This window comes from Genypterus blacodes, unplaced genomic scaffold (genome assembly GCF_046128005.1).
Source record: "Genypterus blacodes isolate CSIRO-AG114 ecotype Tasmania unplaced genomic scaffold, CSIRO-AGI_Gbla_v1 ptg000214l_1, whole genome shotgun sequence".
Taxonomy (NCBI): domain Eukaryota; kingdom Metazoa; phylum Chordata; class Actinopteri; order Ophidiiformes; family Ophidiidae; genus Genypterus; species Genypterus blacodes.
Window position 1 is genome coordinate 1,216,737 of NW_027467013.1, and position 56,047 is coordinate 1,272,783.

At 43.5% G+C, this 56,047-nt stretch overlaps 6 protein-coding genes across 6 annotated transcripts; all 6 read right to left on the reverse strand.

Moving 5' to 3' along the window:
- Window positions 1-12,133: 12,133 nt before the first annotated feature.
- Window positions 12,134-18,150, reverse strand: hoxd3a (homeobox D3a). The gene is made up of 4 exons (XM_076170105.1): window positions 17,582-18,150; window positions 15,674-15,724; window positions 13,394-13,949; window positions 12,134-13,189 (listed from the first exon to the last, which is right to left on the reverse strand). The coding sequence occupies exons 3-4, from the start codon at window positions 13,845-13,847 to the stop codon at window positions 12,441-12,443; spliced, it is 1,203 nt and encodes a 400-aa protein (XP_076026220.1). The 5' UTR covers window positions 13,848-13,949; window positions 15,674-15,724; window positions 17,582-18,150; the 3' UTR covers window positions 12,134-12,440.
- Window positions 18,151-21,770: 3,620 nt separating this feature from the next.
- Window positions 21,771-25,050, reverse strand: hoxd4a (homeobox D4a). The gene is made up of 2 exons (XM_076170106.1): window positions 24,284-25,050; window positions 21,771-23,836 (listed from the first exon to the last, which is right to left on the reverse strand). Exons 1-2 carry the CDS (start codon window positions 24,759-24,761, stop codon window positions 23,538-23,540), a joined length of 777 nt encoding a protein of 258 aa, XP_076026221.1. The 5' UTR covers window positions 24,762-25,050; the 3' UTR covers window positions 21,771-23,537.
- A 10,506-nt stretch (window positions 25,051-35,556) lies between these two features.
- Window positions 35,557-38,270, reverse strand: hoxd9a (homeobox D9a). Its single transcript, XM_076169944.1, has 2 exons — window positions 37,035-38,270; window positions 35,557-36,417 (listed from the first exon to the last, which is right to left on the reverse strand). Exons 1-2 carry the CDS (start codon window positions 37,609-37,611, stop codon window positions 36,173-36,175), a joined length of 822 nt encoding a protein of 273 aa, XP_076026059.1. The 5' UTR covers window positions 37,612-38,270; the 3' UTR covers window positions 35,557-36,172.
- A 1,288-nt stretch (window positions 38,271-39,558) lies between these two features.
- Window positions 39,559-41,735, reverse strand: hoxd10a (homeobox D10a). The gene is made up of 2 exons (XM_076169802.1): window positions 40,910-41,735; window positions 39,559-39,833 (listed from the first exon to the last, which is right to left on the reverse strand). Exons 1-2 carry the CDS (start codon window positions 41,733-41,735, stop codon window positions 39,559-39,561), a joined length of 1,101 nt encoding a protein of 366 aa, XP_076025917.1.
- Window positions 41,736-45,411: 3,676 nt separating this feature from the next.
- Window positions 45,412-46,928, reverse strand: hoxd11a (homeobox D11a). Its single transcript, XM_076169803.1, has 2 exons — window positions 46,307-46,928; window positions 45,412-45,647 (listed from the first exon to the last, which is right to left on the reverse strand). The coding sequence occupies exons 1-2, from the start codon at window positions 46,926-46,928 to the stop codon at window positions 45,412-45,414; spliced, it is 858 nt and encodes a 285-aa protein (XP_076025918.1).
- A 4,472-nt stretch (window positions 46,929-51,400) lies between these two features.
- Window positions 51,401-53,081, reverse strand: hoxd12a (homeobox D12a). Its single transcript, XM_076170009.1, has 2 exons — window positions 52,535-53,081; window positions 51,401-52,064 (listed from the first exon to the last, which is right to left on the reverse strand). Exons 1-2 carry the CDS (start codon window positions 53,079-53,081, stop codon window positions 51,826-51,828), a joined length of 786 nt encoding a protein of 261 aa, XP_076026124.1. The 3' UTR covers window positions 51,401-51,825.
- Window positions 53,082-56,047: the final 2,966 nt, after the last annotated feature.

A 56,047-nucleotide genomic window follows, 5' to 3' on the forward strand; every position in this document is an offset into this window, starting at 1 on the left:
CAAGCTGCTTGCTAGTGTTCCTAGCTTGTTACAAACTAGCATTGCCTTCTTGTCATGACTCAGCAAGAAGACATGTCATGTTTTCAAACTGATTAGCGGCATCATCATCCCTAAAGAAATCCAATTCACAATACTGCAGCTCACAATTCATGGAAATGTGCAGTTTAACTTCAAATATTAACAAGCTGCTAATTTGTAGCTAGCTAGCAGGTTAAACACTGCTGCTATTGTTTACATACACAAAGAGACTATATTTCTCAGCAGAAGCTTGTTCTGTGACTTTAATTTGCAAACTGGAGACAGCAAGTATAGTTTCTACAAGTCTAAGAAACTTCTATCCAGCCACATCCACAATACAACAATACAAGATATTACACATCCATAATATTTATAATGAAGCCTGCAATATTTTCAATACTGTTGAATGGTGTTGTGATTTGTTGCCGCAGGATTAAATGAACAATATACAGCGTATATGGAGTGTTGCTGCAAAGTACAATGTTTCATTTATGAGCTGCAAGACAAAATAGTAAAGAGAGGCCCATTTCATTAAATTTTAATTAAGACAAATGATCTGAGAGAGCATATCATCCCTTATGTGACTCTCTCACGTCACATGACAACGGGCTGGAAGAGACCAGGAAGAGACCGGGATCCGTGTGCATGAAGAGAGAAGGTCAGTGATCAGCAAAAGTCATCAAGTTACACGTGTAGACCAATCAGAGAAAGCAGGGGTGACAGCTGTGTGTGTGAGGCAATATTACACCACCATTCTCCCTGCAATTCAGTTCAGTTCACGCCTCCCTCACCTCAGAATGCATCGTGACACAAAGAGGAGAGACCTGTGACAATAACATAGGACTCAATGTCGACATATACACACTGCTATAGCAGATGGATGTAAAAATGGGATTTTTCCGTTTCCCCTGTAGAAAATATCAATACTTAAAAGAGAAATATCCTTTTTTTTATCCATTTTTGCCCGTGTGCTGATTTTATTTACATTGATAGTGTCAGAAAAGAACACTTGGATGTGGTTCCCTGTGCGCTTGAGGTAGGTCAGATTCAGAGTATATGGGCCGTGATATAGTTCTGCTCAGTGAGACAAAGTAATGTGCTGTTGCTCTATGAAGAAACAGTGCTGAACATGAGACACATTAGTAGAAAATCACATCCATCCAACCCTTGACTAAAGAAGTCTAATGTCAGCACTTCTCCAGAGGAAAATCATATCATCTATTTTGCTGTCAGTCAGACCTGAGCGGAGTTCTGTCAATCACCACCAGCGTAGCAGCCGTGAACACACTGCTCTGCTACATACCATTAGGATCTGAAACGCTCAGGTTTTTTTCTAAGTTTCTGCACCCGGGGTTGTCAGCAACACATTTTTCATGAGTGTGCCGCTCGCAGCTTTTTGGACGTAATCCAGCCCGCAACATGCTGCTCTGGGACCAGACATCTGAGGACACAACACCATGTGGGATCCTTACGATTTGTTTAAGATAGTGCAGCTGACAGACTGGAGGGCTACACATAATAGCAACTCAGACATTTAAGTTTGGTGTAATTTCTACCAAGCATTGCAGCATATTGTGCTGTATCAGCTATAGAACAGAAGGAGATATATGGACTGGTGTGCTTGGTTATATGAAGGCGTGCTCCTTGCATCGCTTCCCCATGGGCAGGTCAGACTACTGGTCGAAGTTCAGATATAACTTTATTTTCTATGTGGGTGAAATACACCTTCAGGGCAGCGGCGGTGGGTGGAGGACAGGAAGGGGGAGTGCAGAAAGTGTGTTTCCAGCTCATAAAGATGCTTGGCGGGAGTCACAGGCGAGGGCATAAAAGAAATCCATTGTGGCCGCGGAGCCTGACTGCTGACAGGAATTAAATTGTGTCCAATGACTTTTCATATAACAACCCAAGGTCTACATCAATAGTGCCAGAGTCTCAGAACCATTACTGAAGAGGAGAAAGGGCCTGTAGTTTGTGCTCAACATGTCCACCTTTACCTTTTCTTTGTCTCTCTCTCAACAATAATTGGTATTAAAAACAAAAACGTCACAATTTCAAGACACTCTTCATCACAATCAACATAATAGATTTGCATTATTGATAATCAGTTTGTCATTACATAATCTTCGTCGACTCAGTTATGTGACAATGTTAATACATGACCAAACAACAGAAATAGTAGTCCAGACATGCAAGATACTGTGTAACATACAGCCACAGTACATTTGTATTTGTATAACAATGTATAGGGTCAATTTGTCATTTCAATAATCTCTAGTGTTTTCTGAAGAAATGAATATGCCACCAGATTGTCTGTAAAGATAAATTCAACAATTCCTTCACAGGTTTTTAGTTCTGAGTAAGGCATTAATGCACGGCTGTTTACTATCTGGTCCAGGTCAGAAAAAACAGTGGATACATGTCACGTTAAAATATGTATCGATAACGACGCGGTGACATCTTGATTCAACGAGATTGTCTCAGAATCCCTGGATCGCTCCATGGAACCCACTGGGACAGATACAGTGCTCAAACAAATCTCAGATTGGCAGATTGATACATGGGGATGCTGAAGGTGTTGATAGCAGCAATCTGTAAGGAACACAGGCCAGAGCAGCCAAGAGAAATTACTTTTTTTTTTGATGCATGGACCCCGCCGTTGAGCCTAGTTCACACAAAGTTCACTGGAGCAGCAGGCTCTGTCATGGTCCTTTGAATGGATTCACTCTCCACTATCTCTCTGGCAGGCCGAGGGGTAATGGATGAGGTGCAAGGTTCCAACAAAAAGCACATCTGCATCCACACGATAAAGTGTTCCACAAAAGAGAGGCAGGGCTCTTTGAACACGGACCCTCGTGGAGTTTCCCACACATGGTCCTCATAAACAGCTCGGGTCCAAAAGACCGCCGTTGCTCCTCTGAGGTAGACAGTTGAACATATAGAAAAACTGGATTCCTGCCTGTTCTCTGGGGGAAAATCTCACTAAACTACTAAATGCTCACAGGCTCACACTCAATATGTTCATGTGCACATTAAAACTTCGATTGTTCTGTGATTAAGGTAATAAATCATTTTTGCAAACATTGAATCAGCACAAATTGGTATAAACTTCGTAAGAAACGTTGATTATGAGATTGTAAATCGATGTAAATAAGGCTTGTAAAGGTCACAGTTGGATTAAGATTGAACTTCGTACTCTGACTACACAATGTACAAAGTTTTTCTTAGTTCTTTGTTTTGTCATTTTTGCCTGAGTGACCTGTCTAATGGCATTCACTCTAACAAAATAGGCACCTTAGGGAACTCATGATGTCTGAGTCTGCCTACCTACCACCTTCCTTCCTTGATGCTCAAGCTAAACCATTCTACAGCCAGTATCAGTCTATGGCGTTGTTCAATCTGATGGTGCTGTTTACATGATGGTCCTTTAATCAGAGTAGTAATGTTCTGATGTTCTGTATGGGTGTGTTCGTGTGTGACCGTGACCATAAAGCGTTCTTGTATGTGTTTCCTCCTCCCCTTCGGTCCATTATTGAGCACATATCACTGCTCCGAGTAGACAGTATTGTGTAATTGACTGGTTGGCCCTGAGGCAACTGGAGATGTTAGGCATCTCGGTGGTCACACCTCAGTGCCTCACAGTTGGCAAGGCTGGGCTTGTAACAAATCACGCTCTACTGACAGCAGTGCTCTTCTTTCTGCTGCTCCCGTCCTATGGAACTGCAGCAACCGCAGCAAATGGCCTGGGAGCCAAGGACGGTTTGTTTAAATATTACTCATCTTCACAGTTTAACCCACCTTTATCTCCAAGTAAGACCTATTACAGTTCAAATCAGAGACCTGTGAGTGTACGGTGGAAACATTTACCTAATGGTAACCTTAGAAATGGTTAGGAAACCTCTGCTCCAGCAAATGGGATGGTCTGGAGGTGGTAAGGTGGAACTGTATTGTCTCGACACTCCGGGGGGAGAACAGATGGGGAACTGCTCCTGTTGTTGGGCCAACAGGACACTTGAACAGGCAGATTGCACATTTACATTTACACCTCAGAGCTGGAAACATTAAGTGCTATTGCTCGATACAGGCTGGAGTAAAATGCTTCATTGCGTCGAACATACATATTCCACAAACAGATACTGGGCCCATCATTCACCAATGATGACTGCGATTTCAATAAAAATGAAACGTCGGTGCAATAACAAGACACAATCTCAAAATGTGAGCGTGCTAGGTTAGGTAAATACATTAGTGCCGGTGTTATTCCGCAAAATAAAATCCATGTGGGACAGAGGAGATGCAGGTCAGACATAAGCAGAACAATTGCCGGTGTTGTTTCTAGGGACAGCAGTGTATTCAGATTATTCCTGGTGGTCGGAGTGCATCCCAAAAATCCTCTAGTTTGATTTTTATCCCATCTATCATTATTCTTTTTGGCAAACACAATGCCACTGGCTCCCAGAAGAATTATAGGGCAGCACTGCAGAAGACAAACAATTTACTGGCACTTTGCCTCACTGAACAGCACTGTCAGCCTGCCAGGAACCATCCATTTTAAACAATACATGTTCTAGTCACCAAGCCCACACAGTCGTGGACACAGTAACCCAGTATTCATAAAATCATTTACGTTCAGCCAGATATGAACAATAAGAGAAACTATTTGATTATTGGAAATGTGTATTACAATGGCACATACATCTGATGACATTATATAGCTCTGGAAAAATGCCTCCCGTACCTTTATTTGCTACGTGTGCTCTATGCTACATCACTGTAAGAGAGGGAGAGCAGATAAGATTCTCCTTGGCAGCCTTTTCTGCATTAACTCTCTCTCCAGCCTGAGTGTAAATTAAGTGGGGAGCTGGTGCAGTGTGTCGAAGGAGGAATGTGGGCCTGAGGCAGGCAGAACGGAACAGCGGGATGCTCCAGGGGAGCCGGAGGCCACATTATGCTGCAGCGGGGCCAGAGAGCTGACTGTCTGACAGCCCTGCACCCTCAGTGGACACACCAGGACCACTGCCACCGTATTCTCAGGACATTTACATTATTCAAAGATAAATGCATTGTCAATTTTATGTCTCCCAACACTAGATATGTGTGCCGCTTCACTCCTCCCGCAGCCAAAGGTGGGCTCACCTCCGCCCGCTGCAAGACACTCTACAAATGAAATCAAATGTCTTTCTCAGCGGTGCAGAATTACTTAACCCTGCATGCTGCCTGAGCTCATGGATCTTAGATTGTAATGCAGAGGCCTGTAGGTAAGGAGAACAATGGAGGCAGGAAGCGTGTCTTTCCGTTTTGGACCGTGCAACATACTTTTATTCTGTAAACTTCATATTGATATCCAATTTACTGTAATCTTAAAGAGATTAGTATGGTGGTAACGCCTCCAGCGATGGTTCATATATACACTTCTATTCGTCTTCTGTGTTCGTGGAGATAACATTTCATCCAAAACCACAAATCAGATCATCTGTAATTTGTCATAACAGCTTGAAGTCACATGTATGAACAGGACACAGATACAGGAAAACCCCTGATGATAGCATGACAAATCATCCAAGTAGTAGCGATGGTTTAAGATTAACATGCCAATTTTTTTGCACTAAAAGATGTCAGATGTCATTGTTAACATTAATGGATTCTACCAAAGGCGAGGCTGTAATAGTGGAGTGTGTGTTGTGTTTCACATCAATGAGCAGACTATTATAGAAGTGCACTTACTGGACATCTGTGTGTTACTGCTCATACTGGATATCAATCTGTACATACTGAACAGTTATTATGATCCGTATTGTGTAACAGCTACATACTGCACTCCTGCCTGTGCATAGTCAACATACTAGTATACATCATGTTTTCCTCTTGTATGTAGTCATGGACTTGATAATCTATCAAGGTGTTTACAGTATAATGTGTACAAACTGTATATAAGCCTGTGTAGTGACAAGAGTACACAAGGGTTTCTAACATCGTATTTGCTTTCCGTATTGATGATTTATTACTATATACATCCACCTATACAATAACTTGAGCCATTACTTCAGCTGTTTGTGTATGTTTGTCAGTATTTTGAGTGCCGACTGAATCAGAGTCCGAGTCCAAGTCACAAATCAAGTCACAAGTCTAGACTCCTAAACAAGAATGAGGTCAATAGCACAAAACTATAGATTATAGATGTTTAGAATTGTGTATAGTAACATTACAAATGTAATGTTTGTGATATTTCAGAGTATAAAGTTATTTTTCTTTGGTTTAGGGAAGTTGTCAAATACTTCCCAGCCAACTCACAAGTCAGTGGAGTCAAAGGCCAGCTGATTAAATCGAGACTCAAGTCAATAAATTTGTGACCAGAGTCCAAGACAAGTCAAAGTCCTGCTTGCCAATAATAAATCTGATTATGTTACAAACTGTGTTCTTATTCCACATGATCAGAACACTATGAGATAAAGAAATATCCCTTTTTCCTCTTACTCGACTGAAAATAAACCTTCACAGCTTCTTCTCAGTTTGACAGTTAAGTGTGATTTAACGCCGCATAGTGCAAATGGCTGGTAAGTTTATATCACATATCATCCAGAAAACATTCCTGCAGTAAATCTGTCTTAACAAGATGTTATTTTTGTTTTTCCCCCTGCAGATCCTCCAGCGCAGACTGACAGAGATCTACAGCTCGTCTTTAGCAAAGGTGAGACCTCCAGCGAAGCAGCTCAGTTGAAACCTGGAGGATTCGGTTTCAGTGCTGCTGTTCATCATGCGGCGGGCTAAGATATGTGGTCCAAGGCTGCAGCATTACCCAACGTTAAAAATAAGAAACCTATACCTGCTCGTCTGAACTGCTTACTTTAAAACTTATGAATACATTTATTCCTACAGAAATCCATCTCTCATATCTAAAAGTCACAGACTATTTTACTGAAATAATGTGTCTGGGATTACAAATGAAAACCACCCAGGATCATTCTTTATCCAGCAGACAGATTAAATTCCAAACCCTGTTACTGTAATAGGCACACTTGTAGCTCGCCATGAATTAGAGCTCTAATTATATTAGGTACTATTTTAAACAAAATAACACATTTCTTATGATCCATAGGTGTAATTTATAGCAAAGCCAGGTTCATTTTCCTGGGCAATCAATTTCTTGGTGTAGCAGAAGACTAATATAATTATGTAAAGCGCTGAGAGCTGAGTATCGCAGTCAGCACAGAGGGGTTTTTGGAAGATAAATGAAGATGCAATTTATTCCGTCATAATTTTGTGCAGGGAAAAAAAAGCCATGAAAGAAATCCATATGAGCGTCGGTAAAAGGTAGAGACTCTATTACTTTTTAGATAGAGACTACCAGGCCGTTCTAGGGGAGGTTTTTGGTTAACGTACGAGCGACTATCAGTGAGATATCTGTCACAGCAGAGAGGAGGAGAGGAGAGGCTGTTTGGTCAAGGCCCTTTAAATCATATTCAGACAGCAGAGTCATTTGTTATAGTTACAATTATATCAATATCACTACAATACAGTCATCCTGCTGGTAGGCTCCTCAGAAGGATACCAGCTGACATCACAATATTAATGCATAATAGACAAATCAGACCCAAATGTACTAAATCACTTCCATTTCTTATCAGTTCTCACCTTCCTCCTCCTCCTCCTCCTCCTCCTCCTCCTCCTGCTGCTTGTTTGATCCATGTTCCTCTTGAAAACACACACCCACATGTCCATGACCCCTCTGCTGCCTGGAGATCCATGTAAGTCATGGAGGCCGGTAAGGAGATCAAGAGGAGCTGACATGTTGAAGTGTGATCTTTAAGGTTCCGTGCAGACTCCAGCCGTGATTTGTGCTTTGTGGCTCTTGTGTACTTTACTTCTCCAAGGCTTTTTTTGGCATCGAACAAGCCATTTATCATGCAAATACTACTGTTTCCATGTCATTTCCTTATAAGCTTCAACAGCCAGTAGATAATTGGGCCTAAATGTCGATGAGAAATCACAAGGGCCTGATGTATCGAAAGGTGGAATGAATACAGATGAATGAAATCGGCACAAACGTGAATCATATCTGCTTCCTCTCTCTCACCGGCGCATGAATCAGTAATGAAAGCAGACGCCTGGGAGGAGGTGGAGTCTCACACTACAGTGTCCTCCAACATTCACGTCAGCCGCCAGTGTCCGGCTTATCTCCCCGGATCCGGATGTCTATGAGGTCTCACTTGTTTACATCACAACAGCAGCTGAGTGGGGGTGAAGGGCTTGTAGGGTGCATTCGGTTTGTGTTTTGAGGCTTGATAGTGTGTGAATGAACATGAAACAGACAGAAAATGATTATGAGCTCATTGCAAATGTTTGAAAAAGTATTATTTTATTTGTAAATTAAAATACATACATTGTTGTTTGTACATATGAGTAATACATTAGGTGTCCACTTACTTCTGGCAGTTTCACATGGCAATATTACAAAAGAATGAGTCATTTAACAGCATCATGAGAGTATAGAAAGATACACACATATATCCTGATGTACAAATGTAAACACAAAACATTTTACTCTAAAATAAACTTTTATGAAACTTGTGTATTTAAGCCATTTTATGAAGTAGTATTTTCTACAACAAGTCATAATTTTCTGTACATGTTAATGTATAAATCAAAGGGACTAGATGTTCTAAATGAAGTGAAACATATTAATGATAAAGACATTCTGGGATAAAGACCTTAAATGTTCTTCCAGCTCTTCTCTCTCTGTGTTCATCTCCTCCACGCAGCTCCGTTATTCGCTTTGTTTGCATCTTCCACAATCAGCAGAATGGCGCCTCGTGCAGCAGCAGCATCATCAGATCATAACAGATAAAACATTGAGGTTTGGTTTCTTACTCGTGTTTAAAGTTGTTACTCCGGCTCGTTTCTGCTGCGGCTTCTTCCTCTTCTGCTTCCCCCTCTCCCAGAAATAAAACAACAACAACAAAAACACAGCTTCCCGGGATGGAGCTGAAGGCTGGAGGAGGAATTATCGCGATATGTTCTGCCAAAGCCGACGAGAAGACACAACTTTTGCTGAATGGAGAGCGAATCAAAGCGTCGTTTGCGTCTTTTAAAGAATTAAATGTAATGTGTAGCTTATATGTTACACACAGGCGCGCTCTCCCTCACACGCACACACACACATACACACACATGCCACAGGCGGTCTTCCTATTGCTTAAAACAAACTAATTCTGTCCCTCGTGTACATTCAAACCCCTGTTCCTCTCATGTATGGCCTCTGCAGGACAGATGATTTCATTTTTTTTTTTATCAGCAGCTTTACTTCTTCTGCAGCTCTACTTTCCCGTATGTAAATATGAGGGGGCGGGGCCTGCTCTGCTCTCGTCCAATCAGGGCCTCTGAAGCCACATCACAGTCTCTGGCTCTCTGTGGGAATTGTTCCATATTTCTAACTACACATCTTAAAACAAACAGCATATCTAAGTGTGACGTCATGTAACTCAGTATATTTGCTCAGCCGGCAGGCGAACAGGTTTGATTTCACCATTCAGCACTTTTGTGTTTCTTATCAAAGGAACTCTGCTGCTGTTATTTTTAAATGAGGCGAAACTTCCTTTGGTAAATTTCCTGAATCTTAAACTTGCACATCCAATTCACACTCACTGACTGATGACAAGGAAACAATCTAAAATACACTGCAGCTCACTTGTGTGTGTTTCATCCCTCAAAGCTTGACGTCATCCATTTCATGAATCAGTTTTTTTTCCTTTTTTTTCTCCATCATTTTCTCTTTATTGTTCATCAATTTGACTCATTTTTCTGCACTTTTACTGCAGTTGTCTTGTGTCAAACCTGCCTGGATGAGCCTGGAATCACACTGGGGCATTAAAACGAAAATATATATTTGCATATTCTAATGTATTTCCTAAAAAAGCCCAACTAAAAATAAAGATTCCCTCTGCTTGTACCAGTCGCCCTGAATCATTCCAGTATTTTAAGTGGAATTTCTGGAAATTAGTGGCAATAATAAAGCAAAGTAGGCCTGAGGCAGATAACAGAAAATGACTTTCTATTAAAACTTATTGGAATAAAATTAACATAATTCGTTGGAGGAGAGTTTTCACACTATAGTGTAATATGTAAGACTCAGAGAGGAGAGGGGGGTCTGGGGGAATGGGGGGCTCAGCAGGGTTAAAATGGCCGCCATGCACTCAGATGATTTGCAGGCTCCAGCAGTGATGAATCAGGACATGATGGGATCTGATCCTCGCTGTATAAACCTGCTGTCTGCTGCTGTCTGAAAGGAGGGCTGCGATCATAAACCTGCACACTTCAATTGAGGGTGAAACTTTTTTGGACCTGCACCAACGCCAAGTCACTGGTGATTCCTGATATTACAGAGGAGTGTATTGAGTGTGTGTGTGCATGTGTGTGAGTAAATGTGTGTGTGTTGATGCTCTTAGAGCGGAGGATAGATGGTTTTAAAAACGGGAGCACAGTAGGTTTCCCTGGCTCCTTCCCAAAGAGATTGGCCTGCTCGGTTTGAAATGTGTTACTTGGATTTGGAATGCAAATGCTTTGTTCACAAGGAGGAGGGATCAGCGAGGAGCCTGAAAGCGACGAGCTTTTGATTAATGAGCTTTGAAATGGCTCTCCAGGAGCAATAAAGGATGGACTGCTCTCTCTCTCTCTCTCTCTCTCTCTCTCTTTCTCTCTCTCTCTCTCTCTCCCCCCCTCTCGTTGCATCATTCCCAGTGTTTCTTCTTCTTTCTTCTTCTTCTTATGTTATTCTGTCTATTCCGTCAGCCTCTAACCTACCGCCCAATATCATCCAGAGCTCATTTCTCTAACTCTCCCCCCACCAAAAAAGGGGAGACATTTTGGATGACTCCTCTCTCCATGCACAATCATTACACCAGCAGCGATTATAAGCCTCGGCCTGCAGGATAATGAAGCTTATTCCCTCGTTCCAGACAGGGAGAGAGGGGGGAAAACGTGCAGGCTAATCATGTGGTCGAGTCTAAAAAAAAATGATAGGTGACATGGCGGAGGTGTAATAAGCCCGTTAGACTCGCTCTGCTCCTGGAATAACGCATCGATAATCTCCGTTGGGTTTCTATTCCAGTGAAATGCACTTTGCATCGGCGGCATCGAGCCTCTGATGAGCCCGAGATGTCCTGCTGTCTCATTATTGATTTCCTCCCTTTCTGTTTGGACTGTACAGTAGAGAGCTGCGAGTCAATAACGCTCCGTGCTGTTTACCTGACAGGGAATTCACTTTCACTGAGGAATTAAAATAATCAGCCTTCGTCCTCCTCCTCTTCCTCCTCGGAGGCTTCACAAAATAAAAGGGGAAATAAAGGAAAAATGCTGCCACTGTATACGTTTGAGCACTTTATTTACAAAATGTTAAACACAATAAAATATAACATTTCAATATCATTAGGGTTTCATAAATTTATGGATATCCAACTGAATCGAATAACAATGCAAGTCAAAGAAGAAATAGCAATGGACTACAAAAATGACATGCTGGTGTGTATAATATTTGATACTTCGATAGTCTACGTTTTGCTTAAGATCTGACACAAGATTAACCATGGACATATAGTGGCGTTTATACACTATAAAATGCCCCATTTGTCCCAGATTTACATCGATACACCGCCAGTCAGCATGTTACCAAACCCTGTTTTGCCTGCGCGTCCAAGTGCACTGATCTGTCCAATCTTACCACAACAAAAAAAAAGACCAATTCCACACGTATAAATACTCCAATATAAACGATAAATAAATGTGCAATACAAAGGTCATTAAATAATAAATATGTTATAGGCTAGTAAGAAAACGATTATGCAAGGAAAATTTAAAAAATAAAGGAGATATAACAACAAATAAATAAATAGGATGGAGATTCTGACAAACGAGACAGAAATTGATCCCTATAAATCTTCTTCTTCTTCTTCTTCTTCTTCTTCTTCTTCCCTCTCTCGCTAAAGATGAGCATCTACTGTCGTGATCTACAAGACTTACCTTCAAGTAACGGAATGAACTATTCAGCCCCCCCACCCTACTCCCCCCACCCTCATCCCTCACCCACACCCCCCGCCCCCCCCCCCCTCCCTTAGCCCCCCCAAAAACCAATAAACTGCGCATTGCACTTGAGAAATAAAAAGGAACAACCGACAAAACCTCCAAATATTCAAGAGGGGGGGAAACAAAAGGACAAAGCTGTATTATTTAGAAAATAATGACACAATAGCATTAATAGTAATATCAATAATACTGTAATAATACACACGACTCTCTCGGAGCGTAAGTTATTAGACTAGTGAGGTAATAAAAAGAGCGCAACGTAATTTTGGCACGCACACACACATACACACATACACACGCACACACACACACACACACACACATACATACACACACAGAGGAACCACATATTACAAATGCGTGAGTTTAGGCGCTTCCTGAATCCGTCCCTGAGACGCTTGGTGAGAGGTGAGGTCCGTGTACGTGGGGTGCGGGTCGCAGGGTCCGTGGTGGTGGTTCCCCGGGATCTGAGCGGCACAGCTGTAGTCCACGCTGGTGGATGAGGGGTGAGGGAGGTGGCCGAGGTTGAACATGGGGCCCGACGCTGGCATAGAATCAACAAAATTTCCACCCACGTACACGGGGCTGCCTTGCAAATTGGCGCTGGCAAAGCTGCCGTTGCTCTGCATGCCGTGGTGCTCGTACTCGGCGCCCGGGTACCGCTTCTGTTGCGGGATACAGCCGCCCAACGGTGCCGTGTACGCAGCCAAGCCGTACATGTTTTGCTGGGGCTTGGCGAAGGACGGGGGCGAGGGCGCGTCGTAGCTGAGGCCGTTGACGTTCTGGAGCTGGCCGGAGTATCCGATGTGATTGGGCCCGGTGAGCGGCGGGCTCCGGTCCGGGGAGTGCCCCAGGGGAGAGTGCGGGATCCCCTTCGATTTCTGATCCTTTTTGTATTTCATCCTCCTGTTTTGAAACCAGATCTTTATTTGTCGCTCGGTGAGATTCAACAGATTGGCCATCTCCACCCTGCGGGGCCGACACAGGTACCGGTTAAAGTGAAACTCCTTCTCCAGCTCCACTAGCTGCGCGCTGGTGTAAGCAGTTCTGACCCGTTTGGACGCAGGCCCCGGCGGACTCTTTTCATCACTCACCTCACCTGTAAACCAGCAACACACACACAGACACACACACCTATTAATACATCAGCTCACACTGCAGCACAATGAAACTGACGCAACAAAGGTGTAACACAGGGAAACTGTAGGGCCTAGTGTCCCCCATCACACACACACACACACACACACACACAGACACACCATCATCATCGCCATCACCATTCTCATCATCATCATCACTATACCTGCAGAGGCGCAGTTGTTGCCCTTCTGCTTTGCATTCTGCCGGGTCTCCTTCATCCAGGGGAAGATCTGCTTGGTGATGACCGGCGTGGCAGTGTTGGAGGCGCTGCTGGACGGGGACTTCTTCTTCTGCGGTGCGGAGGTGTTGGAGCCCGGGGAGGAGGCGGGCAGCGGAGGCGCTTGCTGCTGCTGCTGTTGCTCCCCGATGCTGGTTGCTTGGCTGCCGCTTTGACTGCCGCCCTGCCGCATGCAGTCTCCGTTCAGCTCATTGTCTTTGAGGGTCGGCGGGCGCACAGCAGGGGTCTGTATGGGGCACACTGAGCCCTGGTAGTCATTCTCGATGTTAGAGGCGGGGTAGGACTGGTGAGCGGGGCCGTAGTTGTTGTAGGAGTCTGGTTTGGGGTAAGTGTAGCCTCCAAAAAGTCCTGCGTTATCGTAGTAAGTAGCTTTCTGCATTTTGGGGATTCAAAGCCAAGAAGCCAGCTCAACTCTATCCAATGGCATGGGTGTTGATCTTTCACGTGATTGGTGTTTCCCACCGTTGCTCCAGTCTGTGACCTATAAAGGGAAACATACATGAATGAATAAGGCCAAGCTCATTATTCTGCACACACACCTTCCCTAATATCACTCCCAAGGCTGTGGGAGAACATGGAAGGTAAACAAACAGCAGACACTGCGCTCTAACGTGTCAATAACCCCCCCCCCCCCCCCCCCCCCCCCCCCCCTCCCCTCCCCCTCCCCCTCTCACACACACACACACACGCACACACACACACACACACACACACACACACACACACACACACACTGGTTGCCACATACAGGCCCGGAGTGTTAAAACATCAAATGACCAACTGTCCCTTCACTAGTGTGTGACACTCAGACTCAGCTCCCATTCAGCACCATGGGCCCCAATCTTCTCTGGCACAAAACAGTTAAAGTTTAACTTGAGCTAAAGAAGGACCCTCTGGGAGGCTAAGAAATAAGCTGAATCAGCATCTGACACACACACACACACACACACACACACACACACACACACACACACACACACTCACACACACTCACATACACACACAATACCCTTTTCACTAATCACAAGACCTGACAAACCCCGTCATGCATTGTTCCCTGGAGCAGTAATAGTAGCCTATAGCCCACCAAGGCTGCACATGATCACATGTTTATACACACACGATCACACATGGACTCATCTTACACACCTTTTTTTTTGTTATGAATTTTGATGGATGTGTACATTCCTAACATTTTGCCACATGCTTTATAAAGATATATGTGGGGGTGTGTGTGCATGAGAGAGAGAGAGAGAGAGAGAGAGAGAGAGAGAGAGAGAGAGAGAGAGAGAGAGAGAGAGAGAGAGAGAGAGAGAGAGAGACTTGGGGGTGGGAGCTCAATGTATCATAAACCCATTTCTCAATCCATATGTATAAACCATATTTCACTCCCTCAGTATAAATATATACATCAAAATGTTTCAGAAAATAAACATTTGAAAATATTTAAAGCTATTTTAGACTACAATACACACTTTTTTGTCTACATGATGAATAATTGTGTAATTTGCTGAAGGTATTAAACGTGTAGGTATAGAGTCTTGGGTTTATGTGTGTGTGTATGTGTGTGTGTGTGACTGTATATATGTCGGTGGCTTTAAAGAGACTCGCAGTTCGCTCCGTGCATAACAATCGCACCTGTCAATGTGGACCGCGGCAGAATTTATGACCGCAAATGTTGTGGTTGTAAACGGCCTGAGAGCAAAACACTCCTCAGATCTCCACACGCCTCACGAGTGTGTAAGGAGACGCGTAGGTGGAAGCCCAGGGACAAGAATCCCACCGCCGCCTTATAAAACAGAGCCTCCACCCTCAGCAGTGCGCAAAAGCCCCAACTGAGGGAACCTGCATGGAGCTCCAACCCGGAAAATGTTGGATTAAATCGCGATAAAACGTATTCATCGCCAAACTGTGCGTATTTTTTTCTTAAACGTTCCGATGCGTTTAAGTGCTCTCTCGGCTCTGTGGAAGCTCTCTCTCTCTCTCTCTCTAAGCACCACAATGGCGCTCCGGCCCTCTGCAGATAAATATACCCGCCCGCGTCCGGCCATCCATCGCTCCCGTCTGTTTTAGTGATTTAAGCCCCGGATCCCCCTGTGGAGGTGTGGGAGCGCGGACACGGAGCCCGGGTGAAGGATCGCTCTCTCACTTTGTCGCTAATTTGCTGCTGGTGTCTCTCGGCCTCATTAAACGTCTTTTACTCACCGAAATCTGCGCAAATCTCCTTTATTTCCCTCACGCTGCTCCCACCTCGACCTGAAACACAGAAGAAACAACACATTACACATTTACACAAGCACGAGAGACTTTTTTATTTATTTTTATTGTGTTTTATTTGGATTTTAAATGTCATATAAATCTACCTCGTTCATTTATTTGTTTTAAATTTCAATATTACCAAGAATTAAATCGAATAAAAGCAATCAAAAACCCATTTTTAATGACTTTTACGCGATTTTTATATTAATCTTTTTATATTTGTGTGTCCCTTTTTGTGCTCCATTTGTCCCACTGCTGCTGGATTAAACATATATGACGTATTTGTCTCAGTTAGTGCAGCATGTGGCGCTGCTTCAGTCAGAAACTCCTACATGTGCACTTTCATACAAAGAGCTCACCCAAATATTTAGCACTCATAAGCTTTTTGCGTGACCTTTGGGTCATTCGGCATTTTGTCAAAGTTTAATGAACAACGAGCACTTTGGCTTCAAATACACACAGAGCCTGGAGGAAGAGTCAAAGCATCAAGCGGAGCTCCGGGTGCTGCATTTTAAGGAGAATCACGCTTTAAAATAACACAGAAACTCAGTATTTACCTACAAAAAATGCTTTGTTTACTACTTTGGGCCCGATTTGGAAATTATTCATTTTGTTCTTTGCTCTTTTAAGGATTATTTCATTGCATTACACAAACTGGAGATGTGTTTTTATTCCATGTGTGGATGTTTTCAGTTTGTTTAAACGGCTCGATACTCTGCGCCTGAAGTGCCTTTGAGCACGCCGGGGTTGCTAGTCGCAGACATGGTCCGCTTTTCAAACAACAATGTTTTTCGCCTACGCGTTGTTACGGTAAGTTTGGTCCGTACAATAGGCAGGACTCTATATGTGAGTGTGTGTGTGTGTGTGTGTCTCGCTGCAGCGTTTATGCGGCTGAATCCCGATAAATCCCAAAAATATTTTGATTTAAATATTCACAAAATGATAAAATGTTTGTAATCTAATGCAGAATAAATGGATCAGCTCTGCGTTCTGATTGGTTCAGATTAAACGTCAATTATTCCCCTGTATAAAATGTAATATTTCCTATAGCGCCTTTATTAGATTGTGTTGCTGCTTCTTTTAGTTGATTTCTATAATAAATGTGACGATTCTTCCAAAATAAAATAGTAAAAGAAGCAGAATCAGGAATAATTGCTAATAAGATGCAGCGCGTGACTTTATGAAAGAGAAGCAGCGAGCAGAATCTGACCCAAATATGGAATAATCACGTTAAACACAACATTTGAGTGTGTTTGATGGTGAATCGGCCCTGAGCTTTATTCCTATAATCACACACCCCAATAAGAAAACCTGATTTTAAAATGAAAATCTGCAATAAAAAGCAAAAAAATAACAATAATCCGAGGAGTTTTGTGTGTAAATAATTCTCTTTGTGTGTGTGAGCCGTCAGAGCTGCAGCCTGAGTGCATGTATGTATAATATCAGGCTGCAGCTTAACAAAGCCATACAGCAGAAACCACATAAATCACGGCCAACGCCGCCGTGACGATAAGACAACAAATTAATGTGATTTACGATCCGAGAGTCAAAATGAAAAGTTCCTCCTCTACTTCTTGTGGCTTTGAGTCGCTTTTTCCCTCCGAATGTAAAAGAAAAAACACATCCAGCGAGCAGCAGCGGGGCACTAAAGGCTCAAAGTGTCGATAATAAAGTGACCGTGGATGCTGGAAATTATCAATCTCGCCGTGGAAATGCAGCTGTGGACTCCCGATCCACGCAGGAAGCGAAGAAATTAATAAGCATCTGCCTCTCCAACGGAATAAATCACATTTATTCTCTTGCATTATATTAACCCGGTGGTTAAAGGTTGTATTCTGCCACGCAATTGCTTACCTGCGAATCAATTCATCATCAGCCCCACTCAGGCTCAGCTCCTCTCCTCTCCACGCACACAGCAGCCTCTAGAATAAATCCTTCACCCTTTGTCTGGAGACAATGCTGTCCTAAACCTGATCTTGCTGTTTTTCAGACATTTCCATATACCAGAGGAGACAGTATTCCCGATAGAATGCAAGGGACTCGCATTCAACTACCAATAAAAAGCCAACGAGGTGTCCGGTATTCCAGAAAAAAATTCCCTGGCAATCAATCACCCCCCCGGCTGGGATTAGACGGGGATTCACACGCATGCAGACCGGCCTGCAAGATTTAAGGATTTGGGCTGTTTCGGAAGCTTTATGATGACAAATCAAGGCGCTGGCGTGCGGATACAAAGCATATTTGTTCACGTGATGGTTCCCCCTCATGCAGCCGCAGCTTCGGCCTTATACCTCACCGATCCATTTTGATAAAGGGTGGCGTTTATTTCCTCATCTCAACTGTGTGAAAATCTCTCCCACTGCCTTATTTCTTTTCAATGCAACTCACACACACACATACACACACACCCTCACACACGTAAGTACACACACACTCCCTCACATACACACACACACAGTAGCTCAGGCCGGCGCCATCTGTGCGTCATTCTCACTCGTCTTTACATGTTTGCAGCTTTGCCGTGTCATATTGGAAATGTAAAAGTGTTTAAAGGGGATTTTTTCTGGGGTATAAATAGAAGGGAATTTCAAAATAAAAGACCCTATACTGGGCCTTTTCCGCACACACACAGACATACACACACATAGGCATTGTTTCTGGTCATATTTTCCACATTGTCCACGGCGCTGCATCCTCTACTCCACAGAGCTCCTATTTATCCGTCAGTACTCGCACTGATGTGTGTGTGTGTGTGTGTATGTGTGTGTGTGAGTGTGTATTTTTCTGCCCTTCTTTCTGGGATGATTTATGGAATAATTGGCGTGTGGGAGTCTGGGATTGTATTCAAATAAAGCGTCCATAAGCCTCTCTTTCTTTTGTGCTCCTCTCCCTCTGCTCTCTCTCTCTCCCTCCCTCCCTCACTCACACGGTGGGTTATACACTTGAACGGAAACACAAAGATAGTGAGCCATGTTTGTGAGGATGGTTTGGGGTTTTTAAAGAGCAGAAGAAACGGCGGAATGGAGAGTACAGAGCAGAGGAGAGGAGAGATGGTGGAGGGCTGATGGCGCTGCTCTCTCTCTCTCTCCCTATCTCTCTCCCTCTCTCTCTCTGCTCTGTGGAGGGATGCAGGGATGCTGGCGTCGCAGGCATATGTTGAGAGGGGCAATAAAAGTGAAAGATTTACAGTTTTCGCCCGACCCAGGCACCCTCTCTCTCTCTCTCTCTCTCACACACACACACACACACACAGATTCACACACACACACACTCACACACAAACACACACCCCTCCTTCACCAAAACAGCCCTCGCACCCTTTCAGGAATCACCGAGAATGATTTACAAGGAGGCAGAGCTGTCAGGCTGCCCAAAAACTTCACACACTTCACAGAAATAAAACTCTTATCCTCCCCATGTTACAATAAAAAAACACCAGTTAGTAAATCGACTAGAAACCGGAAACACACAACCAGGCTGTTTATCTTATTTAAAAAAAAACTAGTATTAGAATAAAACATTATTCCCAGGAAATCATAATTTTAACACATATTTATTTTATTATTAATTTATTATTAGGAATTATAGCAGAGATAAAGGCAATTTGAATGGGCCCTGATGCTGTTTCTGTGTGTGATTCCGAGCTACACACACACACACACACACCGCCTATCTGCTTTTTAAAACCTTTTTTATTCTAAACAGGAAATCCTATAAATGCATAAACAGCAAGGCTCCAAATCAAAAGCATGCAGCTGCGATTTACAATAAATAAAATGAAGAGAAATAAAAGAGACACAAACCTATAAAGGGACTCTCAGATCCAGACCCAACAAAACGCTGCGATCTATCAAATATCACACACACACATGTGTCATTTAAATGAAGTAGAGGAGGAAGAAGAAGAGGAAGAAGAAGAAGAAGAAGAAGGTGAAATATTTACCTACCAAAGCATCCATGGACTCGGCGGCGCGGTGCGTTAAAGTGCGGGGGGTTTGTGCGGTTGCGCCGGCTATCGGATATTATTTTCTTGGGGGATCTCTTCAGTTTTCAAGTCTGATAGAGTCCTCGCGATTAATGACGACGCCGTGTTTCTAGGGGGACGTGCTGCATTAATTATTTAGACAATCACGTGGTCGAGCATGGCGAAGCGGAGTGGTATGGTCTCTGGATGATATCTGTGAATGCAGACGGCGCACTTTCATATAGATCTTACAGTGGTGGTGGTGTGGTGGTGGTAGGGGTGCGGGGTGGGGGGTGGGGGGTGATGGGGGAGAGAGAGAGAGAGAAAGAGAGGGAGAGAGAGAGAAGGGAGAGAGACGTCTGCCTCCGAGAAATGAGGAGAAGAGAGATGAAGAAGAGGATGCAGAAGAAGATGATGAAGCTCCTCGCCGGGGAAAGGAAGGAGGAAGACGAAGAAACAGCTGGAAATCAAATATGGCCGAGAGAGAGAGAGAGATGGAGAGAAGCGCCGCGCTCTCCGCTCCTCCGCCGGCTTGGCTGCAGTGTCATTGAACGCAGCACACTGCCTTTGGCTCCCTGTTACTGCCGCTCACACATGTAGGTCAATGTGGCTATAAACACTATATACACACAGAAATACACACACACACACACACACACACAGGGCTGCTCTGACCTGGCAACTGCGTGGGAAACCTGCATGACTTATCATATGTAAAGACATAAAAATAAAATAAATAATCACTTCATATCTTCAATCCAGACGGGGGAGGGGGAGGAGGAGGAGAGGGGGGGGGCTATGTGTGTGTGGGGGGGATGTATGTGATGTATACTTTATATATATGTGATGTTAAATAGACATAAGGAACTGCAAACACTGCTGATCTAAAAGGGGCTGCAGGATGTTTATTAGCCTGGTTATTTGTCCAATTGTGCCAATCCAACTACACCCCCCCTCCCAACCCCCCACCCTCCAAAACCCCCACCCCCACCCTGCACCCCTCTCTCTCTCTCTCTCTCTCTCTCTCTCTCTCTCTCTCTCTCTCTCTCTCTCTTCAGCATCTGTGTGCAGATCATTTATGGCACAATGGAGGTTTTGGTGGCATCACTTTCTTTCTTTCTTTCTTTCTTTCTTTCTTTCTTTCTTTCTTTCTTTCTTTCCTCCACTTTTCTCCCTGAATCAAATGATCTCTTCTCCTCATCAGAGCTGTACACGCACACACACACACACATGGACGCCTGTGGCCGTGTGAGCTGAGTGGACACAGCGGTCAGTGGTCTGAGCTCAGAGTGACTTTCCATATGTTTGCTCATTCCCAACTTTTATGAGCATCAGAGGTCAGTGTGACAGTGACTCATCCCGGGAGCTTTAACAGCAAACTGTGTCATGTTCTGCTCATAGTCCAGCCAATCAAAACAGCACCAGCGCCTCTGCAGAAACTTCCAAAAAACGCATAAATCGAGTCTTTCCTGCTAAATTACATTTGTGATTCACAAACAAGCCAAATTAAAAGCTTCTCTGAGGCCAAAATCTGTGTTTTTGTTTCATGATTCCAAACATCCTGGGAGATAACGGAGCTTCAGCGGCTTAGGAAGCGCAAACGACGAGGAAGAGGAGGAGGAGGAGGAGAAGAGCCACTCACTCGGTGGAAATGAAGCCTAAATTAAAGCCTCTTTCCTTATCACGCTTTGTAAAGAAAAATAAAAAAAGATGGATGTTTCCTGCACAAATAAATAAATAAGAAGCTCCTAAGTTTCCGGCTTGACAGAGGAGGTTGGATTGGCACCATTTTGGGGAACATTTGGGGGCATTTGCGCACTGAAAGGGACTGAGCTCCATATGGCTCCACATGGCACCTAAACAACTCTGCCTACAAAAAAAAACAAAATACTATAAAAATAATGTAACATTCTGCTAAATTTGAAGATTTAAGGGGCGATTGCGTCAAATTTTAAGAGATAAGTAAGAAATTTATACATGCGATCCAAATATTTCGTATGAGACTAAAATCCCCCCCTGACAAACTGCATGTCGTCATCATTTAAATGCATAATCAGTAGAAATCTTTATTTTTTCCAATATACTTCTCACATCTCAATGCACATTACAAGGTAAAAAGCATGTACAAAAATAAAAGCAAACAGATTGCATATTGACATGAGGCAGGCAGACGCGCAGATCTGAGGAGTGTGTGCGTTGTGTGTTTGTGTGTGTGTCAATGTGTAACTGTGTAACATTCACGGGCTCGTTTTAAGAGAAGAAGAGAAGAGAAAAGGCTCCATGGCGGTGAGAGGAGCGCCTGGGAGGGAGAATGCTGCGGGCCCGGCGGGTCAGGGGTGCCGGGGCGGCGGGGTCAGTCCTTGCGGCTGAAATGTGGATGAACCCTGGATGAACCTGCCCGCCGCCGCCTCAAATACCTTTTCATGGAGACAAGAAGAAGAAGAAGAAGAAGAAGAAGAAGAAGGAGAAGAAACCCTGCGTGCTGGAGGAGCTTCTTCTTTTTCTTCTTCTTTCTTTCTTTCTGTCTTTTTTTGTTGTTTTTATTGTTCTGTCCCGGGACAATGATGGGATAAAAGGAGAAGAAGGTGACGTGATGCCTCCCTGTTAGTTTGGTTCCAAATGAAGAAAATAAGATTCCGACGTGAAACTAAGAACATTGACTAAACTTTTTTTTTATCCTTTTCATTATTATTATTTTTGTTGCATAAAGCCATGCTAATAATGCACAAACATATTTCTTTAAGATTAATTAAAAGGAATCAGTTTTACTTCATGAAAAATCCGCGCGCGTGTGTATGTATGTGCTTGTGTGTGTGTATGTGTGTGCGCTATACGAAAATTTACACATTTTCTTTTTAAACAAATAAATAACGACGTAGAAAAATCATATCAAGGAAAAAATAAACATATACTCCTAAATATTCTTGATTTTTTTAAACGATTATTTTCTGATCATATCAATGTGACGCCATGCAGGGAAACAAATGCTGTTTTATATAAGGGATCGAATGTTTACAAAGGTGTCAGCAGAGATTTATAACCCGGAATAGTCTGCACACAGGAATGTTTTTGGAATTTGTTTTTTTTTCTTTTTTTTTTTTAAGCTATAAGAAATATCCAAAAGCTTTATTGTACAAAATAAGTTAAAACATAACAACTCACAAAGAAGAAGGGGAAGATAAGGAGGAAGGAGAGGAAGAGGAGTGAAATAGCCAACGGGAGATTTGCAACTTTGACGCAGGTTTTTGCGTTGCGTTGCGTTGCGTGCTATTTAACGTTTCCTTTCAAGTATATTTTGTGCGTGTCGATGAGTTAGAAAATGATGGAAATGATGAAGAGGTGGAGGAGGGTGTTGATGAAACTTTCTGTGTGCACTTTAGGGATGAAGAGTTTCGTTTGTGTGTGTGACCCACGTTCGTCGTGAAAATCCCCCACGTGAGAAGCAGCAGGAAGATTTTTGCGTTAAAATCCGTGAAATCAACAGAGAGGTTGTTGGGTAATACTAACCCCCCTCCCTCACACACACACACACACACACACATACATACACACACAAACACACACAAAAATGATGAAGAAGAAAAAGAAGATGATGAAGAAGACGTGGGTTTGCGTGTACATGTGTCTCTTGGAGGGTTTTACCTCGCTCACCTCTCACACGCTGATTGATTTCTCACTCAGCCGTGACTCACAACACTGCTGGGGCCATTTGTGTTAAATAAAAAATAAAAAAAATCGAATAAAAACCCCAAAAAAATCAGTCCATGCAAAAGTCAGCTGCAGCCTTTTGTCTCTTTTTCTTCTATGTACAGTTTTTCACGCGTGAACGTTCCACACCTCCATCTCTTATAGTGTCGTGATATCAGTCTGGTTGTCCTTCTGGAGGCTCTGGAGATGCCCGGGGGCTGGAGCCGATCTGCCCTTGGTGTTGGGCAGTTTGTGGTCCTTCTTCCACTTCATCCGTCTGTTCTGGAACCAGATCTTGATCTGCCTCTCGGACAGACACAAGCTGTGCGCGATCTCGATCCTCCGCCGCCTGGTCAGGTACCTGTTAAAGTGGAACTCCTTCTCCAGCTCCAGGACCTGCTGTCGGGTGTACGCCGTTCTGGACCGTTTGGGTTCAGGTCCCGTGTAATCCGGGTTCACTGAGAAGGAGAGAGAAAGAGAGAGAGAGGATGTGTGTGTGTGTGCGAGGGAGAGAGGGAGAGCAAAACAAAAAGAGCGAAAGAAAGTGAGAAACGAAAAACGTGAGGAGGAGGAAGAGGAGCAGAAGGCAGAAGCAGCTCCACAAACTTTATAAAAACGCGCCTCTCCACGCGTGATCAGGGATTTAAACCCAAGGATTCCAAATGAGTTGAAAGCAGAATGGTTGCAGCTTTAGAGTCGGTGTGTGTGAGAGTGTGTGTGAGTGTTTTCAGGAGCTTCCAGGCGCTCACCTAGCGGCCTATTTCCCCCCCAGCAATAAAAATTTATGACTTGTGTAATTGGCGAGGCCTCCCATAAATATCACACTGAACGATTCTAAAAACAGAAGCGCCCTCAGCTGCTGCATGCGTGTGTGTGAAAGTGTGTGTAAGTGTGTGTGTTCTTACCAGTAGTTACGTGGACTTTCTTCATCCAGGGGTAAACTACGGCGGGCTGCTTGGCTTGTATCCCATTGAGGCTCTTTGTGTTTTGCTGCTGTCCACAAGTCCGGGGTCCGGCCACTTGGACCGGGGGCCCCTGCTCGGTCTGTGCAGGGAAAGGGCTCGTGTGGCCGGGTCTGTCCTCCACAACCTGACCCCGCGCCGGCTGCTGCACCGTGGCGTCCTGCACGGTGTTGCAGTTGAACGGCTGCTCCGCGTAGTTTGACCGCGGGTAGATCCCTGGATGCTGGAAGTCTGAGTCCTGCGTTGGGCTGTAGTAGTCCGAACCCTGCTCAGGTATATAGTTATTCTGCGAATATTCCTCACAGGGAGGAAATTGGGGATCCACATACTTAGAGTTCACCATATACGAACTCATGGCCATTAATTTCTGAAGGTAGAAAATACTAATTTTTCTCGAGTTGTCTTTTTTTCCTCCCTCCATAAAGCCCTCCTACTTGGTGTCAACTGAATAAAGTTAGCGAACCATGTGACCAGATCGGCCAATGGAGGTGACGCTGGTCCATAAACGGCTAAACACACAACTAAAGGCAATTTCATCTAAGTTCAGATATGCCCAAAATTAGAGACTGCTGGAAAAATAAATATCCATCTGAGGGAGTTTGCGTGCAGAATCAGAGAAAGGGAAGAAAAATCGCGCTGGATGAAGTAAATAAAAAAATAACAACACGAAGAAGGGAAACATCCAACTCTGTTATTATCTAAGAAAACAACCCGAGACTAAAACAAACAATTCCTACAGGATTTCTGCGGGTTTTAAGTCTAAATATCATCAGAGGAATATGAGTTTTAAAAGGCGAGCTGCAGGCATCGGTGCTCAACAGAGAGTCCAACAAAAGACACAAAAAGCCCTTTGGCACATAGAGGACTGCAGGAATAATGACGGGGGACAATTGATGAGGACAGTCTTTGTCAAAGGAGGGGGTCATCCAAAAGTTACACCAATCTCATCCCTTCATCTGCTCCGTGCGCCTTCACAAAGCCCTCACGAGCCCGTTTGTGTGTATGTGTGTGCGCGTGAGTGTGTGTAAGTGTGTGTTTGTGTGTGCGTATGCGTGGAGCTGCTCCGTGCGGGAATCGATCATGCGATGGAGACACAAGAAGACTCACGAGTGGGAACTTAGGGGCTTCAGCTTGGATTCATCTCCTGTATAGGTCATATGTTCTATACTGTAAACACGAAGGGATATCTGACAGCTGTGTGTGTGTGAGTGTGTGAGTGTGTTTGGATGTGTGTGTGGCGTGTGTGTGTGTGTGAGCAGATCGAAGTTTTTTCATCGACCATATACTCCCCTAGAATCGAATCTGTGACTGTGGTTTGATCACACAAATTCGGTTCTACAGGGTATATATAGACGACGTGATGCGTTTAGAGTCCGAGAGAAGAGCGGACACCTCGAGCAGATCTGTTATGTATCTATTACACTTCAATCTAAGGGTGTGTGTGTGTGTGTTGTTGTATTATTTAAGAGTGTAATCAATGCAAAAGGGCTTGATTTTGTGGTTTTATTGCATCTTTTCATCAGTGATTATATTTTTTATGTCTCTGTAAAGTTCTTGAGTTGCATTCAAGTTAAAGTGCTGGACTAATAAAATTCTAATTATGTGCCTTAATTTGTTCAGTCAGTCAATGTTTCTTTAATCACTATTTCATCTCTATTATTGCCTTTTAATGTACACGTATCTGTGACTGTGTGGGGTGACGTCAACGTGGGGTTTTGAAGCCCTAAATTACAATTTTATGGGGAGAAAATGTGGGAAACTGAGCTTCATCCTTCATTTAGTTCCAGGGAGGAGAAAGGGCAAAAAAAAATATCTATTGGACCCAAGTTTCCACAGTGGGTTCGCATCCCATCCCAGCCACAACATAGAGGCTTTATCAGTTCTGCAGGCATTCACATGGAAAGAAAGCAGAGTGAACCGCAGATCCAGACCATCAGCAGTGGCTGAAGATGAGGCGAGAGGCCACAGAGGTCAAACCCCAATCATTTACAAACATATCCACAACTTCAATTATTTTCCACCCTGCTGACAGCTCAAAGGGTGCAAAAGTTTACAGATTCAGAGTCAAGATCCATTAACCATCAGCAGCCAGACTGATCCTTTCTGAGCGGCTCAATACCCCCACATGGGCTTTGTCTGGCAGATACAGCAGCAGGAAAACATCTGGTGGTTCAGTTTCAAGCCCAAAAACGTAATAATTTGATATTGGATCTACAAAGAATTTAGATCCTTGTGTGTGTGTGTGTGTGTGTGTGTGTGTGTGTGTGTGTGTTTGTGTATGTGTGAAGCCGAGGGGGAGAGGATGTTCATGTTGTGGGTTCAGAGCTCTTTATATCAAAGAATGAAATAGGGATTAATGCGTTTAAAGCTTTTATTTTGAAAGTGCATGGATGTGATTTTTACACTGGTCTCGACTTATTTTAACTTTAACTCTAATCTTCTTGTTTTGTGCTGTAATTAGAGATAACAGGCTGGTGTGATGTCTTTCTAGTGATTTATTATTGACTGGTGTGTTTATTAAGATGTTCAGCGTTGATGTGGTTTAATGTTTTAGCTTCGTTTTAACATTTTTAGTTGTAAATGTGAGAGTTAGAATAAAGGCCTGAAACTGTGAGAATAACAGGAAAAGCAGCGATAAACAGACGAACTCCAGCTGCGGTTTGTGAGGATTTTTTTGGGGTTAAATCTCCGGAATTTGGCCTCTTCTTTCAAATTAAAACACAAATCTTTCGATATTCGTTATTTATCCGCGTTTGTCGCTATAGAAACGAGTGATTTGGTTGTTTTTGCAGGTGACGTGTTTGTGTGTTTGGTGGCGTGAGACAGGCTGACCTGTCTGTCACCTTCAGACGGGTCAAAGCCGCGAGATTCAGGCTTGTGGGTGAACAAAAGAAAGATAAAGTCAGCGTCTTCTCACTGCTCCAGTCTAATTGAAAGGTTAAACTGTCTGACTCGAGTCTGTTTGTCTGTTGCTGCTGTTTGAATGCAGTATATTTTCAAGAAAATGCGTCGTTTTTTTCAAAAAAATAAAAATAAAAATTTACTGGCCTGGTTTAAAAAAAATAAAATCGATATTTTTGTTTTTTCTGCACGTGTGTATTTTTTGATTTAGGAACATTTATAATAAAAAATAACAAGACAAATTCTGCAAACTGAGTGAAAACCTTCTTTCAGCATTAGTGAGACACATTTCCCACACTGGCTGCTGACATCATAAATGATTTAGAGGCCTTGCAGAGGAAACGCGCCATGCAGGCCGAGCAGCAAGAAACTCAACCAGCAAACGATTCACACTGCTTCTGCTTGTTGTTGATAATTCACATAATTACAGAGTGAAAAAAAAATGTGGAGCAGATTTTTATCCTGCAAACGAGCTGAATGAGGGAAACAGCAGAGAGGAAGCAGCGGTGACATTGACCGTGATCAGGCCTCCAACAACAGGTTGATCCATCCAAACTTCCAACACAAACACGATCATTGCCATTCCATTGCCAAAACAAACCTCACACCGATCGAGCCTCAAACTCAAATCCAACACGCCGGTAATCAGATCAATCTCTCTCTCTCTCTTCCTCTCTCTCTGCCCTTGAACGCATCTCTGCCGCGTATTCGAAGGCTAAAAACTCTCCACGCCTGTGACATCACACACAGACTTGCACACGCACACACACACAGCTCCCTCCCAAATGATAAAACGCTATCTTACCACCGAGACCGCAACACACCGCACAGCCACGCCGAGCAAACAGCCTCCTCGCCCAGACACGCAGCTCCATTCCAACCCATCTGGACGCTCTTACTAATACACAATGAGAATTATATTTTGGCTTGTCAAGTCCCAGGGCCATAAAACAAACTTTAATGGCGTCACGTGTTTCCTCGCAGCCATTCACAACAGCGCGCAGGACCATAAATAATCTTCAAAGTTGCACTTACTCAATAAGGCCCATTACACTGAACCGAGAGGCAGAATGGGCGGAATCAGTTTAAACTCTGTTTTACCTCTACAATATCCTCAAACCTCAGCCTGATTCATTACAAAGACAAAGAAAACAGCAAAATCTGAATTTATCTTTTTAAAAATAATTCACGATCCGAGCAGAACTGGACTATTTTCCCATCAAAACACACCCGAACCAAAACCGGAACCAGTCCATCTTTTTTAAACACCAAAACCTCCTCTGACTTCAACAAAAGCTCAAACATCCAACTTGTTTCACGGTTTTTTGTGCGTAAAATCATTTTTCTTCCCCAGTCAAACAAACCACGGGGGCTGACGTCATTCGTTTTCCCCCAATTCCCAGCCAATCACAGCTCTCAGAGCGTTGCTGGCTCCTCCCCCTCCTCACTCCTGTCCAGACTGCTGCACCTCAACTCAGGCTTGATGTTTGGGTGCTGAGACAGGTGGGAGACAAGGAGGAGGAGTCTGGAATCGATCCTGATTGGTTTGTGATTGAATATACATCTATTATCTATCTATTTATATTTACATTATTTCTACATAAATAGATATCTGGCCGGTTTTAATCACCATTCCATATAAGGAGGATGGGCTCAGTCTATGTCCTGGAGGCTTTGGATCCGTCTAAACTCAGCCCTGACACTCATAAAATATGTTTTCTATAAATAACATTCATGAATAATAACATTAACAATAACAAGCTGTTTCCTGTTGTTTGATCTACTGTGTCACACACCACTTCTTCTTCTTAAATATCCCATAGGCAGCAGCTCCTTCATGACTCCCATCACCTCTTAACCCATGACAGCAACAAACACACACACAAACAACCCAACAATTCTCCCAAAACCCACCTTTCTTCCACAGATCAGCCACAGATCACATGACCACATGTTTGAGCCAAACACACAGCTGAGTGACCTGCTCAATGGGAGCACAAAGGCAGACTGCTGGGCAATAGCGCCTCCTGCTGGCACTTTAGCAGCTTCCCCTCTTTCACTGCAAAGACATCTCCACCCATTCATTTATACTTACAGACAATATTTAAGTGTTGGATTTGATAAAGTATATGTGTTTCATACATATCTATAGAGCTGGCTGAAGAAAGAAATCAGGCTTTATGCTGCATTAATCCCATTTCCTGAGGCTTAAATTCCTCAGAACAGAGAGCTCGTTTAAACAGATGAAATGAATCTGGTGTTTCATTTCCTTTAGTTGAATGATTCCTTAACTTAATAGATTTAAAATCGACATAAAAGTGACCAGGAAGGCTGCTGATGGCAATGCACAATGACCACAGTATGACTCATCCACCCATTCACAAAAAGCAGATCATAAAAAGAAATTTAAAAAAAAATACAATAAAGCAAAGATTGAGTGAATGAATCATACATGAATATAGAAATAAAAGCTTTTCAACATTTGAATTAAAGACTGAATTGTGCACATTATGGGCTATAATGCCTCCGAGCCTCATGTTGGATTACACTAAACAATTTTTTCTTAATTATAGAGACTATATAGTTGTTTTTGATGTAAAGAATAGAGTCCTGGCAGAGGAAACAGAGCATCCAGAGAGGAGAAACTCTTATTCTGTGTCTTATTAAATGTGTCCAGGCCTGCATGTGACGCCAAGTCTGTTTAATTACATATAAGCAACTCAGACTGAATGTTTAAACTATGCTCATTGTCTATATAGAGCAACACAAAGTGGTCCCAGTCTGCTGCTCTCTGCCTCACACTCGTGTTCGTCTTCCAGGATCCATTTTGCCGCATTGCAGTAAGGCAGTAAATACTTTCGCAGCTGCCTGTCAGGCCACAGTGAAATACTGTCTTTGTTCAGTTTGGCCCCATAGAAGCCAGCAGAATGGAAACAGCCATGGAACCCCAACTTCTGCTTGCAGCTGGGGGTTCTTATCCCAGCAGAGGGAAAGGCTACATGCGTTTGTTCGTTTTTCCTGCAGCGTTTAAATGCGGAAAAGGAGCAAACGTATAGGGGTCAACACTTCACTGCAGACATGCAATCCAACATGACGCGAGGTTTAACATAAGCATTGATCAACCTGATACACTCAGAGTCAGTATAAACCCGCTTGTGGTGTATTTTTGAGCAAGAAAAAAAAACACAATTTCGCGTGACAATGAGCGTGAAAAGCAGAAAATTCTGTTCCAAACAGCGGAACTTGCTTTTACACGCGTGAACAAACCGCCGCACACACTTATTGGCATCTCAAAAACACAGATCAGACTCTCTGACATCATTGCAGCACAGAACATGATTAGCAAAGAGAACACACTCTCACACACAGACATAGACTCGCGCTTCCCCAACGTTCAACTTTAAACATTTACGCACAATTTCCCACAATCAAACTAATGATTTCTTTGCTATTTCACTTAAGATTCTTGCGGCAAAATTACGCAACACCAACAACACTTCCACCTCTGTCGCGTTACGTTGCAGCTCATTTACATAACTAATGAATGAGGAAGCGATCCATCAAAGTTAACATGCAAACTGACGAAAGTGAGTCTCTTACCTCTAACCAGCAGGTAATCCATGGTTCCTCTTAGATCTTCACCCATATATGTTTGCCTCGGTGAGTCCCCGCTGCTCGGTATGTGTATGTGTGTGTGTGTGTGTGTGTGTGTGTGTGAAGGGGGGGTCACATGTGCTGGAAAGTTGCAAACGATCCTCTGACCATCCGGATCGAGGCAGAATCTGAGCTGATCGAGGCTGGAATCGAACGGGCGGTGTGGAGTTTAATATAAAGCAAAGCGGGGCGTATATGGGTGAGGACGCCATAGAGAGAATGCAGTCAAACACTCGCCTGGGAAATCAGGAAAAGGGCCATGAAGACGTTTGCCTCTCACACATGACCAGTGGCATCCAATGACAGGCGGTGCAGGCACATAAAAAGCTCTATTACCGAGCTGTAAATTGTCCTCTCACAAAAAGGACTTTAGACTGCAGCGATTCTGCCCAGTTTTTTGGCGCATAATAGCAGAAGCCACCAATGCAGCTTCGAGGGGGGAAAAGCAAAGAAGAAGAGTCTGGGATTCTTTATATTATAACGCATTTATACAGTTTAAATTCTCCACAAAAAAACACCAAACAGCTTTAATGTTCTACAAATTCTAACAAATAAAACCATAAAATGCAAATGTTTGATTTTCGTTCAAGGGAAACGAGGTTTAAAGAGAAAAGATGGGAGAATTAAACTTATTTCAGTTTAATGTTTGACATTATGAGATCGATATTTGATCTGACATTCAGCCCGCGCGCTCTTATTGTAGCCTATTGGTGTTTATGCAGCAACGATGCAACGACGAAAATCAGTTTTTACTCCCAAAAAGCTCCCCTGAACGCACCATCAACTCTACCAACAGCGCGTTAAATTTATATTATTAGTGAGACTTAAAACGATCCGGGAAAAATAATTATTTCATGTCACATTTTCATGACAACCTCGAACTCTGTCTGAATGTTTTTCAATGATTTTTCCAGGATATTGTTTTAACATTTGACGCATTTTTGGATGTTGTGGTGCAATAAAGACTTAAACGTTTTAAGGTTATTGCGCCACAAACTTTACAAGGCTTAAATTTGAAACAGGCGTCAGGGCCTCGAATATGTGCAGGAAGAAGGAAGAAGGAATTTCTTTGGTTTCATTCTAGGGGCATACCAGCGTCAGCACGCCGGGATTTATAGTCCGGCTGCGGGCCTGCAGCTTCCTGTCTCTGCCTGCGTGCGTAAAGAGTGTGTGGAGACGCTGCATGCTTCACATCCAAACATGCACAGCAGACTGGTTAAATATGGCGAAGGGACGTATAGAGAGATGCGTCATGGAGCTGATCTATCCGTGATGCTGTCTGATCTGTCTCCATGAGCTCGCTGCGGTTTATTCCCGGTAACTGATGACAGCTCTGGCCTGCACACTGAGCACACACACAGGCTGGCCTTTTCCCCTGTAGCTCAGAGTTGAATTAGAACAGGACAAAAAAAGAAATTCGTGTTATTAAGGAAAGACGGAAAAGCACGTTTAATTACGAATAAAATGGAAAAACTGTGCGTATAACTGTGCGTAATCTGGAGAGGATTAGCTGCAGGCCAACACACACCAATGAGACAGTGTTCCTTTGTTTGCTTCTAATAAATCCACACGTTCAATAAAGGGACTATGGTGTGTGTGTGTGTGTGTGTGTGTGTGTGTGTGTGTGTGTGTGTGTGTGTGTCTGTGTGTGTGTGTGTGTGTGTGACATAGCTGGATTTAGCTTTAGCTAAATGGAATATGGATTAAATTAATTCTTAAATCAACTCCCAAGCTACAGAAAGCTTTTATAACTTATGCCTACATTTATAAAACCCAAAACACTCACAAAATTACAAATAAAATGTATATTGAGTCAATGAGAGTCAAAAATAAACCAAACATTAAAAAATATATATTGTCTCACACACACACACACACACACACACACACACACACACACACACATGCAAATACACACACACGCGCACACACACAGACAGACAGACAGACACACACACACACACACATACACACACACACATACAAACACACACCCACACACTATCATCCGAACCATTTGCACACACTTGAGCTTTTGCTTTTGATTTCGTTCTGCAGTTTCACTTTCACTTTTTATCTCCCATAAACAACGACAGCAGGGCGAGACACCGACATACAAACTCTACCGAGACTCGACCCAAAGTCTCTTTGTCTCGGGCGTCTCCGTGTCCTTTCATGTCCCGCACGGCCACAGAGGGGATATGATGTCTTTGTTATAGACTTTTAACAACAGGAGGTCCCAGTGAAACGGTAAACCGGGCCGTGACGTAAGACGATCAGTGTGTAATGTCTGCGGTCTCACGTCGTTTCACTGTTTCACTCTGGGAGGCGTAAAATGGTAATAAAGCTGCTTTACACTTTGGCGTTTACAATTCAGACGTTTCAACACACACACACACACACACACACATACACACACACACACACACACACAGGCACGCACACACACACACACACACACACACACACACAGACAGGCACGCACACACACACAGGCACGCACACACACACGTCTGTTCTTTTCTTCTCTTGTGCATAAACAGTAGCACAGTGAAGCAGCGGTGTACATTTCATTCATTCAAACTGACACAGTGAAATATATAAATGTACGTTTTTTTTAATTACTGCTCATATTTTGCAGAAAAACTATAAAAAATAACATTTTTTGTTTGTTTTTCTCACACATTTGCATGTTTTTCTACGATATTTCTGCAGATTTCCACTTTTCCAGACTGTGACCCTTGACTGACGTCTTTGGCACACACACACACACTTTGCCCACGCAGTTTGGCAGCACATCGTCCTACACCAGAGCAAACAGCCTCCAATTGATGACCCCCCCCCCCCTCTCCCCACTCCCCCACTCGTGGCCTTTCCGGGGAGAAGCACATGACCGTCGTGCATGGAAATGCGTGAAGAAAGTTCCCTTCCTTGTCATCTTCAAAGCGGAAGTCTGTAATCCGATTATGGCGCGTAATCACGTCGTTACAATGACACGAATCTGGATCGATAAAGACGTCAGTAGATTGTAACGCACTTCTCTACTGTCTCTCTGATTCTTCACTTGTGCGTCGACTGAGTACTTCCATAGTGTCTAGGTTCATATCTGAGCTGCGGAGGAGGAGGAAGAGGAGGAAGAGCAGGCACATTTTCTTCTTCATCTGCAGATGCCAGAGTTGGGCTCAAGTGATCTTTGTTATGCTATTAATTATTTCATAGCTTTGAAGTTTCCAGTTGATCATAATCATTAAACCAATAACAAGACACACACACGTACATAGCGCCACCTGTGTTTCTGATCATTACTCCATGTTTGGGGTGTTACAGATTTAAGTATTTTCCATAAAGAAGTATAACCTATTCAACTGTGGATCGATACGAATCAACATATACAACACATTTGGTACAACGTGATGACGTCACTATCCTCATTCTTCATTGTTCTGTGGTTACAGGAGCCTTTAAGGTGAATCCAACTGAGAAAACATTGATTCCGTTATATGATGATTGTTACTATTGTGGGATGAGTTGCATATTTATGTTTTCTAAAATTTGGTGTCTGCACGTTTTCTTTCATGCAACACACACAGATATCCTGTGTTGTGTGTCTGTGCATCCTGGTGAACATTGTAACTCCTTACAGCTCCTAAACCTTCTGTCTTTCATTTAGCTGTGAATAAATCAGTGGACTCATGATTGCATGTGTCGCCCTCACGTTAACCCTTCATCCTCCAACCGGACTCAGGCTGAAGACTGAAGACCAATATCGCCCTCTAGCGGTCAGATCAGCTGTGCCAATAAACCCCCCACCGGAGCAGAGGGTTAACAGTTTGATTCCCACCACTGTCTCTCTCCCTCTCCTTTGTGTTGCTGTAGTAACATGACGTCACCAATTAAACTCCACATACAAACTAATTCCTTCTCTGAGGAGTTTGTTTCCATATACGTTCAGTCTGTGGGGGTAAAGTTAGGACGCGACACGGTTCCTATAATCCAGCATTATAGGCAGATCTGGACCCGAGGCGGGATCTGACACCAGTCAATGTGAAGTTTTGTCCCCACCGCTTTAGGAAATGGAGTTGATGAATAAACGTGACCATTAAGCTGGAGGTTGGGGGGTGATTTCCTCTAAGACAATTCATCGGTCAGACACCCCTGTGGAACCGCGTCGACCCTGTGTTTGTCAGCAACAGACGCCACAGTGAGGCCTTTGAAAGCAGCGTAATTACCGCCCGGGTCATAAACTCATTTAGGCCAGACGTCTGGTCAGTTCTATAGCTTTATTGGACCGCGCTTCTTCCTGCTTTAAACTCATTATACGTACAAGTTGGACAATAAACGTGAAAGCAGCGCAACACCTCTCCAAAACCCGAGAAACCCTTTATGACCCACAGCTCTGTTTCCACCACAAACCGCTGCTGTGGAATTAAAGCATAGTTACCACAAATTAAAACAATAAACGAGACGTAAATCGCGCAAATTCAGACCAACATTTCATTTGTTAATTTTGCAAATATTCCCTTGTTGTTTCTTGCAATGTTTTTGTAAATTACAGAGGCAAAGACACATTTTTTCCTGGAATAAATTACGCAATGAGCATGAAATAATAACGGATTATTTTGTGAAAAGAAAGTCACGTATTTATTGATGTTTAAGACGAAATCGATCATTTTCTTTCCCCCCCAAAAAAAACAGATCAGCCAGTTTTGTCCTTTTGAGTAGAAGACAAAAAAAATCTTCTTTATAATAATTAAAGTCTTTAAACACACATACGAATCACCTCCATATGTTTCTATTTACACAAAATGTAAAGTAGATCTCGGCTGAGGAGGAGAAGGAAAAAAATATGTACATTTTCAAAAATTCTAAACATCTATAAAAGCATTTATACACAAAGCCGAGAGGCGTAAACGCAGATCTGGCGGCGTGGGATAGTCCAGGTTTAGGTCTGAAGGTTCTGAATCCTACAGCCAGGCCACATCACAACACATCCAGGGGACATTAAAGGATCTGAGCTCGGGACCAAAAGTTTTTTGTTCATGTTCCGCTCAGAAAAACGCAACTATTGCGCACCAAAACGAAAAAAATGTCTACTGAAGCTTCTAGTGAAAACAAAACCAAACAAAAACAGCTGTAATCATGGCGGCGGAGAAGGAAGGAGGGAGTCCATGTGTGTGTACGTGTATGTGTGTGTGTATGTCTCTGTCTGTGTGTGTGTGTGTGTGTGTGTGTGTGAGAGTGTGTGCGTGCGTAACGGCACCGGGCGCCGGTTCAGCTTCATAGCAGATCTTTGCCGCTCCTCTCTCTGTTCATCTTCTTCATCTTCATCCTGCGGTTTTGGAACCATATCTTCACCTGTCTCTCCGTGAGGGTCAGTATGCGGGCCACCTCGTAGCGCCGGTCCCGCGTCAGATACATGTTATACAGGAACTCCTTCTCCAGCTCTAAAGTCTGATATTTGGTGTAAGGACACCGCTTCTTTCGGGTCGACCGGGCGTGGATCCAGTTCGCTGCAGGGTTGTCTGAAGGGGAGGAAAGAGGAAGAAGAAGAAGAAGAAGAAGAAGAAGAAGAAGGGAAAAAAACAAGAGGAGATCAGGTCCAAACATGTGAAAGCAGATTACATGTTAGATAAATTTAATGACTCTGACTGCTGCCCAAAGTGTGGTCCGGGGGCCTGTTTTTGGGCCGGGGAGAGTTTGGAGTTTAGGGGGAATCATGGTGAGAATGAAGGATTGTTTGATTTCGATTAGAATTTAACTGATCCTCAAATAACCGCGTACACACACACACACACACACACACACACTCACACACACACACAAGCACACACACACTCACACACATTCACACACACATACACACACATATTTCCCCTCCAGCGCCATATAAACTATACTGACTCCTCCATAAAGAAAAGCTCTTATCAAAATGGAGAATCTGCTGTATTCTGGGGGCCGTGACATGAGAAACTTGAGGGATTCTGTGCGCTGTAACCCACGCAGGGCGGGTTCTTCCCTTCCCGAGCCGCGCCACGGTACGAGACACTTTTATAGGTTAGTAAAACCTCCAGTTTTACACACCCAGCTCGTACAGTTCTTACGGTTGTAAATCAGACTCGGGCTATTCCGCGTTACTTACTTGGGTCAAGTTGTGGCTGCTTCTCCTCTTTGGGCTCGCAGGGGCTCGGCAGATCGCTGCCTGCGGGCTCTTTGCTCGCCTTTTCCGGGCATTCTGATACTCCGCACGCGTAATCGCCGCCGGCCGATCGAGGCTCCGCGTCCTGCGCCTCGCACTCCACGCTTTTCGCCGGCAAAACCTCGATCTTCGTGGCGTACTGGCGCCCGCCGCCCGGGTGGAATCCGGAAAACGAAACGTGGTTGGAGAGGGGGTCCATCCAGGAGCGGACGCCGACATATCTGCCGCTGTCCGAGGCGGAGAGAGGCGACTGCTGCTGGTGCTGGTGGTGGTGGTGGTGGTGGTGGACGTATGGATGATAAATCCCCTGCGGGTGAACCGAGGACCAGGACGGGGAGAAGACGGCGGTCTTGGGGGCGAAATTGCAGGAGGAGAAGTCTGCGTTGTCCGCCGCGGCACCTGACGGCCTCGGGGTCACCGTGTGCGGCGCCTGCAGAAAGCGAGCCCCGTACACCTCCTCCGGCTCCGGGCCCATCAGCGCGTCCACGTAACAGTTCGTGAGGGTGCCACTGCTCGACATGTTTTGATCTCTTCCTACTCATATCATAACGCTCAGCACTGTTACGGGCAGCTTCCCTCTATGAACAATCATAGTATTTTTGCTGGCCCGCATCTACAGGGATTGGTTACATGGATCACGTGGTCATATTTACCAATACAGCGAGTAAATCAATCCTGCCCATATAGCTTTGCACTTTTTCTCCCTCTCTCTCTCTCTCTCTCGCTCTCTCTCTCTCTCTTTCTTTCTCTCCCTCTCGCCTTTTCTTCTTCGTCATGTTTAATTTAGCTTTTCATTTCATAAATAATAAAGAAGCCCCATCAGACGTGACTGGAGGGGAGCGAAGAAGAGAAAGAACCTACCATGAATGCAGATGTGCTCTTTGTGTGCGCTATGCAGCAATGAGACGCTTTTCTACACACACACACTTACACACACGCACTCCCAGTATCAAAATGGATTCTGTGCATGTTGATGTTTGAGGGAGAAACTCTTATAATATCGTCCTGATGCTCCTAATGCTAGTAAAATGCTTTATAGACTAACGGGACGCTCGTAAAAGAGATGTAACAACATGCTGTAAAGTAGCAGACGCCATTTCCGCTCACAGTGAGGAGGATCTATTGTTCATTTGTGATGAGTGAAAAAAAAATCATATTTTCTGCTTTGGTTTGATTTAAGAAAAAAAAAACATTAAGTCAAACCGGAAGTGGTTTTTGTGTAAAGTCTGTTTGCTTTCAAAGGAGCTGTAACGTCTTTATGTATCAATAAATGTTTTATGGGGTGCGTGTGATTATATATGCCGTTAATAATAATAATAAAAATAATAATAATAATAAAAGGAAAAGAAAAGCCCGCGTGCCTGAAAGCTCCAATTTATGCTTTCTTTTTTTAGCAGGAGTGAACTTTATTATTTTTTAGGGCTTTTTTTTGTGTGGATTTTTTTTGTGACCTTCAAGGAGGCGAAACTAGTCATGATGTCGGACTAACGGTTACATATGAGCCTGTGAGAGATAAGGAGGGAATGTAGTGAAAATAGATGAAGAGGAAGAGGAAGGCAACGTGGCTGAAGAGGCCTGTGGAGGAAGAGAGACGATCGTTGCCAGGTGAACGTCGTAACGTCGTCATATTTAGAAACGGGATCAAAATAATGGAAAACATATTGATTTGATTCCTGTTTTAACACAAAAGCAGTGGAATTTTAACTCATATTTAATGAACTTATTTTGAATATTTTATCAAACTTTCTTGCTTTAATTTCTGTAAATGTAATATTCACTCGAGGTTACACAATAAATCCACCCAGTATTACTGAAACTTACCCTGCATTAACTCTTTCTTCTTTCTTTCGTAAAAAATAAAGAATCGCAGAAGAAACGTGTTTGCAGCAATAATTTAGAAAATATTTTATTCTCGCTTTTCCTTCTTATGTGAAGCACAAACACTCAGGTGTGTATATATCAACACAATTAACCACAGGTATGAGATGACGAACAGATACAAAACCAGATCATTGGACGCTATTTATTCCAAGATACACATGCTACAAACATGCAGTCAATTCACAGATAAGGTTTGTCGCCATAGAAACATTTTCACTATTGAGGCTTATTTGCTCTCAACAACATTTTTCTGCACTATACACGACAACAAGTTGGATAAGAGAAACAGAATAAGCATCTCATCTCATCAGACACAATCAAATACCAAATGTCTACTGGCAAAGGGAGAAATGGACTAGTCCAATAATTTAAGACCTAAGTGGTACCCTGTGATGGACTCAGACAAAGACACGACGCCATGATGATGAAGAGGAAGGAGGAAGAAGGAGGAAGAAGGAGGAAGGCGAAACAGTCACAGTTTGGCTGTAATCTGGAGGTCCAACGTCCAACGCCGCTGTGGCATTAAACTGAACTGAGAGGAAGAGGAAGATGAGGATGAAGAGCACCGTGACCCTCGCCGTGGAGCTCAGGAGAAGGTGAGGTTCGAAGTGAGTTCCCGGATGCGGTTCTCCCTGTTCATCTTCTTCAGCTTCATCCTGCGGTTCTGGAACCAGATCTTGACCTGCCTGTCTGTCAGGTCGACGCTCCGGCTGATCTCTAGGCGGCGCTCTCGGGTCAGGTACATGTTGAAGAGGAACTCCTTCTCCAGCTCCAGGGTCTGGTACTTGGTGTAAGGGCAGCGCTTCTTCCTGCCGCTCTTCGCCGTCAGCCAGTTGCTCGTCGGGGCGTCGCTCTTGCAGTCTGCGGGAGATGGAACAACGGGAGAGAGGGGAGACTCGGTGAACTCGCCTCACCTGCTGCTCTGGATCTCACCTCTGGGAAATAAGGCGGAATATAGGCTGAGGGAAGCTCTGCCCCGGACACACGGGGCGTTATTAAGCAACCATAGGCCGCCACTAATAAAAGAAACATTAAATGAAGCCCCAGCTGGTTCACATGCACTCCAGGATTCAACATCCAGCTCAAATATTACTGCTTTTTTTGAGACATTTCTTGGGAATAAAAATAATCAAAATGTAAATGATCCTCTATATTACTCCTGTTTGCAATTTAAAAATGAATCCCAAACACACATGTCGAGTCAAACACAATTTCCAACATTACACAAAACTTCCTATGAGTATTTTTGCAATATTTAAAATGTGGATTTATGCATAAAATAAAAAACATAGAAAAAATAACCAAACTAGCTCAGCAGTGTTGCACAATGCACGTTCTATAGAAATAGTTTTAGCCATGTTTGCATTTTAAATACATGCAGAAACTACAGAAACACACAATATAGAATTCTCACTCTTTCATCCACAGTGATGCAATAACAAATCTATTCTTTCTGATGCATGCAAGGATATTTCTGCAATGTTTGCATTTGATATTTAAACCAAAACGACCACAACATTACAAGCAACAACACAAACACACACACACACACTGGCTGCAGCTTCGTGCATTAAGTTGTGTCCACTTCATGCAGTTGGACTCCATGCAAAACGTGTTAACATAAAGCAGCAGGGAATTAAGATAATTGTAGGAAAATAAAGTGATTGAATAAATTAAATCTGTAAGTGAGAGGAGTGTGTGTGTGTGAGTGTGTGTGTGCGTGTGTGTGTGTGTGAGAGAGTGTGTGTGTGTGTTGCATGGTAAAAAGCATTCTGCGTTGCCCATTACTGCAACCTGAGAAAGCCTCTCATTAAACATTACGACTTTCGGGCTTGTTTGTGTTTTATACGGGCTTTTATGGTGCCGGAGCCCTCTGTCTCTCTCTGTCTGTCTCTGTCTCTCTGTCTCTGCCTGTCCCTCGCTGCGTTCAGACCCACCTATGCCGTCCTTGTGCAGCTGCTCCGGGCTGGACGCGGGCGCCTCGGTCGGGCAGGCGGCTCTCTCCTCCGAGCCCGACTGGGGATCCGGGCTGTCGGCGGCGGGGTGCTGCTGCTGCTGCTGCTGCTGCTGCTGCTGCTGCTGCTGCTGCTGCTGCTGCTCCGGCGGCGGCGGCGTCCTCGGGCCGTCGGGGTGTAGCAGGAGCTCCTCGCTGCTCTTTTTCTCCAAATCGGCGAAAGTGCTGGATGAAGACGTGGTGTGAGATTTGGGTGTGAGCCGGCTGAGCTGCGCCAGCGTGGGGTTCGGACTCGGCGCCTCCTGGTTGTAGCTCTCCTGGTGCTTCCCACCTCCCGCGTAAGTTTGGCTCAGTCTGAAGTAACCCGGGACTGGGATCTCTGGACCGTCGCCCGGACACGACTCGGGGACAATGTTGGGGTACGCGGGGACGTCAGAGGAGCTGACTTTGTGGACTCTCTTGTCTGAGTACATGCAGCAGTTACTCTCCTCCTTTATGTTCTGTGAGAATGTACAGTTTGACATCTGACCGGGCGCCTCTATTCTGCAGCCCCGGCTCGGATCAGTCCAGTTATCTATCTGAGGTATGTACGGGTGGACGTTCATGCCCATGTTTTGGTGGTTGACCTCCCCTCTTTTGCCGAAAGACGGCAGGAGTCCACAGGTTTGCATTCCGTAAGTTCCCATATCAGCGGCGGACGGCATGTACATGTTGCTGCCGGAGTAAAAGCTGTCCGTCCTGCACGCACCTATCAAGGAATCCACCAGGAACGTGTTTGCCGCAGGAGAGCTGCTGGGGAAGGAGGACATTTTTGGGGGGTTTAAGTTCTATGGAGGAGGGAGATGTCCTGTGTAAGCTGACATATCTGTAGGAAAAACAATCTCCGTCTAAGTCAGGATGCCTGCAGACCACATGACAAGCCCACCAATGAGGATTGAAAATGGCCTTGAGACGCAGCCTCCTCTGCCTGCACACACACACTCACACACACACACACACACACACACACACACAGAGTGCTAGACGGATGCTAGACGTGGTCAACAGCGACACCTACAACGCGGACTTGAAATTGGTTTGCAGGCAATGAGCTCACAGTTGGACAAAAAGTGAGACAATCAAAGCAAAAAAAAAAAAAGACATTAAGGACATCCGGGATATTAGGCTGCAGGTTTTTTTTTATTTTTTAGCCAGGAGTGTTTTCAAGAAGCAGAACTCAAGGGAGTAAACGTGTCTGTGAGAGAGACACGAATATGTGCGTTTGTGTGTGTGTGTGTGTGTGTGTGTGTGTGTGTGTGTGTGTGTGTGTGTGTGTGTGTGTGTGTGTCCTATAAGGCTCATATAGGCGACAACTGCAGAAAATAGTAACCAGCATGAATGAATGTAATGACCTTCTATACGAGCCACACACTAACTTTGTAATCATAGATTTTACTACATACTTATATAATATATTCATATTTATAAACACTCAGCTGTTTTATTTTCCAGAATTATTCCTCTGTTTTTGTATTGGAATTTTGCTGAACTCATCTTGATTATCGTAGTTATTATTATGCACACACACACACAACCAGGCACACACACTTCCGTTTCTTGACACTCATTGCCAAATAAGGCACCTGTGTAAAGTAAAATGTGTGTCACGACATGAATCTATATGAGCTATTTAAACTTATATATGTATACTATATGTGCATCAGTCTGTGGAGGCTTTAACGTATAATGCCAAATAAATTCACCTTGAGACAGATACAGAATCATCTTTTATTGTTCGCACAGATCATTAAGCACAATGTCACTGTTTGCATTGAGTCACTGGTGTGTTTTAGATCAAAATGTTGGAATGTAAAGTTTTAAAATGAGACGTGGCTGCCGTGGGCGGGCGGTGCCGTCCACAGCCAGGAGATAGGAGCTCCTCTCCCTCCCTGCAGGGCTCCATCGAGGCTTTCTGCTATATAATGTGCAAATGTGTGCAGAGTGGAGGAAAAAACAGCGTCCCTGCTAATCCTATCAACAAAAACATCCAAATATAAGACGTGAGTGTGACATCAGTGACCGTGATGACGTTACTGTATATCTCCATACAAACAACACCGACAAACAAACAGGAAATGAAGTCATTATCTTTGGTATTTATGCGATAAAGCTTGAAATAATCATACAATTAGTGTGTGAGAGAACGTACAGATAGATTCATCAAATATTTACAAGTATATAAGTAAACATTTGCACACATGCATATCATCTCTACATCCTCTCACGGGATTAACAAAGACTAAAATATCCTCTTTGGATTATGGCAGAAATAACGACATAAAGTACAACAAAACATAGCTCAGTGGCTCTGATGAGGACAGGATCTCCTTTGAAAATCACATTTATTTATGCGTTGAATTGTTCCGATGAATTGTGAAACACTTTGAACGCCTCGTGATGCATGGAAAACAAAATAATATCCTCAAACTCGTATCGTTAACAAATCGTACACGCACAAAAAACGTAAATTCCTGTTCAAGAGGGTAAAATACGAGAATTAAATACTTTAAAGTTTTTTTTTCGTAGGAAGAGCGAGGGCAGCTTGAATAATAATAATAATAATAATAATAATAATAATAATAATAATAACTAGCAGAAAAGTGGGTAATTTAAAGAATACAATGTTGAGTAAAATGAAAGTAATTCCATCAGATTTTAGTGGTTGTGAGCCTGTGTGGCCTTCAGGTCGAGTCTGTACATTCAAGGTTCGGATGGGGTCGACTCTGACTCAGATATTATTTCTCCTTCTTCTTTTTCTTCTTATATTTCTCTTGTCATTTCAGGAAATTCAACATTATATACGTTTATACACAAATGCTGCTTGTAATAGAAAACTACAAACCAGCCATTACAACTGCTCAAAATAAGATTACAAACAGTTTTCTTCTGTAGACACCTCTGCACAGAATGAGACATGTTGTGGGTGATACAGGCCAGCTGGAGCGTTCAGCGGTTAATCAAACATATTTTGGGTGTTATTTTTCATAAATACACTTCATCGTGTGGAGCTATGAGCCGAGTTTGCATTGCACTGAATATGGAAGATATTGAAAGGACACGCTGGGTGATTTTCATGAGCTGCGTTCACGTTCATTCAAGCCCGGCTCACAAAACTGCAAGCCTGCCCTCGTGTGGCCGTGAGGGGAAGTGCAGCGGAGCGCCCCACGCTGCTGGTAATCTCGCCTCACCATGGGCCATGCTGACAAGCCAATTAAACGCTTAATGAAACCCCAGTTTTGTAATGGGCTTTTTGGGAAATAACGGTACGCGTGATTGTTCGTGAATAATATAAACAGCGAACCCCCTGCATCCTTTTTCATAAATGCGCTGAAACTATATAGAGCCGTAATTGCTGCTGTACGAGCTCAGTGAGAAAAAGAAGCATCAGCCGCCGCCATGGAGCTGCTGCATCCTTTCCTCTTTCCTTTGCTTTTCTTTTTTTCCTTTTCTTTCTTTTTTTCTTTATGTTTTCATTGCAACGTTAAAGTAAAATCAATCAGCGTCGAAACAGCTGATTCAACATATTTTGTAAGTATAACAAACCAGATTAGATTATTCTGCCTCCCCTTATTTCACGACGCCTGGTATCCTTTTAGCAAAATAAAAACAAATTGCGTTGAAATGCTGTTACAAAAATAACAACAACAATAACATCCAATTTACTAGCTTTCTTGAACGCTCCTCATATAGCTGCCATACTCTCCCCCTTTTTTTTAAAACACTGGCAGCATTACAAAACACCATAACAGAAACAGAAAACACACGGAATGCGCCCAATTCTCTCCAATTCTCTGGCAACATTTGTGGCCTGGAGCTAAAAACCACAAAGAGAATCCGTCATCTCGGGACACCAAAGTCCAATAGCCCCTATTTAGACATTTACAGCAGCTTTTATTATGCTGTCTAGACGGTTCAAGGTTTAGTAAACAATCCAGTGTGAGGAGCCAAAGGAAATAACGGGACCATATATGCGCCAAATCTCACCTCCTAGCCTCCTATCTTTAAAAAGCAACAACTTCTTTTTGTTGATTTGATTGGGACAAGTTTAGGTGACTAATGTTTATTTCACATCACAACGTACATACATGCGCATTATAATACACAGGGAGCCTATGAGTGCCTTTTTTATTCTATATTTTTTGTACAAATAATTCCATAGCATAGCTTGTACTTTGTTTGAGTATTGGTTGCCAATAACGCAAAAAATATATATGAAAAAAATAAATAAATGATGGCAAATTGCTTCAAAAAGAAAAAGAAAAAATTGCGCTTTGATTATCCAAACGGCAAATCTGAGAGAAGTAAAATAAGATTGTTCAGTTATGCAGAGGAGTCCAGTCATTTGTGTGTGTGTGTGTGTGTGTGTGTGTGTGAGTGTGTGTGTGAGTGTGTGTGTGTGTGTGAGTGTGTGTGTGAGAGTGTTTGTGTGTGAGTGTGTGTGATGCATCAGAATAAAGGGTTCCCGGTGAAATACTGTAAGCGGTCGCGGTTGAGTTTTTTCTCCTTCATCCTTCTGTTCTGAAACCAAATCTTCACCTGCCGATCTGACAGATTTAACATCCGGGACAGCTGGAGGCGCTTCTCCTTGTTTATGTACACGTTGAAGAAAAACTCTCGTTCAAGTTCTCGGATCTGGTATTTGGAGTAAGGACACCGCTTCTTCCTGGACCTGCTGGACGAACCTGTCAAGAAGAAGACGAAGAAGAAGGAGGTGAAGAAGAACAAAAATCACATACATGGTTTTGTCAAATTTGAAATGATATTATTTGGGTTCATTTAAGCTTAAAATCCAGGTTGTTGTCTTTGTTTCTTCAAGACACACACATACACACACACACAGACAGACATACACACACACACACACACACATACACACACATACACACACATACACACACACACACACATTCAACAAATTAGGCTTGGTATAAACTTCTCCACTGATCCTATTTGATTAAACAGGCTTGTGTCCCTATAAGAGCTTCAATCCCCCGCAGCAGCGTTTCCCTCTAATAAAAACACTTCTAATTGACTTCAATCCTCCGCGTTAATGCAGCATCAATGTCAATCAATCCCACTAACGCAGTATCGATACCGCACAGACTTCTCCTTACTTAAGCACTCCCCGCATTGTAAATAGCTTTACAACCATAAAGCAAATATTATAGGGATATAAAAGCTTTTGCATGCTTATAAAGAGGCATATAAACCCAGGCGGCCGCGGCGGTGGACACGGCGAAACCCTCACACACTCTGACACACACACACACACACACACACGCACGTACACACACCATTCCACTCCATTGTCTGAATCACACACCTTTATTAAAGAGGAAACACTCACTCTGTTGGTTGCTCTTATCGCCGCAGTTGGAGGATGAATCCTCGTCGGTGGCCCTGGTCGGTTCCGGTTCGGGGTGTTCTGGTTTGGCCGAGGGGTGATTGTCCCCCTCAGGGTCCCCGGGATCAGCAGCGGCAGAGTCCGTCTTTTGTCTGGGCTGCTCGGGGTTGGATTTGTCCACGCCGGCGGTCTCGAAAAACTGGTCGAAGCCCTGCGGAAGGACCCCGTTCCGGCCCACACCTGCGAGGAAGCCGCACGGCGAGCTGGTGCCCGCGGCGCGGTGGTGTCCGTACAGGGGCTCGTTCTTGAAGATCACGTCCGCCCTGCCGCCGGAGGACTGCATGAAGTCCCGGTGCATGAGCTCGTCCGCCGCGTAGTAGGACGCGTAATTTCCCCGGTAGTGCCATTTGCTGGGGTGATCCAGTCCATAATCCCTGAACGCGACCTCCCGGACAGGTTGGACTTGCGCGATGTTGGACGAATACGGAAAATTGACCTGGCACGTCGTGGTCTGCGGTAAAAAGGAGGAGACTGAGGTAAAATCAGGCGTCGAAACGTAATAAGTGCAGTTCGGCAGATACATATTCGACGCGCAGCTGCGATCATCGTACTCCGTCATATCTCGCTCTCTCTCCCCGGCTCCCCTTTCGTCGCTGCCCGGCCGCGTTCGGTTAAACTTTGTCCATGTGTGGCACCGCGGGCTCGCTGCGCTCAGACCCCGGCGGGGAGAAGAAATCGGAAACGTAGGCAGACCTGCGATTCATCTTGATCGATTCTTGAGGTAATTGCGTCATGTGATCCGGGCAGAGGAATTACCATACATCAATATCAGTCATTAAAAACTGTCCGGAGAAACTCATGTGAGCGCATGCGAGAGCCTCCATTGGCTCGCTGGCTCGCAGGGGAAACTCCTCTCCTGCTCCCCCTGCTCCTCTCTCCGCTCCTCCGGCCCCACAGCTCACGGAACACACATCTGCGAGCCACCGCTGGAATATTTAATTGAAAGCTTTTACAGCAATATAGTCCCCATAATCCCGTATAATACCGAGGGAGGAGGGAGGGAGGGAGGGAGGGAGGAAGGGGGGAGGGAGAAGAGGAGGAATCCTGCATGCATAGGGGGTGAAGAGAGGGGAAAGAGAGAGAGAGAGAAGGGGGGGGGGGGGGGGGGGGGGGGGTATAGCAACAGTTAGGTTAGGAAACATTGAAGTTGACCTCATGCACTTAAAGCAGAACTTGAAGGAGCTGCCAGAGGGGCTGTATAGAGCAGCAGAGCACAGACACGATGTGCTGCCATACATGAGATCTGATCACATACACAAGGAAGGAAACAGTCACACACAAGCACATATACGTCATTATACAACATTTAAGTTACAAGCTGGAGGAACTCGATTCTGACGTTCTAATATCAAACTAGCACAAGTCTGTGTTACCAAACTAAACATGATGGCTGCTTTGGTTTACATTTATGTTATAGATCCAACATCAGACTGGAAACAACACAACAATATCAACGTACAAGTGATGTCCACCAAGAATTCACTGTGTGTTAGGCCTCACACACACACACACTCTGTGAGTCCCAACCACACACACGCTGTGAGGACCCATGTTTTGCTTGTGTGTGAGAATGTTGTATCTTTTTGTTTTTATCGTTCAAAAGAAATCTAAAAAAAGGAGCCTCTATTCGCAGGCAGATCACGCGCTCCATCACGCGTCCTGCAGCAAACAAAACCCCAACAACATTACCGTAAACCCCCGCACGCCGGTCGTAAAGGCAGCTCTCATTTGTGTGCCCGGGCCAGTGCGTGATGGTCAGATAAGTGGCGGGATCTTTACCGCGGAGGGTTTGTAGGTCACAGGCGATGAGCCCGAGGCCCAGTGACTTTACTGTTATTGCTGCAGCGGAATCAAGCTCAGTCTGCCGCCTCAGGCTGTTAACACAAGCGGCCCGTTTAGCTCCCAGGCACCAGAATAACACCAAATACAAGGAATTTACACAGCAAATCTGATCACTCATTTAGAAAATATAGTGCATTTAGAAGCTGAAAACAAACTTTAATCTTCATCTATACGCAACCAACAACTGTGGTGATAATATTGTATTTTATTTCTCATTATTTTGTAAAAAGTGTTAAAGTGTTAAAAAGCGTGCTTTTGTTATACTTCTGTTATGTGGTTATATTTTGTGTTATGACCTGTTGCTCCGTAGCTGCAGTGTGAGTTTGCTTTAGATTGTGTGGTTGTTTTCCCTATTATTATAATTATTATAATTATTATAATTATTATAATTATAATTTTTATTATTATTATTATTATTATTATTATTATTATTATGTGTAGTTGTTGTTGTGTTTTCCTGTTGTGTGTTTTGTGGATTTTTGTTTCTTTGACTCGCTTCTGTCTTTTATTTTAAATACAACCTAACGACCTTCACCCTCAGTTTCATGTTGATCCTCAATTTCACTTCACTGTTTCACATTGAAAATCATTCTATGAGGATTTTAGGAAACAAACTGTGTTGCTGCGCGCGTGTGTTTTTGTTTGTGTGTTTATGTGTGTGTGGGCAGTTTTGTTTTGACGAATACTTCAGTTTGGACAACAGACTTTAGGAGATAAGATCATATAAGATTAAAATTATCTTCTAAAATTGTGTGTGTGAAGTATGTTGGTTTCTGTCCCTGCGCACATTTTAGAAAGCAGCAACACGCACTCACACACACATACAGTCCATATACTAACTTGACCTTAACTTTGTGTTGGCGCCCCCACGATCACGCACAGCGGAGCTGAGCTGAGTGTGTCTGAGGACAGAGGACAACAAGTACACAAACAAGGGGAGGAAACACGACCAGGACTACTAAGGTCAACTAAAACACGAAATAAACATGTTTATAAGGGAAAAGATGAGCAAACCAGGCAGAGCGCGAGGCTAGAACACAACAGGCCACTGGTGTGTGTGTGTGTGTGTGTGTGTGTGTGTGTGTGTGTGTGTGTGTGTGTGTGTGTGTGTGTGTGTGTGTGTGTGTGTGTGTGTGTGCGTGTGTGTGTGTGTGCGTGCGCGTGTGTGTGTGCGTGTGTGTGTGTGTGTCTGTGTCTGTGTATGTGTCTGTGTCTGTGTGTAGTAGCTACTAATGAAAAAAACAGATACAGAATGAATTAAAAAAAAGATTCACTAAATATAAACACTACAAAACTTTGCTGAACTGTCTAGAAATAAAGAATCTAGACACCGAAATTTCTATGATAGAACGTAAAACCTCGAGTTATGAGAGCAGATTTTGAAATGATGTAAAGATGATGACGCCCATTCTATTCTAGTCAATTCTATTCTATCTTATTCTATTCTATTCTATTCTATTCTATTCTATATATCAAGTATATTAGATAAAATATCTGTGATTACTGTTTTGGAGTATTTGACCATCTTTCCTCTCACACACACATCATGTTTGGCTGAATGTAAACACTATATGGCGCTGAAGGGGCTCGTACACGACGCTATACAGCCTCATACACACACACACACACACACACAATATATACACAACAGCACTAAAGCAGGTCTCACTGGTAGAACATCGCCTAATTGCCTTATAGTCGCATCATAACGGGAGACGTGACTGCTTTCTTATTTGGCGTTTGAATTATACACCACACACAGTCACAAACACACACACACCTTGGGCCGCAGAATCCCCTACAAACTCTACATATCCATTCCTCCTCCTCTGCTCTGTCTTTACGGTTAGAGCAGGACTTGGAGCGTGTCTATAGCCCGAGCAAAGGGGCTTCATGCTGGATAAACACAGCAGCAGATGTGCTCAGAGGAGGAAGGTGTGTTTGAATATGGACACGTTTGATAGGTGGTTTCTATAGGATTAATGGTGGAACAGTTGAAAAGACATATAAGCTGCTGTATTCTCTACACTTGGCTGCATGTGGAGGCGAATAAAGGCAATAATCGGCCTCCGTTTGCGCCTATAGGATCAAATCATAAGAGGATTCATTTTGTGTGCATTAAGTAACACAACACTCTTATTCTTCATGTCTCTATACTACACATGCAGCCTGTAAAGCCATCGAAGCGTCTGAGTTTCTTCAGTTTCCCTTAGCAGACGTGTCGATGGAGACATCCGGGCATCTTAATGTATATGAGTGAGTGTGGGATGAAAGGGTGAGAGCTGGACAGGAGCAGTGTGTGAGTGTGTGTGTGTGTGTGTAGTTATATATAGTTTCACAAATGACTCATGAGCCCAAGCATGTGGACACGGTTCACGTATAGATGATCTTTATTTACAATTTGGCTGATTTAAAGGTTGCGTCAACTTTACAAAACCTCTCGTTGTCTCTATGCGTAAAATGTTGCTTTCACGGCCTTTTTTTTTAAACTCTGTAAAATTACTCAAATCGACATTGAAATATGGTTAAATCCGCGTTTATAAAGCATCCATAGTGCGTTTACATTGAAACCAGACAATATATCCACAAGTATTTTTTAAAACAATAACATCTGAATATTCCACAGGCACAAACTTGCGACGAAAACAAAGTGAAAGTAAAAACATTTAAAGCGCTCGACTTTATAGCAAATGCGGCGCAAATCGTTCCGTTACGTCATGCACCGACCTTGAATGTGGATTCGAAACGGAGCAAAAAAAAAGAAAAATCTTTAGAAAACAAACAAATTATTTGACTCGTTCACCATTTAAAATTTTTAAAGATTTTCAGGCATTTAACTGAACTCGCAGTTTAAACAGTTTGGTAATAATATTCATGCAAATAACATCATTTAATACTGATAATTTTTTTTTTTGTTCAATCCATGTAAACATGAACTTGATCTCAAGCTGGTTGATCTTCAAGTCGAACAGAAGGAGGAGGGGGAGGGCGTTATACAAAACACAAAAAAATGTTTACATTCATGTTCCAGTTTAACAGGTCTGAGATTTACAGAAGAAAAATAGAAAAAAACATTATAGATGTGTAATTCCATATAGGCCTGATCTATACTGTTAATGTCAAAGGATAGAGCGCGTCAGACCTTTTCTTCTTCTTCTTCTTCTTCTTCTTCTACATATATAATCCACGTTTGGGTGTGTGCGTGTGTGTGTATGTAGTGTGTGTGTGTGCGTGTGATATAATCTGCAATGCATTTTCATTTGCTTTGATCGTTCTTCAAACTTCTTTCTTGACCGCACAACGAAACAAAAACCTCTAAAGCTTCAACTGGGACAAACACATTAGACACATAGATCCATAAATACTAGATGCAATATAGCACAAAAGCGAAATGACAACACGGAACTGGAAGATTCCTTTGAAAAACACACACAAACTCTCTCTTTCTCTCTCTCTCTCTCTCTCTCTCTCTCTCTCTCTCTCTCTCTCTCTCTCTCTCTCACACACACAAACACACTCTCTCTCTCTTTCCCACACACAACACACTCACACAATAAAGCCCAGCATGTGTTCTGTAGTGACGTGGTCCTGATCGAGTCCCAGCAGAGGCCCGGTCAGTACGCAGAGAAGGCTTGTTCGCGCATCATCAGCCGCTTCTTCTTCATCCTGCGGTTCTGAAACCAGATCTTCACCTGCTGGTCGCTCAGGTCCAGTCTGTCCGACAGCTCCTTGCGCTTCTGTCTGTTGATGAACTCGTTCATCAGAAATTCATTCTCAAGTTCAGCGAGCTGCAGCTTGGAGTAAGGCTTCCTCTTCTTCCTGGTCCGCGTCTGAGACGAGCACCACGGGGCGCCTAGCAGGAGGGAGAGAGAGGGAGAGAGAGAGGGGGAGAGAGACACACAGAGAGGGAGAGAGAGAGGGGTACACAAAGTTGTGTTTTTATAGTTTGGAATTAACACCAAACGTCACCAATAACGTGAAAGTGTGTAAAGGCAGGAAATGTCTTCATGCTGCCCAAGACAAACTAAGGCAGCCAGTAAGCCTTAGTATTTACACGCTGCAGCACCAAATGCGCAGAGAATTAATTACATGAGGTGACAGGAGTGTTACAACACACCTGGTACCGAAGAAATACTGCAGATCACAAGCCACAGGTTACCACGGCAACGGCATTATAGACATATATAGAATATTGATAATACAAACACAGCACACGTACATTCCTGCGGAGAGGCTTCAAACGTAAACACTGTGTCTGCATGTGTGTGTGTATGCGCGTGTGTGTAGTAGAGCAGCTAAATATGTCTGTGGAAGCTACTTAACCGTCAAAGCTCGTCCTGGAACACGTGTTATTCGGTGCCGCCTGGACCGGATTGTGCGCTTGTTTGCTCTCTGCCGGGTCCAGGTCGAGCTGGGCCACAGAGCCGTGAGAGCGACCGTCCAGGCTCGAGTACTCGTATTTGGAGCCCCGGTCTCCGGTGGCCCCGGGCTCCCCGGCGTAGACCTCGGTGTGCCGCGACTCCTCCGCCTTGCGGTTGGCGTCCTGAAAGCACCGCGCCGACTCCTCCGCATGCTGCTTTAGGTGGCCGACCGCCGGGTTTGTGTTCACCGGGTTGGACAGAAACGGCGGACAGTAGCCGCCGAAGGCGCGGCTCTGTGGCGGAGGTGCTGCCGGCGGAGACGTGCACGAACTTGAGGAAGTCCACGGGAGCGTGCACACCTCTCTCCTGTTGTAGGGGAGCTGATGCAGCGGCGGCAGATGGGCTCCATTGCCCCGCAGATTGGAGAAATACAGCGAGTCAGCCGGGGCGAAATTCAGGAGCGAACCAACATAGCCGGGATTTAAAGGATTCCGCTCGCACATCTCCATGGAGCTTTGCCTCGCGCTTCTTCCAAGCCCTTTAGCAACTCATGGAGAATAAAGGGAAGGTAATTGTTGATTTGTTAATACGGCGTCACGTGATATGCAAAACATGTTTTCCGGCCCCGCCCACTCCGCCAGGACTGCAAAGCAAAACATTCACGAGAAGCTTTAACTGCTTGTTGGTGAGGAACCGAGGCTCATTTCATTACATTTAGAGAAATAAATGAGAAATAAAACAATTCTGCTTGATTTTAAAAACCATCGCGTGAAGAAATGAGTCAGAAATCACAGCTGCTGTTTGGAAGCTCGGTGCTGTGACACAAGGTGTGTGTGTGTGTGTGTGTGTGTGTGTGTGTGTGTGTGTGTGTGTGTGTGTGTGTGTGATTGTGTGTGTGTGTGTGTGTGTGTGTGTGTGTGATTGTGTGTGTGTGTGTGCATAGTGTATTTCAGGCTGTACACACACACACACACACACACACACACACACACACACACACACACACACACACACACAATCACACATAGACTGCATAACTGCTTGCACAAGTGGGACACATTTAGACCTGCATTCTAACGTGAAATGCTCCCAATGCACAACACAGATACATTAAGATCACACTGAGTCTGGATTAAACACAACAAAAGAGATGGATAGATAGATAGATAGATAGATAGATAGATAGATAGATAGATAGATAGATAGATAGATAGATAGATAGATAGATAGATAGATAGATAGATAGATAGATAGATAGATAGATAGATAGATAGTAAATGTAACAGTAGCCCCCTAAGCAGCTTTTATTGCAGCTCCTCCATTGTAGCTCAGTGGTGTGTGTGTGTGTGTGTGTGTGTGTGTGTGTGTGTGTGTGGGTGGGTGGGTGGACTGTGGCCCTTGGAGGTGTCGCTTGTATTGTGATCATGTACTCCTGTATGGACGCAGCGTGGCCGGTGTCTTGTAGCTGTGTGTGTGCATCACGTCGGCTCAGAAGAGACAGAAAACCCGGAAACTGCATGAAAAACAACAGGTATGTGGCACCATTTATTTACTATTTACTTAGACCGATTTATAACAAACCCACAGTGTTATGTTGTAGTTTTGTTGTTGCTCTTTCTCCTAAACCTATTTGTCTAATTTCATTTATTTCTAAAGTCAGATCTAAACGTCATCATGACTTTAATCAGCTCTGTGTTGACCTATAAGATAAACTTTATACTCCTTATTTTACCGTTAAACACAAACAGACCATCTCCCGTCCGCATTGCAACACTGCGGCACAATTACGGGCGTGAATATATTAATATAAATATACATAATAGATGAAAAGAAGAGTAAAGAGATTGAACTCTTCACAGGAAACCGTTACGTTGTTCCCGCGTCAATCCAGAGTCTGATTCATTTGTAGTTCAAGGTCAAAAACTTACGAGTCAAAATTTAGTAAATCAAGTCCAAGTGCATATTACAGAGAAGAAGAGAACAAGAACTGTGCGTACTTGCAAAATGAATGCAGGCGTAATAATATTCTAGTAGCATCATAATATATTTAGTAGTAACACATATAAAGGTGCTGATGGATTTACATGGATCTTTTTCAACAAAACAGCCAACAAGTGTGAGTGTGAATGTGTGTGTGTGTGTGTGTGTGTGTGTGTGTGTGTGTGTGTGTGTGTCGTTCAAAACTATAAAGTGAGACTTAAGCCTTTGAGCAGTTGGGAGTGTGAGAGTGTATTATTCCGGAGCTCTGGTGTGTTTCCGCATGGATCTGATGTCACGTTAACCTCCGCGCAGATACAAAGGAACCCTGCAAAACACATCAGATGGGATTCCACATAAATCTCAGAACCCTGCAAGATCAAAAAAACACATGCTCCTCAAAAAAAAGTTCAAAGAGCACACGCACACACACACAGACAGAGAAACACACACACACACACACACACACGCACACACACACACACACACTGTTTGACCAGCAAAGCTTCATCAGAACATCTCAGCAAAGCATTGATATGAGCTGTTGCGTCAATAATCCAGTAGGTGGCAATGTTCGATGATAAGAATCCTGTAGCTTTGATTATGTGTCATCTCTTCATATTCTGGGAGTGGATCTTAATTGAAACATCATCAAGTGTAACTTCAATCATCATCGAGACTTCCGGGTTTATGATAAACGTGTTCAAATGCGTAGTAACATAGCAACAAACGACGTAAACTCAGCTGATTATCGGCCAATAGAGCGAGTAAGTCTGATATAGAAACAAAACAGCTTCATCATGTATTCAACTCTTAAACTCTGTGATGAATACAATATATGATTAAATAAAAAGCATCAAAGTGTGAGAAAGAAAATCAAAAATATAGAAATACACTCAATGATCTCACGGGTAAACTACATACGGGTTCGTTTAAGTATTAACAGGTTAACAATCATGTAAATCTAAATGAAAACATTTATAATATTTCCACATATTTAGACTGTAAACAAATAAAAAGCAGAATATTGAACAAACAATAGACGCATTTCTATTCGATTATTCCGCTTTATTTGACTTTAAAGCTCCAGATTGTTTTTAATATGAAGGGATCTTATAGTTTCTGTGTTTGTTTACGTCTGAAATATAATACAATTATTCAGATTACAGACTGAAGCCAAACAAATGACAAGAAAATGAGAAAAGGTCAGCGAGGAAGGAATGAAACAAAAACACTCACGGCCCAACGGAGAGAAACGGAAACAACGGAAGTAAAACCTGGAATAAAACTTTAATTTACACTTTATAATTCTGGAATAGAAATGAACAATCAGCTTCTCTTATATCAGCTGTTTAATGCAATTTGAACGCAATTTGAAGCAAATCAAGCAAACGCACACGCCAATATAAAGCTATATGACGTCATTTAATCTTTAAATGTTTAAAAGGACGCGTTTGATGGTTTGTAACTTTTTATTTTTATTTCAAAGAGTCTCGTT

Coding starts and splice junctions, on each gene's coding strand:
- hoxd12a (XM_076170009.1), bottom strand. CDS start 53,081: ATGGAGATGTGCGAGCGGAATCCTTTAAATCCCGGCTATGTTGGTTCG. Junction 52,065..52,534: donor TTCCAGGACGAGCTTTGACG/GTTAAGTAGCTT, acceptor CCCTCCTGCTAG/GCGCCCCGTGGTGCTCGTCT.
- hoxd11a (XM_076169803.1), bottom strand. CDS start 46,928: ATGACGGAGTACGATGATCGCAGCTGCGCGTCGAATATGTATCTGCCG. Junction 45,648..46,306: donor GAGCAACCAACAGAGTGAGT/GTTTCCTCTTTA, acceptor TCTTCTTGACAG/GTTCGTCCAGCAGGTCCAGG.
- hoxd10a (XM_076169802.1), bottom strand. CDS start 41,735: ATGTCCTCCTTCCCCAGCAGCTCTCCTGCGGCAAACACGTTCCTGGTG. Junction 39,834..40,909: donor GCTGCACAAGGACGGCATAG/GTGGGTCTGAAC, acceptor CATCTCCCGCAG/ACTGCAAGAGCGACGCCCCG.
- hoxd3a (XM_076170105.1), bottom strand. CDS start 13,847: ATGCAGAAAGCTACTTACTACGATAACGCAGGACTTTTTGGAGGCTAC. Junction 13,190..13,393: donor CAACAACTGCGCCTCTGCAG/GTATAGTGATGA, acceptor GCTGGTTTACAG/GTGAGGTGAGTGATGAAAAG.
- hoxd4a (XM_076170106.1), bottom strand. CDS start 24,761: ATGGAGGGAGGAAAAAAAGACAACTCGAGAAAAATTAGTATTTTCTAC. Junction 23,837..24,283: donor GAAAGTCCACGTAACTACTG/GTAAGAACACAC, acceptor TCTCCTTCTCAG/TGAACCCGGATTACACGGGA.
- hoxd9a (XM_076169944.1), bottom strand. CDS start 37,611: ATGTCGAGCAGTGGCACCCTCACGAACTGTTACGTGGACGCGCTGATG. Junction 36,418..37,034: donor GCAGCCACAACTTGACCCAA/GTAAGTAACGCG, acceptor CCTCCCCTTCAG/ACAACCCTGCAGCGAACTGG.